Source organism: Tamandua tetradactyla, chromosome 3 (assembly GCF_023851605.1).
Source record: "Tamandua tetradactyla isolate mTamTet1 chromosome 3, mTamTet1.pri, whole genome shotgun sequence".
In the NCBI taxonomy this organism is placed as follows: Eukaryota; Metazoa; Chordata; class Mammalia; order Pilosa; family Myrmecophagidae; genus Tamandua; species Tamandua tetradactyla.
In genome coordinates, this window is record NC_135329.1 from 201,473,352 (window position 1) to 201,545,440 (window position 72,089).

General features: G+C 38.0%; 1 pseudogene; it reads right to left on the reverse strand.

The window, feature by feature from the left end:
- Nucleotides 1–15,651: 15,651 nt before the first annotated feature.
- LOC143676597 (thymosin beta-4-like) lies at nt 15,652–15,786 on the reverse strand (annotated as a pseudogene).
- Nucleotides 15,787–72,089: the final 56,303 nt, after the last annotated feature.

The window sequence follows — 72,089 nt, forward strand, 5'->3', positions numbered from 1 at the left end:
CCTGCATCCTGCACCACATCCATCCTACAAATACAAGACTTAAGACTACTGAAGGAAATCAACTTCCAGAGTAACCCAATCAAGATATTTACATGCTGCAAAGACAACAGAAGATCACTAAGTATATCATAATGCAGACAGATAAAGCCCAGCCTAATGACCAAATTAAAACACTGGAGGAGACACAGACATTGGAACAACTAATCAAAGATGTTCACATAACTCTACTAAATAAAAATAAGTGGGATGGCTAATGACATAAAGTAGATAAAGAAGATACTAAAAGAGCATAAAGAGGAATTTGAAAGAATAGAAAAATAGCAGATATCACAGAGATTAAAGAGGCTGTAAAACTAAAAGTTTAGTATGTTTTTTATTTGGTCTACAGCCTCTTTAATCTCTGTGATATCTGCTATTTTTCTGTTCTTTCAAATAGAAGAGAATAGTAAAGGATTAGGAAGATTAGTTGAGGATATAGTGGTGGAAAATGTCCCAACCCTTATAAAGGACTTAAATATGCCAATCAAAGAAGCTCAAAAAACTCCAAATAGAAATATCCAAATAGGCCTTCCCCAAGACACATACTAATTAGTCTGTCAAGTATTGAAGAGAAACAGAAAATCCTGAAAGCAGAAAGAGAAAAACAATTTACTACATACAAGGGTAACCACATAAGACTGAGTTGACACTACTCAACTGGCACCATGGAGGTGAGAAGGCAGTGGTATGACATATTTAAGATTCTGAAAGAGAAAAACTTCCAGCCAAGAATTCTGTACCCAGCCAAATTGTCCTTCAAAACTGAGGGAGAGATTAAAATTTTCACAGACAACAAATCCTGAAAGAATTTGTCAACAAAAGACCAGCCCTACAAGAAATACTAAAGGGAGATCTACCAGTTGAAAAAAAAACCAGTGGGTCAAAGAAGAAATTGTTAGAGAAATCAGTAGCTATCTGGAGATTAATGAAAATGAGAACACAACATATCAGAACTTTTGGGATGTGGCAAAGGCTATGCTGATAGAGAAATTTATTGCCCTAAATTCCTATATTAAAAAAACAAGAGGGTGCACAGGTGGTTCAGTGGTAGAATACTCACCTTTTATGCAGGAGACCCGGGTTTGATTTCTGGATCATGCACTTACTCCCCCTCCCCCAGAAAAAAGACAAAAATAGAGAACTTAACTGCTCATCTGGAGGAACTTGAGAAAGAACAACAAACTAACCCCAAAGCAAAATAGAAGAAGAGAAATAACGAAGATTAAAGTAGAGTTAAATAACGGGAGAACAAAAGAACAATAGAAAGAGTCAATAAAACTGAAAGTTGGTTCTTTGAGAAAATCAATAAAATTGATGGGTTACTAGCAAGACTGACAAAGAAAAAAAGAGAGAAGATGTAAATAAACAATATCAGAAATGAGAAAGGGTGTGTTACCACAGACCCTGAAGAAATAAAAGAAAACCTAAGAGGATACTATGAACAACTATATGCTAACAAACTAGACAACTTAGATGAAGTAGACAAATTCCTAGAAACACACAAACAAGCTACACCAATTCAGGAAGAAACAGAGATCTTAACAAGTTAATCACAAGTAAAGAAATTCAATCAGTCATCAAAAATCTTCCTTCAAAGAAAAGCCCAAGGCCAGATGGCTTCACAGGGGTATTTTAATCAAACATTCCAAAAAGAACTAACACCAATCCTGCACAAGCTTTTCCAAATAACTGAGGGAAAAGGAATACTACCTAACTCATTTTATGAAGTTAATGTCATTTTATTACCAAAACTGGGTAAAGAGGCTATAAGAAAGGAAAACTACAGGCCAATCTCCCTAATGAACATAGATGCAAAAATTCTCAACAAAATACTAGCAAATTGAATCCAACAACACATTAAAAAAATTATACACCATGACCAAGTGGGTTTATACCAGGAATGCAAGAATAGTTCAACACAAGAAAATTAATTAATATAATACAGCACATTAACAAATTGAAAGGGAAAAATCACATGATCATCTCGATTGATGCTGAAAAAGTATTTGACAAAATTCAACATACTTCTCTGATAACAATGCTTCAAGAGGTGGGAATCAAAGGTAACATCCTCAGCATGATAAATGGCATATATGAAAAACTGATAGCCAGGATCGTACTTAATGGAGAGAGTCTGAAAGCTTTGCCCCTAAGATCAGGAATGAGACAATGATGCCCTCTATCACCACTATTATTCAGCATTGTGCTAGAAGTTCTAGCTAGAGCAATCAGGCTGGACAAATAAATAAAATGCATTCAAATTGGAAAGTAAGAAGTAAAACTTTCATTATTTGCAGATGACATGATACTACTAAAGTTGGAAAATCCTGAGAAATCTACAACAAAGCTACTTGAACTAGTAAACAAATACAGCAAGATGGCGGGATATAAAATTAATGTGCAAAAATCAGCAATGTTTCTATACACAAGCAATGACTGAACTGAAGAGACAATTAAGGAAGAAATCCCATTTAAAATAGCAACTAAAAGAAAAAAGTACTTAGGAATGAACTTAACTAGGGATGTAAAGGACTTACACACAGAAAACTACATAAAATTGCTAAAGGAAATCAAAGAAGATCTAAACAGGTGGGAAGACATTATTGCTCATGGATAAGAAGGTTAAATATAGTTTAGCTGTCAGTCCTACCCAAACTGACCTACAGATTCAATTCAGTACCAATCAAAATTCCAACAACCTACTTTGAAAACTGGAAAACCTAGTTACCAAATTATTTGGAAGGGAAAGAGACCCCAAACAGCTAAAAGCATCCTAAAAAGGAAAAATGAAGTGGGAGGTTTAACACTCCTTGACGTTAAAACTTATCATAATACCACAGTGGTCAAAACAGCATGGTACTGGTACAGTGATAGAAGTACTGACCAATGGAATCAAATCAAGAGCACAGAAATAGACCACCAAATCTATGGTCAACTGATTTTTGACAAGCCCCCAAATCTACCAAACTGGGACAAAATAGTCTTTTCAATAAATGGGCATAGGAGAAGTGGATATCAATAGGCAAAAGACTGCAAAAGGACCCTTACCTTATACACTATACAAAAATTAATTCAGGGCGGGCCACGGTGGCTTAGCAAGCAGAGTTCTCGCCTGCCATGCCGGAGACCGAGGTTCAATTCCTGGTGCCTGCCCATGCAAAAATAAAAAATTTTTAAAAAAAATAATAACTCAAAGTGGATCAAATACCTAAATATAAGAACTATCACCATAAAGCTTCTAGAAGAAAATGCAGAGAAACATCTTCAAAACTTAGTAACAGGAGGTAGCTTCCTAAACTTTACACCCAAAGCACAAGAAACAACCGAAAAAAATAGATAAATGGGAAGTCTTCAAAATCAAATGCTTTTGCCACTCAAAAGAATTTGTCAAAAAGATGAAGAGGCAGCCAACTCAATGGGAGAAAATATTTGGAAATCACACATCGGACAAAGGCTTGATCTCCTGTGTATGTAAGGAAATCATACAGCTCAACAACAAAAGAAAAAAACAACTCAATTATAAAATGAGTTAAAAAATGAATAAGCATTTTTCTGAAGAGCAAATAGAGATGGCTCAAAAGCACAGGAAGAGAAACTAATTTACATTAGCTATAAGGGAAATGTAGAACAAAATTGCAAGTAGATACCACCTCACACCTATAAGAATGGCTGCTATTAAACAACAGTAAACTACAAATGTTGGAGAGGATGTGGAGAAATGGGGAACTGAGGCACTGCTGTTAGGAATGTATAAATGGTCCAGCCACTATGGAACACAGTTCAATGGTTCCTTAGGAAATGAAATATTGAGTTGCCCTGTGACCCAGCAATAGCACTACTTGGTGAATACCCAGAAAAGCTGAAAGCAGTGACACAAACAGATATTTGCATACCGATGTTCATAGCAGAATTATTCACAATTGCCAAAAGATGGAAACAATCCAAAAGCCCATCAACAGATGAATGGATTAATAAAATGTGGCGTATGCATAAAATGGAATATTATGCAGCAATAAAATGAAATGACGTCCTGAAGCACATGACAAGATAGATGATCCTTGAGGACATAATGCTGAGTGAAATAAGCCAAATACAAAAGGGTAGAAACTGTATGACTCCACATTTACCTCATGGTAAAGGTAAAATCAGAGGCTTATAGAATATAGAGGACTTAGAGATACATAGAAGCTAGAGATGGCTGAATGGTTAGCTAATGAGGTTGAACTCAAATGTAAGGGAATAGATAGAAGTGAAGGTACTTCTCTAGTGGGTCTATAAGTAATATTACCATATTGAAGGTAAACATGATTGAAAGGGGTTGTATAGACCTATGTGTCCCACTGATTAACACTAGAAATATAAATAAGTTCTTGCAGGAACTGCTTCAAAGGTATGATTCATGTACAAAGAGTGCTTAAGTCCAGGGTATGAGGGGAAAAACTTCTATTGTATGCTATGGCTATGTTTAACAGGGAAACATCAGCAGTATCATAGCAACACCTGGGGTAAATAATGGGGGGAGGGACTAAAGTGTTAAGGGGAGGTTTAGATTTCCTGTTTGATGAGTGTCATGGTCAGGTTCATGTGCCAACTTGGCCAAGTGGTGGTGCCCAGTCATCTGGTCAGGCAAACACTGGCCTGTCTGTTGCTCTGAGGACATTTTATGGACTTAAATCATGATTACGTGAGCTGTATCTATAGCTGATTGCATTTGTAATTAGCTACAGGGAGTGTCTTCTGCTATGAATGATGCTCCATCTAATCAGAAGGTTTTTAAGGAGGATTCAGAAGAGACCGTTACTCTTTCTGCTTCAGCTGGTGAGCCTCTCCTGTGAAGTTCATCCAGACCCTTTGTTGAAGTCACCAGCTTCACAGCCTGCCCTACAGATTTGGATTCTTCCATCCCCATGGTTGTCCAGCCAGCCTCTCCTGAGAGTTCGTTGTGGATTTCATCACAGCAGAGTTACCAGCTTGCAGCCTGCCATACAGACCTTGGACTCTACCTTTCCATGGTTACATGAGATGGTTTTATAAATTTTATATCTATGGATATCTCCCCCTGGTTCTGTTTCTCTAGGGAACCATAACTAATACAGTGAGGGTGTGTTTATTGGTTATCTTTCTCTTGGGAACAATGAAATCCAAAATCGAGAGTGTTGATGGGCTGTGGATTTTGGGTGTTATTCATGATACCTAATGAATGCAGGTGGCTGAAGGATGCACTGACTGAGAAGTAGATTGGCAAACAATGGTGTATACATACGATCGAATATTTGGCTCCTACAAAAAGGAATGAAGTCGTGAGGCATGCAATGGTATGAATGAACCTGTGGGCATTTGGTGAGGCAAAATGAACCAGAAATGAAAGAGCAATTATTTATGGTCTTCTTTAGAAAATGCTTATAAGAAAACAGGGGCCTAGATTAGCTCTTATAGCAGACACATTTGCCCAGGGTGGCAATTATTATTTCTGGATTTTGAGGGGCTCTTTACATATGGATAAACTAGTATTTACAGATAAGAACAAAGCCAGTCAGGTCAGGATTAAGGGAACTCAGAACACAGGGGTAAGGAAGACATTGACTATATTTTAGAACCACACATACTCTGTGAGATCAACGGAAGAAAGGTTTATTTTGTCCAGAACCTAAATTCTCTGTAGCACATATCTAACTCAACCTGTCTGGATAGCTCATTTGAACAATTGAAACACAAGGAGCCCAGAATAAGAATGAGGGCCTTTAATCCTGTATAGCTTAATGTAATGCCTGGATACATCCTAAAATATGTGAAGCAGATAATCAAAAAGTATTGGCAAAGTCCCTTGAAAAATAGGAGAAAAAAATATGAAAATTTTAAACTTTACTATCAGGGAATCCTGTGATACTGTGTCAAACATTAGGGACACCCAAATCATTAGACCATGCCCTTGATCTTGAGGCTTACTCTTGTGAAACTTATGTGTGTATTCAAGAAGCTTAGCCTACCTATAGGCATGCCTAAGAGTTACTTCTGGAGGACCTCTTTTGTTGCTCAGATGTGGCCTCACTCTCTCTAAGCCCAACTTTGTAAATGAAATCATTGCACTCCCCCCTACTTGGGACATGACATCCAGGAGTGAAAGTCTCCCTGGACACATGGGAGATGACTCCCAGAGATGAGTGGCTGAAAGAGTTCAAGTAGAATTGAGAGGCTACTCTGGGGGTCACTCTTATGCAAACTTCAGTTAGGAATGGCTATGTATTCGTAACTTGACAAGCTCCAACGAAAACCATTCCAGCCAATCCTAAAGAACATCTAGAGCAATATATAAGATTCTATAAAGCTTCCATGTACTAGGGTAACTTTCCAGAAACCTACAACCACCAGATGGGTCCCTGGACCAGATAAGTCCTGAAATGTAGATGACCCAGCCTCTCCAGAACATCAGCTAGTTCTATCTTCCTAACCCATATTATTGACAGCCCCTTCCAACATGAAAAAGTTAGAATGGCCATAGCACAAATATCTTTAAAGAGTGGGACAGAAAGATCAAAGGTGATGGTGAAGTTATACAGGTAGGGTTTAACAAAAGAATATGATTGTTGAATCATTACATTGATACTTCTTTTAGTCTCTAGGATTATAGAGCAGCTAGAAGTAAAAACCTAAAATTTGCGAAACTGTAAGCCATACCAAACTCTGAAATCTGTTCCACAGCTAATGTTGGCACTGTGCTTTAAAATTTATTGCTTTTGTGTATACATGTTATTTTTTCACAAAAAAGAAAAACAAAAGGTGGATTGTGATGATAAAAAAATACTGATTCTGTCTAGCCTTCTATATTATCAGCAGCTAGATGGAAAATCTGAGATGATGGTATGGTAGCCCATGACAAACTCTAGTATCTGTCCTATAACTAATTGTTGAAGGGTGCTTTGAAAACTATTGTTTTTTTCTTTCTTTGCTTTGTATATATGTTGTATTATACAATTAAAAAAAGTTAAAAAAAACTAAAGGGAATTAATGAAAAGCTGATTCTTTGGGAAGTTCAATAAAATTGAGAAACTCTCAGCTAGACTGACAAAGACTAAAAGAGATAAGATGCATAAATAAATAAAGTCAGTGATGGGGGAATTACTATTGACTCCACAGAAATAAAAAAAATGGATCATAAGAGGTTACTGTGAACAATTGTAAGCCAACAAACTAGACAATTCAGATGAAACGGACAAGTTCTTTGAAACATATGAACAACATACACTGACTCTAGGTGATAGAGAAGATGTCAATAGATGAATTACAAGTTAAGAGATTGAAGCAGTAAAATCCTCCCAACAAAGAATATCTCAGGACCAGATGGCTTCACAGGGGAATTCTGCCCATTACTCCAAGAAGAATTAGCACTGATCCTGCTCAAATAAATTGAAGAGGAGGGAACACTACCTAGTTCCTTCTATGATGTGAATGTCACCTTAATATCAAAGCCAATGATAGATACTAAAAGAAAAGAAAATTACACAGCGATTTCTGTCATGAATATAGATGCAAAAATCCTCAACCAAATATTTGCAAATTACACCCAACAGCACATTAAAACAATTATACACCACGATCAAGTGTATTTTATCCCATCTATGCATGGATAGTTCAACACAAGAAGATCAATTAATGTAGTACGACACATTAACAAGCCAAAGGAAAAAAAAATGCTCGATCATTTTGACTGATGCAGAAAAGGCATTTGACAAACTCCAGCATTCTTTCTTGATAAAAGCACTTCATAAGAAAGGAATGGAATGGAACTTTCTCAACATGATAAAGGACATAATAAAAACCCACAGCTAACATTGTACTCAATGGTAAAAGAATGAAATATTTCCTTCTATGATCTGGAACAAAACAAGGATGGCTGCTGTTGCCACTGCTATTCAACACTGTGCTAGAATGTGTAGTAGAGTACTTAGATAAGAAAAAAGGCATTCAAATTGGAAATGAAGAAGAAAACTTGCACTATTTGCAGATGGTATGATTCTCCATATAGGAAATCCTGAAAAATCTACGACAAAGCTCAAAGAAATGGTAGTTTTTCTATACACCAGTAATGAGCAATCTGAAGAGGAAATTTTTAAACTTCCATTTAAAACAGCAAGTATAATAACCAAAAATGTATGAATAAATTTAACCAAGGATGTAAAAGATTTTTACACAGAAAACCACAAAATGTTGCTAAAAAGAAATCAAAGAAGATCTAAGTAAATGGAAAGATTATACATCTGTATTTATGGATGATATTGAGATATTAAGATTATATTGAGATGTTGTGGCAGTTTGAAACTATTGTGTAACCCAGAAAAGCCATATTATTTAATCCTCATTCAATATTGTTGGGTGATCTTTTTGATTAGCTTATTTCCATAGAAATGTGACCCACCCAATTATAGGTGGGGCCTTTTGAGTAGGTGGCTTTCACGGAGATGTGTTTCCACCCAGTCACACTGGGTCACTTACTGGAGCCCTTAAGAGAGAACCATTTTGGGAAAATCTTTACAGTTGACACAGACAAGACCTTGGGAGATTCAGAAAGAAAATGCCCCCGGGGAAGCCATTTGAAATGAGAAGCAGTGAGAGAAAGCTAGCAGACATCCCCTTGCCGTGTGCCTTCCCAGTTGATGGAGAAACCCCCATCACTGGCCTTTTCTTCATTCAAGATATCTTTCTCAGAGTGCCTTAGAAGTGTAAACTTGTAACTTGATAAATACTCTTTTAAAAAGTCATTCCATTTCTGGTATCTTGCATTCTGGCAGTTTTAGCAAACCAAAACAGTTGTCAATTCTACCCAAATTGATTTACAGGTTCAAAGTAATCCCAATCAAATTCTAACACTCTACTTTCCAGAAATGGAAAAACCAATTATTAAATATATTTGGAATTATAAGTCCCTGAATCCAAAAACATCTTGAAAAGAAAAATGAAGTTGGAGGATTTATACTTCCTGATTTTAAATTATATTGCAAAGCTACATTTGTCAAAACAGATTGATACTAACATAAAGATGGATATATTGCCCACTGAACTCTAATTGAGAGTTCAGAAATAGATCCTACCTCTCTAGTCAATAGATTTTTGATAATGCTTTCAAGTCCATCAACTAGGATAGAATAGTCTTGTCAACAAATGATGCTGGGAGAATTGGGTATCTATATAAAGAATGAAAGAGGACCCCTATATCACATCATATACAATGGGCCAAGGTGGATCAAAGACCTAAGCATAAGAGCCATGATCATAAGATTCTTAGAGGAAAGTGTGAGTAAGCATCTTCAAGATCACGTGGTGGGTAATGGTTTCTTAGATTTTATACCCAAAGCATAAGCAGAAACAATAATAACAGAAAAATAGAACTTCCTCAAAATTAAAAACTTTTGTGCTTCAAAGACTTTAACAAGAAAGTAAAAGGCAACATACTCAATGGGAGAAAATATCTGGAAACCACTTATCCAATAAAGGTTTAGTATCCAAAATATATAAAGAAATTCTACAACTCAACAATAAAAAGCTAAACAACCCAATTGAAATTGAGAAAAGACATTTTTTTCAGAACAGAAATACAAATGTCTAAAAAGCATACAAAAGATACTCAACATCACTAGCTATTAGGGAAATGCAAGTCAAAACTATAAGATTTCATTTCATAACTAGTAGAAAGGCCACTATTAAAAAAAAAACCAAAATCTACAAATATTGGGGAGTATGTAGAGAAATAGGAATGCTTAATCACTGCTGATGGGAATGTAAAATGGTGCAGCTGCTGCAATATTATTCAGCTTTGAGAAAGAATGAAGTACTGACACATGCAATAACATGGATGTACCTTGAGGAAAGTATGTTGAGTTAAATAAGCCATTCACAAAAGAACAAATAGTGTATGATCTCACTGATATGAACTAATTATAATAAGCAAACTCATTGAGTTAGAAACTAGAATATGCGTTACCAGGGGATAGATTAGGGACAGAAAATGGAGAGCTGATGCTTAATTTGTGCAGAATTTACATTTTGTTTGAATGTAAAAGTTTGGAAATATTTGGGAATGGATAGTGGTGATTGTGAGTGTAATTAATAAAACTGAATCATGGCTGTGAATGTGGTCGCATTCACACTTTTGTGTATGGAGTATATGGAAGTTTTGGGTTGTTTATGTTACTAGAAGGAAAGTTAGAAGATAAAACCTGGGACTGTATAATACAGTGACTCATATTGTGGATGATAGGCTGTGGTTCATAGCACAAATATAAGAATCTTCTTTCATGAATTATAAAAAACATATGTCATGATTACAAGGTATTAATAATAGGGTGGTATATGAGAAAAATACACCTAGCTATAGTTCACGTTATTATTTTAGTGTTCTTTCATCAATTTTAACAATGGTACCAATGTAATGTGTCAATAATGGGGGTACATGGACGCATTGTATTTTTAATGTGTCCTTTTTGTAAACATACAACTTCCCTAACTACAAGAAGCAATAATGGAAGAAAAAAACCACAATACCAAGTGAAAGAAACCTGGCACAAAGTACTGCATATTGCATGATTCTGTTTTATTAAAATGTAAATATAAGTACATCTATGGAGACAGAATCGGATTAGTGGTTATGCAGGGCTGGGGAAAGATAGAGGGATTGAGATGTGACTGCTAAGGGGTATAGGGCTTTTCTTTCTGGAGTAATCAAAATGCTCTAAAATTGATTTTGATGGTGAATGCACAATTCTGGTTATACTAAAAGCCACTGATTGTACATTTTGGATGGATTGTATGGTATGTGAATATATCTCAATAAAACTACATTTTTTTTTAAACAGAGGAAACCTACCTCACACTATATAAAAATAAAATCAAAATGGATCAAAGATGTAAATATAAGAGCTAGAACTATCAAGTTCATAGTAGAAAATGTAGGGATGCATCTTCAGGACATTGTGTTAAGCATTGCTTTCTTGGACTTTACATCCAAAGCACAAGCAAAAAAAAAAAAAAGGCAAAAGTAGATAAATGGAATTTCATCAAATTAAAAACTTTTTGCCTCAAAGCACTGCATCATAAAAGTTAAACAATAGCCTACACAATGATAGAAAATATTTCTCATATTTGACAAATGTTTAATATCCAGAATGTACAAAGAAATCCTTCAAGTTAGCAAATGTAAAACAGAAAAGAAATCAATTTTAAAAAGGCAAAACACTTGAATAGAATAGATGCCTCACCAAAGAATATACACAAATGGCCAGAAAGTATGTGAAAGTATGCTCAACATCATTAACCATCAGGGAAATGCAAATTAAAACCACACTGAGATACCGTTATACACCAGTTAGGATGACTGCTTATCAATAAAATGGAAATGACAAGTATTGGAGAGGATGAGGAGAAATAAGAACACGCATTCATTGCTGGTGGTGATGTAAAATGGTGCAGCTGCTGTGGAAGAAAGTTTGGTGGTTCCTCAGAAAGCTAAGTATAGAACTACCATATGACCCAGCAATCCTACAACTCAGCATATACCCCCAAACGTTTATTTGCACACCAATGTTCATAGCAGCATTATTCCCAATTGCCAAAAGAAGGGAGCAATCCAAGTGTCCACCAACTTTTGAATGAATAAAAAAAATGTGGTGTATATATGTGCAACGGAATATCACCCAGCTATAGAAAGTATGAATCTTAACCTATATAGCAACATGAGTGACTCTTGAAGACATTATATGGAATGAAATATGCAGACAGAAAAGGACAAATATTGTATGATCTCACTGGTATGAAACAATTAGAATAAGCAAACTAATAGGGTCAGAATCTAGAAAATAGGTTACCAGGGTATGGAATGGGGACAGGGAATGGGAAGGTAAGGTTTAAAATGTACAGGATTCCTATTTGGAATGATGGAAATGTTTTAATTAAGGATGTTGATGATGTAGCACAGTTTTGTGAACACAATCAACAGCACTGAAACATATATCTGAATGTGATTAAAAGGGGAAATGTTAGATTGCATATATGGTAACACAATAAACATTAAAATAACAATCAGTGGTACTACATTATGCAGTGGACCCTAAGCTAAACCATAGGCTTCAATTAATAGAACTATAAAAATGTGCTATCAACAATTTTAACAAATGTTTTACACCAATACAAGGTGTTGGTGGTGGGGTGGTATATGGGAATCCTGTATTTTATGCGTGATCTATAAACTTACAACTTTGCTTAAAAAAATAAATTGAAGCATTGAAGGATTATGTAAAATAAGATCATCAAATCATAATAATGTGTATAATTGTTAAAGAAAAAATAAAGAATACAAGCCAGAGAGAAAGAAAATCATGATGGAAAATAAAGCAGAATTTTAAAGTACTGATAAATCGTAAAGAAAAAAAAATGTATTCAAAATTAACATCTCAAAGGATAGTTTTGCTATTTGAGTACTTGGCTGAGGTGTGAATCTGGGACCTTGGCAAGGGAGCTAAGGATAGTACACAGGTGCAGGACAGAGAAAGAAGATGGATAAGAGACTTGGAATCTAGCACCCAAAGTGATCCAAGGGAAGGGAGAACAGGTGGGGTTGGAAATGGGGGCTAAATTTAAAAATACAATGCATGAGAATGTTTAGAATCAATGAAAAACTTGTATGTTTAGAATGAAGAAAGGTACGGAGCCTCACACAGAGTAAAATTAAAGCCTTATCATGGGGTTGCAGCAAAACACCAAATGCAAAAAAAGCATAAAAAGTTGGCAAAGAGAAGAGACCGTCTAACTGCGAAAAATGAGGTAGAGCTATAGTACTTTTCATTACTTAAAATAGAGGCTAGAAAATAATTAATAATAAAATCTTGGGACATAAAATAACTATCAAGTGAAAATACTAATCTGAGCTGAAATGAGATTAACTAATGATGATAATATTAAACTATTTTCAGAGTGTGTGTGTGTGAGAGAGAGAGAGAAAAAAACAGACACACACAGAAAAGGAGAGATAGAGACAAGAGGCAGAGATTCAGAGAGAAAAAACAGGATATCTGTCTGCATCTTTTGGCTTTAAAATTTTTATAGCACTTACCATATTAGCTTTTTTTAATTGGGAGAATTAAAAGAACATCATTTTGCTTTTTCCTAAAAATTAAAATGTAACTGAAACTCAATGAAATAAAAGCTTTATTTGTGTTACAATGTGATAAGAAGCAAATCACCTTGTTTCTCTGGTTTCTAAGTGGACCACGGTAGAGGCTGCAGGCTACCCATTAACCATCTGCTCCGGTGCAGTGACCAAAACATTGAAAGGAATCAGGAAAACCGCACCAAGTCTAATTGTTTTATGACAACTTTTTTTATGCCAGCTGTTTGCAAGGATGGGGTTCTAAGTGGATCACAGTGTAAAGTTTTCATTTTAGTGCAGTTGAGTCCTGCGGTTCCACAGAACATCAACAATTCATATTTGCTGGTTTACAATTCTCATTTTATTTACTTGAAAAGTCTGCCACTGAGGTTGAGGGTGATTTCTCCACCCAAACTGTTTTCTTTGGATTCCCATAGAGTAAAGCAGAACACATACATATTCTATTAAACTTTGGCTATAAGACTCTATAAGTATTTAATACATTCCGTCCCTGACAATAGTAGATACTTGGCCACAAAAGAGTGGGTCTACTTGTTTGTTTCCTGTTAGGTTATTCTTGTCTATCTAAGATGAGCTAATGCATTTGAAATAGCATTCATTTCTCCAGATTTGTGGTATAGCTGGAAATTACATTCCCGTAACTCTTTGTTTTGACTGGCTGGCTTCATGGTGAAGTCAGGTTAAAAAAACTGAAGAAAACTGTGGGTGGTTTCTCTCTGACACATTCTTAGAATAGGAGAAAATATTCAATTCCTCTCCTTACATGTTCCTTTTCATGTGGTGATTTCTTTCTTGTTACAAATAAGGAGTTTAGCTTGAATACTTTTGCCCATTGCTTTTCTATTGGTTAAAATCTGTGTGGTTTGAAATGTTATGTGTATTTGAGATGAGAGAGATGGTAAGTTGATTAACTAGAGTAGGGAATTTTTTTAAATTGTAAATTCACTAAACGATATTAAGGTGAATATTTCCTGTGAATTGTACATAATAAAAATGTTGCCCATGAGTGCTCATCCTTGATCTGTGAGTGCTGGATGGCATAAGTGCTAGTCCTGAGCATTCTACAGCCCTGTTTCTCTGCTTTCCATAGATCAGTTGTCGATGGACTTCATGACATTACATTTATATAGTGAGTTTAAATGGTCTATCTTAAGATCTTGGATTTCTTTAATTAATATTTGTTTTCCCTTGCTTCACGTTTAATCTATGGAACACCTGCAAGACTAGCATGGGTTACCACTTTGTACTTTATGATTTTAAAATAAATTTCATACAACCTTCGCTGTACAAACTATAATTGACAGCAGCTAAGATCACTTACAAAAATGAATTAAAATATTTAAGTTTAGAAGCAAGACTCTCAATCTTAAAATGTACCACCATTGGATATTTGAAATATGTAAAATGATGATTTGCCTTTTCCCGTATACGCAATCAGAACAGTGTTATAACGTATCATTAAATGGATGCTTGAAAAGCTCATCTCCTGTACTGGACAGTGCTTGATGGCTTGTGGCATCTTGGCCTTTTTTGTCTTCCTCAGTAACAGAATCCTGTTTGGCTGATGCATTGCTGCATGAATTAAAATGCTATATTTTCAGTCTTCCACAAACACTTGATATACCAATTTATGACCAATAAGATACAGGCAGAATACTTTTGGAGGAACAATTAAAAAAGAAGAAGAATCCCCTTCTTCTCTCCTTCTTCCACCTACAACTTGCAGTGCAAATGTGATAGCCGTAGCCCTTGCCATGACCTGAGACCATGAGCTGAGAATGAAGCTGGTAGTCCAAGGTTTTGGAAGATTCCCAACACTGGATATCTTTGGTAAGAAAGAGAAATAAAACTCCATCTTTTTAAAGATAGTTATGTTTTAAAAAGGTTATATGAACAAAAACCAATCCTAACTAATAAATCCCATATCCTACAATAATAACACATAATGACAGTCATAACTTTTATTTGGTTTTATGTGTCCAACCGTGGGCTAAATGCTTTACACTAATTAATTAATTTGATTCTCACTGAAACTTTATGAGCTGAATAACATTGAGTTCTTTTTTTTCCAGGGTTCAACTTTTATTAATTGCACACCTAAAAATTGTACATTCCAATAATTAAAATCATTTGGAAAAAAAAAGGTGCATTTTACAACCTACAGGACATCTTGGATCAGTTTTGCTTTTACTCTAGATCCACTGTTGTCCCCCCTGGCCTCTTCTTTCACCAGTGTGCCAGTTCACTTCCTAGCCTGCTGGCCAGAAAGGCAGAAAAAAAGAGGCAGGTGTCACCTTCCTTGTCAGAAGTTCCCGAGACTGTGACGTGCACAGGAAGCACAGTCATTTAAACTTGATCCAGCCTCTTTGCATCTTACAAAGTTAACAGCTAAAAGAAGTAAAATAAGAAGGCAATCCTTGTGGAATGGACAGTACATATTGGCAGTACACGCCTCATTATGATTCGCCTACTTGCTTCTCCTGTCTGATCGTTTCTTTGGAAGGCAGTGGATTTTTCTATTGCATTTTCTGTCTTTTCAATTGCAATTTATCTAATTTCTCAATCTCAGCCATATAAGATTTATCCAACATGGTTGTAGACAAAGCTGAGTGAGGTGCATGAGTGAGAGAAGCTCAGTTTGCACAGTGGCTGTCACCAAGTCTGTGACTTCTTTTTAATGGATGAGAAAACTGAAGCCTAGAAGATTGAAGAAGCAGACAGAAGATCCAGGCTTGAAATCTAGGCATCCTGACTCTCAAGATTTGGTTCCCACCACTAGTCATGAGCTACCCTTGGAAAATTCAGTGTTGGCCACTTCGTAGTCAAAATCAGATATCCTGTTTATATATATATATATATATATATATCACAGCCCCTGCAGCACTTAGCTGGAGGCACAGAAAAGAAGAAAGTGAGCATTTATTAGCTGTTCTTTTCCAGCACTGTGATACACATGATATAGACTCTCATTTAATTTAAACCGTTGTCCCTGTGAAGCAACACAAGCACAAGTGTTACAAGTGTTTTAGAGCTACATCAATTAGATTCAGATCCTAGAATCCCCCCAGTTACCAGGCTTGCGATATTAGTCAAATTAGATGATTTCCATGCCTCAATTTCTTCATCTGTATAATGGAGGAAATAATAGTGCCTGAATAGTCAGTTTGTTGAGGGTTAGGATAGTATCTGAGAAGTGCTAAGGAGGGAGCCTGGCACATAGTACCTACTCAATGCGATTCTTTGATTGATATTTGTATTAGTCAAGATCCTCTAGGGGAACAGAATGAACAGGAGATATCTGTAAATATTGTAAGATTTTATAAAAATGTCTCATGCAACTGTGGGAATGCACAAGTCCAAACTACGTATGGTAGGCTGGAAGCTGGAAACTCTGATGAGAGTTTTTGATGAATTTCCCAGGAGGAGCTGTCTGGCTGAAGTAGAGATAAAAGTTCTCACTTAGGACTGCTTAAGTCATCATTTCTCCTTTGAAAGCTGTCAACTGTCAACTGATTGAATTAAACATCTTTCATTGTCGAAGAAACTCTCTTTAGTTGATCGTAGATATAATAAACTTGTGACTTAACTGCAAGAAACATTCTCACAATAAGAGTTAGGCCAGTGCTTGCTTGACTAGACAACTGGTCACCATTACCTGGCCAAGCTGACACATCAACCCAACCAATATACTATCCCTCTCATATGACAGGTGGGGAAGCTGAGGTCCAGAGAAGTCAGTTAACCAGCTGTCCTAGATTGGGTGCTATTGGAAACCAGCTCTTGGAGAGAAATCCACCTGCAAGATGTTTATTGGAGAATATCTCTGCAATACAGCTGCAGCTGAGCGAGGGAAGCAGGTTCCAGCAGAGGGAGGAATGTTAACCTGATGCAGATGCTAACATGCTACAGGGATCCCACTGATTCCACAGCAAGATCTGGCCTGGGACCACCCCTCAGGGCTGTTGCCACCGGAAGCAGACCCTAGGCCTTTGCACCTGTGCTTTGTCTACTCCATGGATGGCAGTAGTGCCAGGAAAGGGGGCATAACCCAGGGCGAGGCAGCTCCTTCTAGCAGAGGGCAATATTCAGGGAGGACTTACCTGAAAGTCTTCAGGACTCTGGTTGTGGCAGCTTGGAGTACAGGTGCCTCAGCTGTGGAGGGGGCATCTGGCCTACACTCTACAATGCCAAGATCACAGAGTGGTAAGTGATAGAGCTGTGAACAAATTCATATCTGAATGGCTTTAAATCATTGCTTCCTTGGGCTGTGTACCAAATCTAACACCTCTACTAGAACTTTATTGAGAGGTTACCACAGAATTGCTTAGGAGCACACCTTACATGGAGAAATCTCCCATAAATTAACCACTTACCAGGAGAATTTGATATTATTTATTTCAGCATTTGGCATTATTTATGTCTTCTTGAAGGAGTTTCTCTTAGGCTGCTTCCCCAAGACACATAGAGACACAGAGGTAAAAAGGAAGAACTGTAAGAAAAACTACTGAGATGAATGAGAAGGCTGATACATCATATAATGCCTGGTCAATGTTTTTATGTTTTCTCCATTACCTAGCTAACTATTAACTATCAGTATCATACGTTGAGTCTAAGGCAAATAAACCTTCAGTGGTAGGTCTAGATTTTCTGACCAAAATCCTTTGGGAGGCAGTGTGCTGAGAGGAAAAATGCTGAGCGAAGGAACAAGGAACCTGCTCCAGGCATATCATCATTCCCTCTTCCATCAAATCCATAGTTCCTGTATTAGTTAGGGTTCTCTAGAGAAACAGAATCAACAGGGAACACTTGCAAATATAAAATTTATAAAAGTGTCTCACGTGACCGTAGGAACGCAGAGTCCAAAATCCACAGGGCAGGCTGCGAAGCTGATGACTCCAATGGATGGCCTGGATGAACTCCACAGGAGAGGCTCGCCAGCCCAAGCAGGAATGCAACTTATCTCCTCTGAGTCCTCCTTAAAAGGCTTCCCATGATTGCATTTAGCATCACTAATTGCAGAAGACACTCCCCTTTGGCTGATCACAAATGGAATCAGCTGTGGATGTAGCTAACGTGATCATAACCTAATCCTATGAAATGTCCTCATTGCAACAGACAGGCCAGTGCTTACCCAATCAGATGAACAGGTACCACAACATGGCCAAGTTGACACCTGTCCCTAACCATGACAGTCCACCCCTTGTCAACTTGGCACCTATACCTTAGATTTCCAAATGAAAACAAAAATAAGCACACATTTTTTCTTTTACCTGACAATACTCAACTGTCCTGCATATAACTGGAAACACATTAAATCTCTCCAGAATAGGGTGCAAATCCTTGGACAACATTCATTCTTAAACTTGATATCTTACAACTTAAATAGTATAACACAAACAAAACAGCATTACAGTCCTCGTTTCTGTAACTGATCACGTGGTCGAAGTTCATATTTATCACTACCTTCTTCCACTACCCATTCCATGTTCCCTTTCCCCTCAGCAAGCACTTCAGCTGGCCGTGGTTCTTTGCCTGGTGGGGTGACCCAAACCTTCATTCCTGAAGTCTCAGAGCCATTAGTGGTCCTGCCTGGATTGTGTTGTTGCAGTTTTCCATTGATTTTAATCACAGGGCATGGTAGTACTAATAGACGCCCCAGGGGATCTCCTATATTCCAAGAAAACTCTTCTTTACCTCCATTATGTAGTTGCAGTCCTACTTCCTTCTGATAGTCAGGGTCAATTACCCCAGACAATAATGTAATTCCCTTCTTGGTGTGTTGATCCAGAGGCATAAGTAGCCCAAAGTGGCCAGGTGGCAATCTTAACTTCCAGTTCAGTGGTATCACTGTTGTTTCTCCTGGAGAAAGCACACCCCGTTTTGGAACTAAAACCTGTAGACCAGCAGAACTCAGGGTAGCAGGGACAGGAAGCAAAAATTTTCCCAGTGGATCACTAGGAGTAATAGTGAGTGGCACCACACCCATTTCCACCCCTTGGTTCCTGGACCCATGGATCCTGACTATGGGAGAAACAGCACCATACAGTGGACGCTGATTCAGAGCATACACAGCTTCCTGGAGAACATTACCCCAGCCTTTCAAGTTTTTGCCACCTAGTTGGCACCGTAATTGAGTTTTCAAAAGGCCATTCCACCGTTCTATCAATCCAGCTGCTTCTGGATGATGGGGAACATGGTAAGACCAGAGAATTCCATGAGCATGTGCCCATTCCCGCACTTCATTTGCTGTGAAGTGTGTTCCTTGATCCGAAGCAATGCTATGTGGAATACCATGGCGATGGATAAGGCATTCTGTAAGCCCACGGATAGTAGTTTTGGCAGAAGCATTGCGTGCAGGGAAAGCAAACCCATATCCAGAGTATGTGTCTATTCCAGTTAGAACAAATCGCTGCCCCTTCCATGAAGGGAGTGGTCCAATGTAATCAACCTGCCACCATGTAGCTGGCTGGTCACCTCGGGGAATGGTGCCATATCGGGGGCTGAGTGTGGGTCTCTGCTGCTGGCAGATTTGGCACTCAGCAGTGGCTGTAGCCAGGTCAGCCTTGGTGAGTGGAAGTCCATGCTGCTGAGCCCATGCATAACCTCCATCCCTACCACCATGACCACTTTGTTCATGAGCCCATTGGGCAATAACAGGAGTTGCTGGGGAAACAGGCTGACTGGTATCCATAGAACGGGTCATCTTATCCACTTGATTATTAAAATCTTCCTCTGCTGAAGTCACCCTCTGGTGTGCATTCACATGGGACACAAATATCTTCATGTTTTTAGCCCACTCAGAAAGGTCTATCCACATACTTCTTCCCCAGACCTCTTTGTCACCAATTTTCCAATTATGGTCTTTCCAAGTCCCTGACCATCCAGCCAAACCATTAGCAACAGCCCATGAGTCAGTATACAAACGCACCTCTGGCCAGTTTTCCTTCCAAGCAAAATGAACAACCAGGTGCACTGCTCGAAGTTCTGCCCACTGGGAGGATTTCCCCTCACCACTGTCCTTTAAAGACACCCCAGAAAGGGGTTGTAATGCTGCAGCTGTCCACTTTCGGGTGGTACCTGCATATCGTGCTGAACCATCTGTAAACCAGGCCCGAGTTTTCTCTTCCTCAGTCAATTCACTGTAAGGAACTCCCCAAGAGGCCATAGCTCTGGTCTGGGAAAGAGAAGGTAATGTGGCAGCAGGAGTGGAAACCATGGGCATCTGTGCCACTTCTTCATGTAACTTACTTGTGCCTTCAGGACCTGCTCTGGCTCTATCTCGTATATACCATTTCCACTTTACAATAGAGTGCTGCTGTGCACGCCCAACTTTATGGCTTGGTGGGTCAGACAACACCCAACTCATGATAGGCAACTCAGGTCTCATGGTAACTTGGTGGCCCATGGTTAAGCGTTCAGTCTCTACTAAGGCCCAGTAGCAGGCCAAAAGCTGTTTCTCAAAAGGAGAGTAGTTATCTGCAGCAGATGGTAAGGCTTTACTCCAAAATCCTAAGGGTCTGCGTTGTGATTCTCCTACTGGGGCCTGCCAAAGGCTCCAGACAGCATCTCTATTTGCCACTGACACTTCCAGCACCATTGGATCTGCTGGATCATATGGCCCAAGTGGCAGAGCAGCTTGCACAGCAGCCTGGACCTGTCGCAGAGCCTCCTCTTGTTCAGGTCCCCACTCAAAATTGGCAGCTTTTCTGGTCACTCGATAAATGGGCCGGAGTAGCACACCCAAATGAGGAATATGTTGTCGCCAAAATCCAAAAAGACCAACTAGGCGTTGTGCCTCTTTTTTGGATGTGGGAGGGGCCAGATGCAGCAATTTATCCTTCACCTTAGAAGGGATATCTCGACAAGCCCCACACCACTGGACACCTAGAAATTTTACTGAAGTGGAAGGCCCCTGTATTTTTGTTGGATTTATCTCCCATCCTCTGACACGCAAATGCCTTACCAGTAAATCTAGAGTAGTTGCTACTTCTTGTTCACTAGGTCCAATCAACATGATATCATCAATATAATGGACCAGTGTGATGTCTTGTGGGAGGGAGAAACGATCAAGGTCTCTGCGAACAAGATTATGACATAGGGCTGGAGAGTTGATATACCCCTGAGGTAGGACAGTGAAAGTATATTGCTGACCTTGCCAGCTGAAAGCAAACTGTTTCTGGTGGTCCTTACTAATAGCTATTGAGAAAAAAGCATTTGCCAGATCAATAGCTGCATACCAGGTACCAGGGGATGTATTGATTTGCTCAAGCAATGATACTACATCTGGAACAGCAGCTGCAATTGGAGTTACCACCTGGTTGAGTTTACGATAATCCACTGTCATTCTCCAAGACCCATCTGTTTTCTGCACAGGCCAAATAGGAGAGTTGAATGGGGATGTGGTGGGAATCACCACCCCTGCATCTTTCAAGTCCTCAAGAGTGGCAGTAATCTCTGCAATCCCTCCAGGAATACGGTATTGCTTTTGATTTACTATTTTGCTTGGTAGGGGCAGTTCTAGTGGCTTCCACTTGGCCTTTCCCACCATAATAGCCCTCACTGCACGAGTTAGAGAACCAACGTGGGGATTCTGCCAGTTGCTCAGTATGTCTATGCCAATTATACATTCCGGAACTGGGGAAATAACTACAGGATGGGTCCGGGGGCCCACTGGACCCACTGTGAGACGGACCTGAGCTAAAACTCCATTGATCACCTGGCCTCCATAAGCCCCCACTCTGACTGGTGGTCCAGAGTGACGTTTTGGGTCCCCTGGAATTAATGTCACTTCTGAACCAGTGTCTAATAATCCCCGAAATATCTGATCATTTCCTTTTCCCCAATGCACAGTTACCCTGGTAAAAGGCCGTCGGTCTCCTTGAGGAAGACTTAGAGGAAGGTCAACAGTATAAATTTGTGGCAGTGTAACAGGTTTCTTCCCCATAGGGACCTGGCCTCCCCTTCATTCAAGGGGCTCAGGGTCTGTAAACTGTTTCAAGTCTGGAAATTGATTAAGGGGCCGTGATTCTGTGTTTTTGTAATTCAGGTTAGACTTCTGTTCCCTTGACCTAGAACTCTTTTGTTTATACAGCTCCAACAAGAATTTAGTAGACTGCCCTTCTATTGTATTTCTAGGCACCCCATGATTTACTAGCCAATGCCACAAATCTCTGCGTGTCATATAATTTTGATGCCTCCTTTGAGTTTGTTGTCTATTATAATACCCACGTCTACCCTGTCTTTGGTGATTAAGTGCTGCCACCTGGCTTCTGCCAACTCGGGATCCTGTCATCCCCATTGTGTTTAAGGATTCCAGCTCAGTGACAGCAGTTCCTACAGTAATATCTGACCTACAGAGAATTGCAACCACAGAGCTCTTGAGGGATGATGGTGCTAGTCTCACAAACTTATTTCTCACTGTTCTGGTAAAAGGTGCATCTTCTGGACATTCCTGGGGTGTAAGAGCAGGCTTTGCATGATAAATCCACTCTAACATCCCAATCTCTCTAAGCCTCTGGATCCCCTCATCTACATTATACCAGGGCAGTTCTGGCATTTCAACCTCAGGTAATGTTGGCCACCTTTTGATCCATGTTTCAACTAACCACCCAAACAAGCTGTTAACACCTTTTCTAACTGCTCTAGCTATAACATTGAATGCAGAATCTCTGCTTAGTGGGCCCATATCAATAAATTCAGCCTGATCCAGCCTTATATTCCTCCCACCATTATCCCACACTCTTAAAATCCATTGCCACACATATTCCCCTGATTTCTGTCTATATAAATTGGAAAACTCACACAGTTCTTTTGGAGTATAACGTACCTCCTCATGTGTGATACTTTGTACCTCACCTTTAGGGGCCTGTTGGGACTTTAGTCTAGTTATAGGTCTAGAAGAAATGAGGGGTGGTGGGGGTGGGTCATGAAAAGAATTAGAAATATCTTCCAAGCCATTTGCTTCAGGGCTTTCATTTGCAGTTTCATCTGGTGAAACAGGATTAATAACTCTAGGGCTAATCCCTTCAGGAGGAGGTTGGGTGGCCAATTCCTCAAGGCAGGCTGAAGGTGGGGCGGCTATGTCCTCAGGGCAGACTATTACAGGGTTATCTAAAGAAGGCTCAGCATGGTCTAGGGTTTCAACCTCACCCCCAACATCATTATCAATCCATATGTCACCATCCCATTTTTCAGGGTCCCACTCCTTTCCAATCAATGCCCTCACTTTAACGGCAGACACCATGCAAGACTGAGATTTCAGTTTACGTTGTAAAGTTGCTACTCTAACAATAAGATTCTGAGTCTGATTTTCAGAGATCTCAAGTCTACGGCTACAGGAAATAAAATTTTCCTTGAGGATACTCATAGAAACCTCTACATCTTTCAGACGGCACTTAAGCTTCTTGTTTGAAGCCTTAAGCCCATCCCTTTCACCCTTTAATGCAGACAGTGTATCTAACAACAACCAACCAACATCTCTATAACTCTTATTTCTACAAAACTCTGTAAAGGTGTCAAGAACATTATCCCCCAGAGTCTGGCTTCGTACAAGTGAAGCATTAGGAGAATCGAATGATGATATTTTGACTATCTCCTTTGCCAACTCAGTCCATGGATTGGGAGTGTCATTCTGATTATGGGAATCAGAGTCCTTAGTGTCTCTGAGCCCAGTCAGAGTAGAAAACCATTCATAAAAACCCATTTTTTAAGATTCTGTTCCTTAAGAACCACTCCTGGTACCAAGATGTATTAGTTAGGGTTCTCTAGAGAAACAGAATCAACAGGGAACACTTGCAAATATAAAATTTATAAAAGTGTCTCACGTGACCGTAGGAACGCAGAGTCCAAAATCCACAGGGCAGGCTGCGAAGCTGATGACTCCAATGGATGGCCTGGATGAACTCCACAGGAGAGGCTCGCCAGCCCAAGCAGGAATGCAACTTATCTCCTCTGAGTCCTCCTTAAAAGGCTTCCCATGATTGCATTTAGCATCACTAATTGCAGAAGACACTCCCCTTTGGCTGATCACAAATGGAATCAGCTGTGGATGTAGCTAACGTGATCATAACCTAATCCTATGAAATGTCCTCATTGCAACAGACAGGCCAGTGCTTACCCAATCAGATGAACAGGTACCACAACATGGCCAAGTTGACACCTGTCCCTAACCATGACAGTTCCCCTGTGCCAGAAACTTCCTTACTACACAGGGTCTGAGGGAAAAAGCTGAGAATTTCACTGCAGAAGACAGCCATGCTTGGAGACTGACAATGCACATGGAAGTGTATTGTTAAGAAACTTTCCTTGTTTAACCCAGCTTTTCCAAAATTTATCTTCCCATCTCATCCTTTCTTGGATCGTTGATATACTATAAGGATGCTCATGGGGAAAAGTTGCTCATTCTCTGTTCATAGAGTCCCCTCTATGGGGGACTATGAAACTTTTCCATTCCTGTTTCATTTTTGTCTCTTTGTATTTCTTAGTTGGGGAGATGGATGGTTGCTTCTCTGTATCTAGGTCCACGCTGTTCCCTCTATCCACCGGAACAGATGTAAGAGAGCCCCAGCAGCTGCAGCCATATGAGGCCTGGACTCTAATCACATTGTGAAACCTCCCCATTGTCCAGTATACAATGAATGAGTCTATTCTTGATGTTTGTTGATTGCAGCTTTGGTTCCTGTTCCCTCTCCTAATGTGTTGCATCATAGGTCTGGGGTCCTGCATTGATCTTTGGCCTCTACTCTACCTAGCATTCCTATTCCTTACACCCTATCTTTGCCTGACTGGTTCACTGACTGCCAGTCTAGCCCCTTCCAGTTTTCTTCCTTGGGAAACCAGAGCCAGTCCTTATAGTTGAGTATCTTCTCTCATATAGCTCAGCACAAGCTATTGTCTTCAACCTAGTACCTTCTTGGAGTTTCACTTTAATCAGCATTTAGCACCACCTTGTCCTGTGCTTTCCTGAGCCATGCCTGAGCTTGCCCCAGGCCACCTAGATTCCTAATTTTGGATTGGGCCGGGCAACTGGATTTCCCTTAGCCCTTGCACCAAAACAATGTCAGAAGGTAAGATGGAAGAATTGTACTGCTAGCTAGAACTATTTCTCGCTTCCTTTGCACCTTTCATTTTGGGCTCATTCCTGCATGCCTCTGCCTGGCATTTCTCCCCTTTAGGAGCCAGATGAGAGAGCCAAGATTAGGCTGATTCAGTGTTACCTGCCCAATTCTACTTAATCTGGTTATGCTAGGGACTGTTGCATTGTGAGCTGTATGGAGACAGAAAGTCACTGTGATCCTCTATTGGGGGTGTCCAATAATAGATGTTTTGTCAGCTCAGTCAAGTGTAAGTGCGGTGCTAAACACTGTACATGTGAGGAGAAGTAAGACATAAGCCTATCCTTGATAGCTCTGTAATCTAGCTGGAGAGATAGTCCATTACATCAAAAAATCAGTATTGATAAAATTAAGCACTGCTACATGGCTGAATGCTTAAGTCAATGATAGCCACAGTCAGTCAGAGAAGGGTTGTTACTCACCACCTCTGCTTTGACTCGAGAAGACCTCATAGAGAGGGAAAACCTGAGCGGCAGAGGACTTCCTGCCACAGGCTATTTGTTGAACAAATGTTAGCAAGGAACTGTTTGGGGTGTAGGAAGATATATAGAGCAAGGTCCTTGATTTCAGGTCCCTGCAATATAATTTAGAAAGAGAATTAACATAACACATGTTGTGATATATGTCAAATACCCACATGTGGCACAGATGGCAAGTGCTGCAGAAGTTAGAGGAAAGGGATGTCAAGGAGGGCCAAAGAAATTGTGAAAAGTATTATTGGGGCAGCAGAAATTCAATAATAGACATTATTGAAATGTCACCCAATGGGTGTGGCATTTGGGTAATGGAGGGGTACCAGGAGTGGTTCCATTATTAGGAATAATGGTCTAAGAAAGAGACACTCATATTTAGAGAGGCTACATGTCTTGGTTTGTCCAGAAGGCTCAATTATTAATAGCACTGCCCATCAATGCCCCAGTGATAAATTAGATGGTCACTGAACTTCGTGGAACTCTTCTATAATCTCTTTCAATGAGCATTCCATTAGTATGTCTACTAGAGATCTCCAACTTCAAAGATGTGACTCTTTCTTGGTTTCTGTTTTAGGTGTTTTTAGTTTGGTTGTTTTGTGGTATTTCTAGTACAACTCTTAGAGTGAACATAGAATATACAGAATAAGGTATTTGTCTTTGACCCACCATTACATGCATTGAATACAACCCTCTTTTGTTTGGATGGTGATAGAGTGTGAGTGTGATTTCTCTCTACTTTCCCCTATGATCCTTTATGTTAGATAATGGCAGACATCCCCATTCCCATTATTGGGAGATAGAAGCTCCAGTAAATGAATTTGAAGAAAAAGGTATTCCTTATAAAAATGGCTTAAAAAGAGGTTTCTGTTTTTGACAAAAGATTTTACATTACTGCATGACTTCTTTCAAACCTGTCAGGTTTAACCTGCTGGTGTCCATGTGCTAAAATATGATAGGATAATAGGTGCTGATTTTCCAAAGGAGTAGATGTTTCCTGCGATGAGTTGAACCCTGTTAGAAATCTAGTTTTACAGTTTGGAGAAATCCACAAATTTAAGTTCTGTTTCAAATTCAGAGGTAAAATAAGTAAGTAATTGTATTTAAGAAAGTAGGCAATCAGAACTCCATGTAGTTTCACACATGAGAAAATAGAATGTGTTATATTCCAAACCCTTGTGACTTACGGGAAGTTTAAAAATAACAGTTATGTCTGCTGGAAGGAAAAAATACAACAACTTTTGTGGGTGTGTGTGCAGGACCTTAAATATACTGAATTTCTCATCTTATTTTCTCCTCATATGAATTCCCTATTCCCGACTTCCCACTCACCAAAATCTGTTTACTGTAGGTTAAAATTCCCACCCAGTTCGAATGTCAAAAATGAAAACAAATTTTCAGAGCTAGCTAAATAAAACTTTTATAAGTATCATTTTGTGATTCTCTTCTTCGTCTTTCTGTCTCTTTTCTCATCGTGTAAATTTGGCCATGGATCTCATGAGTATTTGGCTGCTTCCTAAGATATCTGGCGCTCATACCATCCTTATTTCCACTCCCAACTGGGAATCCTGAGAAATCAGCCTTATTTTGACTCTGTGGGTTCTAAACCCAGCCAAAACTTTAGAGTGAAAACAGAGAAAAGAGAACAGCCTGGGAAACATTAGGTGGGAAATACTGTTTGGTTTGTAGCTTGGTGGTAGATATTTCAGCTCTTATCCTACATGAATTCCCAGAATACTTCAACTGCTGCTGGTGGGGCTTTTCTGAAACTTAACCTTTTGGGAGTTTTGGATGGGAAAGCAGGGAAACTATTTCAAATCCATAACCTCTATCTGTGCATCCCAATTTGGTAGCTACTAGTCATGTATTTATTTAAATGTATGTCAATTAAAATAAAATAAAATTATAAAGTATTCACTAGCCACATGTGGGTAGTAGCTCCAATATTAGGTAAAGAAAAATAAACGGTTTCCATGAATGCAGGACATTTAAAATATGTGGTAAAATTCTCATTATATCGAATGTGACAATCACATATTTTCCCATAAAAGAGAGTATCATGAAAGTGTGTGGTCAATGAGACATATTTGGACAAAGAAACTCTTCAGTGTAAAAAAGAAAAGCTGAACTACATGGTAGGAAAAGGAAGTTTTGTTAATGCCACCACAGATATATTAAAATTTTTAGAAGACTTTAGCTCATTTCTTATATATTCTTTAAATGTCTAGTCCTGAGTATTTCAAAAGTCATGTGTTTTCGATTCAACTTAAGAAAAAAAAATTGCAAAAATGCTGAAACAATGCCTTAGGTGACCTTTCATTTACATCATCCTTACAATTAAAAATAAACATATTATTTAAGAATCTCCATCTACTTCAATATACAAAAGTCTCAAAAAAGGCAAAATGAACAGATGTGATTGCTGGCTCTCTTTCTGATTTTATGTATAATTTCTGTAATTTATCTTTCTTAACTTCAGTTTATCCACAATAAAATTTTTAATAACAACTACTTTAGAAGAATTTTTAATGAGCTTAGGTATTAAAGCAAAATGTAACTGTTTATCTTGGAAATTTCTATTCTAAAGCAAATTTCTATGGCACTGTTTTAATTAGCAGTACAAATATAATGCATGTAACAGAGAAAAGTTTATTGAAGCAAACCAAAATTCAAAATCAAATAGGTAAGTTGAGAAGAAATTACTTAATAATTCATTGTGTTCCATAATAATCCATATACCATAGATATCGTGATTTATAACACGTGGGTATAATATAACAAAAAGCTATTTACAGAAACTTTTCCTAAAATTGAAAAATGAAGACTAAATTTTATTGAATTAGACATTCATTTTTTATAATTTATTTATTCATTTTCAACAAATATTTATTAGGTTCCTACTGTATGCAAGGCACTATATTAGGCATCAGGAGTAGAGTGGTGAATGAGAGAGGTCATGTCACATTCTAGAGGTGGACACACACAATAAACTCATAAGTGTATAATTTTCAATAATAATAAGTTCTATGAAGACCATAAAACAATGCTTCAATAGAGAGTAATGGGGACAGATGTGGGGCAGCAGCACAAGGAGTGGTCAGAGAAATTTTCTTTTTTAGTGATAAGATTTCAGGATGGAAGGCACTAGTGGAAGACACAAGAATCTTGTATTTGCTGATTTTAAAGTACGTCTGTTCACAGCTTTAGCTAAATGCCATTGTGGCTAGTACATGGAAAGGATGAAAAACATTTTTAAAAGATTTCTTGAGGGCAAGAGCCAAAGACTTCTATCCCATCTATTCAACAACTATGTTTTGCATGTTTATAATGTTTCATACTGTGGGTTAGAAACTGGAAACACAATTCTGGGCACAAAGAGCCTCCTCAATTTCCTCTGTGGGCAGACTTTCAGGATTGTTGACCCTCAGGAATGGAGAGGGTGGTGGTTTAAGGATGGTGCTTCCATTACCCTTGGGAGGAAAAAAGCAGCAGGATTTTAAAAACAAACACAAAAATAACAACAGTGAGAGAGGAAATTTTAAAATTATATGACGCCCAAAGGCCTTCCTCTTTGGTTAGAAATTGCTGTTTTACCACCTGCCCCAACAAGATCTATGCTTGGCAGTGCAATATTTATAGCCCCAAGATGAAAACTAAGAAGTCTTCTCTTTAATTAGATCTTTGTAAAAACTATGAATGGTCAGTAAAAAAGGAGATACGGCCAGAGGCTGATTTTGTTTTGCTTGTCTCTCTTCCACCTCCTTTTTACAGGCTGCAGTTTGTTTCCCACTAATTGTCTTGGGCATGGACTTGGCAAGCTTATCTGCGGGACTTTCTCTGTTGTGGGCTAGGTTAGCTTCATCCCATGGGAGAAAAGTAGGATCTGGTTCATTGAATCTATGACCTAAAAAAAAGAATCACTGAGGAAGTTGTCCTATAATTTTGAAGTTTATTTTGTAAACACATCCTCTTTAATCTTGATTTCCAAACTATTCTGTCTCACTTCAAAGTACTTCCATGCCAACCCCAAGTCACATTTCTGGTGCATGGCAAGGAATGAACCTGGCAAAACCAGCCAGCGTTATCAGTCACCACTCAGCTTAGCCTTTTTAAAAATCCTAGGAAGCTACTGTAAGTTCCTTAAACAATTATTAAAAACGGTTTTGAAAGACGAATTTATCTAATTAGCTCATTCATTTCAAGATCTAACTTTAGAAAGTAAATGGGGACAGGCCCTATTGCCGTTAAATTATGTCCCCCCAAAAGATGTGCTCAGGTCGTAACGTACCTATGAATGCAATCTTATTTGGAAATAGGGTCTTTACACTTGTGATTAGTTAATAAGAGGTCCTACTGGATTAGGAAAAGCCGAAGAAGAGGGAATTTTGGACTCAGAGACACACCGGCAAAGACAGCCACGTGAAGACGGAGACAACCGTGAGCCAAAGAGTGACTGGGACCTCCAGAAACTGGAAAAGGAAAGGAAAGATTCTTTCCTAGAATCCTGGAGGCAGCAGGACCCTGGCAACACCTTAATTTTGGACTTCTAGCTTCTAGAACTATGGGAGAATAAATTTCTGTTGTTTTAAGCCACCCAGTTGGTGGCCATTTTTAAATGCTTTTTTCTTATGAGAGAAGTTGTAGATTTGCAGAAAAATCATGCATGAAATAAAGAGTTCACATATGACACCTTTTATTAACACCTTGCAATAGTGTGGGGCACATCCGTTACAATTCATGAAAGTGTATTTGTATAATTGTACTATTAACTATATGCCATTGTTCAAAACAGCACTCTGTTTGTGTTGTACAGTCCTATGGGCTTTTTTAAGAATTTTTATTCTAGGAAAATATATACAAACTAAAATTTCCCCCTTTAACCACATTCAAATGTATACTTCAGTGCTGTTAATTATGTTCACAGTGTTTTTGCAATTTTTTTTTTTAATGGCAGCCCTAGGAAACTCACACAGGCATGAGGTTGTACTGCTGGCAGATGGTGGAGTAGGGATCTAAACCCTGGAGACCAGGCTTTTAGCATGTAGCCACAATTGCCTTCCACAGAGGAGTATTGCAAGAGCACACTCTCCATGGCATAGGCATATGCATTCATTGTTTCATGTCATTCATTCAATCAGTCAATATTTGACTGAGTACATAATATTGCTGTAAAGGCTTCTATTACATATGCCCTTTTTTTATGTTTTTTTTTATTAATTAAAAAAACTTAACAAAACATTTAGAAATCATTCCATTCTACATGTACAATCAGTAATTCTTAATATCATCATATAGTTGCATATTCATCATTTCTTAGTACATTTGCATCGATTTAGAAAAAGAAATAAAAAGACAACAGAATAAGAATTAAAACGATAATAGAGAGAAAAAAAAAACCTATACCTCACATGCAGCTTCATTCAATGTTTTAACATAATTGCATTACAATTAGGTAGTATTGTGCTGTCCATTTCTGAGTTTTTATATCCAGTCCTGTTGCACAGTCTGTATCCCTTCAGCTCCAATTACCCCTTCTCTTTTTTTTTTTTTAATTAACGGAAAAAATGAAATTAACCCAACATTTAGAAATCATACCATTCTACATATGCAATCAGTAATTCTTAACATCATCACATAGATGCATGATCATCGTTTCTCAGTACATTTGCATCGGTTTAGAAGAACTAGCAACACAACCGAAAAAGATATAGAATGTTAATATAGAGAAAAAAATAAAAGTAATAATAGTAAAAACAAACAAAACAAAACAAAAACCTATAGCTCAGATGCAGCTTCATTCAGTGTTTTAACATGATTACTTTACAATTAGGTATTATTGTGCTGTCCATTTTTGAGTTTTTGTATCTAGTCCTGTTGCACAGTGTGTATCCCTTCAGCTCCAATTGCCCATCATCTTACCCTGTTTCTACCTCCTGCTGGACTCTGTTACCAATGACATATTCCAAATTTATTCTTGAATGTCCGTTCACATCAGTGGGACCATACAGTATTTGTCCTTTAGTTTTTGGCTAGACTCACTCAGCATAATGTTCTCTAGGTCCATCCATGTTATTACATGCTTCATAAGTTTATCCTGTCTTAAAGCTGCATAGTATTCCATCGTATGTATATACCACAGTTTGTTTAGCCACTCTTCTGTTGATGGAGATTTTGGCTGTTTCCATCTCTTTGCAATTGTAAATAACGCTGCTATAAACATTGGTGTGCAAATGTCCGTTTGTGTCTTTGCCCTTAAGTCCTTTGAGTAGATACCTAACAATGGTATTGCTGGGTCGTATGGCAATTCTATATTCAGCTTTTTGAAGAACCGCCAAACTGCCTTCCACAGTGGTTGCACCATTTGACATTCCCACCAACAGTGGATAAGTGTGCCTCTTTCTCCGCATCCTCTCCAGCACTTGTCATTTTCTGTTTTGTTGATAATGGCCATTCTCGTGGGTGTGAGATGATATCTCATTGTGGTTTTGATTTGCATTTCTCTAATGGCCAGGGACATTGAGCATCTCTTCATGTGCCTTTTGGCCATTTGTATTTCCTCTTCTGATAGGTGTCTGTTCAAGTCTTACATATGCCCTTTGACTAAAACCAACCAGAGAAAAAATATAGTAAACCACATTAAATGAGACCACCGTATTATACAATAATGCACTCAGGAAAAAAATAAAGACTACTATGCAGGTTTTTATGAGCCAAGTCAGCTCAGAGTACATCTCAATTCTGTGCTATTCCATGAGTTGGTCACACAGCCACCAGGTAGCTTGGAAATGTAGGTTAGCTGTAGATCTACAGGTAGGATGAAACAAATTTGGTGAACAGCTCTCCACTCAGCCCCATGATAGTTGTTCATTAAGCCTATGATAAAATAATATTATGAGAGTCTAACTGAAATGAATGATTAAAAGATCATTTTCAGACCAAAAATGCACAACAGAAGATAATCAACTAGTTACACATTTTTAAAGTGCTCACTCCATCCTTTCAAAGTTTCCAGGCACCCAGTTTTCTCCCTTTGATATTGGAATTTGGCATGTTTGTACCTATGGGTCAACGTATGCAAGGCACAGAGGCAAGACAAGAAGCATGCATTTGACATTCAATAAGCTGAACCAAACTGGGCTCTGCAAATCATGCAGAGTTTGACTGGAAGAATAGAAAAGTACATTATTGGAAGCAACCATGGAGAAGCTCAGCTGGCCACTTCTTCTTTCACTCACCTTTACTCAGCGACACCCTTAAAAAAATATTTCCCAATGTCTGAATAGTGAAAAGACTCAGCCATAGTCAGAAAGAAGTACAGATTAACAAAACCAAAACCAAAAAGCAAGTAACCAACCAACCAAAACAAAACTTGCAGGCAAAGAGCAATTCAACTGAAAATGTACAATGAATGTTCATGATTCTCCATGTAGATGTGGGTGAGGAGGTAAAAATGAAAGGAAAAATTGTCTGAATCAGCAGAAAGCAGAGCTCTATTTCCTAAACCTTTCCAGGGCTCTGTCCCCTGAACCTTTCCCAAGGTTCCTATCAGCTAAAAATGCATTTCCTAAAGCAAAACCAATATCAACTTGGAACTCCCTGAGATTGAAAGACGTTGGTGAATGTAGTCTTCCTGTTTTTGCGTCGAAACATGGAACCCATAGGCTCCATGGGAAAGTTGTGATTCTGTGGGACCATAAGTGCCTTGGTCTCTTCATGAGGTGAAACAAGAGAATGAAACCAAGCAATGGCAAGTTCAGCCAAAGAGAATCATTCCTGGGAAAGTTTTCTTGCTGGAGCTACTGGCTTCACAAAACTCCCCTTACCTACCCTTAACCACAAACCTAGTTAAAGTGCTACCTGTGAAGGTGTGTTTCTTACATCTGAATGAGTTGCATATATTCAGAGTGAATATAGCTGGTTTGTTGCAGTCCATAGTGCTTAAGTTGGAATACCCTGTAAGTTACAGATATATCAACTTTTCCTTCTCAGTTTAGGTGCTGGTGAGTGAAGACAAATAAAATATGGCCATTGCCCTTGAATTGATTAGCATGTTAAATGGGAAAGTGGCATTAGATTAATTCAGGGTGAACACACTGAGGGCTTAGCATTCAAAACGATTTTGCATTCAGTTTACTAAAGTGTTTCTTGCTCTATCAGAGTGTGAGTTTCTTATCTTTGTCAATTCTGAATCATAAGTATCTATCAAAGGTCTTGCAGTATTCAATGTTGTGCATTTTAAAGAGTTTTTCATGTAAGTGAATGAGTAGTTGCCATAGTGATTGTCCTTCTATCTGGAAATGAGTAAATGGCTAGTCCACTTATTTAGGAAACAATTCAGTATAAGAAATTTTATTTCAAAACAATCTCCCTGTCTCTGACTTTGATGCTATGGTATCTGAGTATCCTTAATTTCCAACTGCTAGACAAGCCCTCTGTTCTAGTTTGCTAGCTGCTGGAATGCAATATACCAGAAACGGAATGGCTTTTAACAAGGGGAATTTAATAAGTTGCTAGTTTACAGTTCTAAGGCCAAGAAAATGTCCCAATTAAAACAAATCTATAGAAATGTCCAATCAAAGGAAAAGTTACCTTGGTTCAAGAAGGCCGATGAAGTTCAGGGTTTCTCTCTTAAGTGAGAAGGCACATGGAGAACACAGTTAGGGCTTCTCTCTCAGCTGGAAGGGCACATGGTGAATACACCGTCATCTGCTAGCTTTCTCTCCTGGCTTCCAGTTTCATGAAGCTCCCCGAGAGGCGTTTTCCCTCTTCATCTCCAAAGGTCGCTGGCTGGTGGACTCTCTGCTTTGTGGTGCTGCAGCATTCTCTGCTCTCTCTGAATCTCTCATTCTCCAAAATATTTCCTCTTTTATAGGACTCCAATAAACCAATCAAGACCCACCCAAATGGGTGGAGACATGTCGTCCCCTAATCCAGTTTAACAACCATTCTTGACTAAATCATATCATCCAGGGAGATGATCTCATTACAGTTTCAAACATACAGTATTGAATAGAGATTATTCTACCTTTACAAAATGATATTTTGATTAAAACATGACTTTTCTTAGGGGGCATACTTCCTTTCAAACAAGCACACCCTCCAAGCTCATTAATTCCTAGTTTTTCTTGTTTGCACATAATACCAATAAATCTCATTTAGCAGTATTGAGTAAATTCAAAGCAGTAAATCAGAAGTAGACACATAGAAAACAGTAAAGTTTGGCAGAAGAAAGCTGAAAAGTACATTCCAGAACTCTCACCACTGAAAACAAATTTATTGCTTTCATTTAAATTAATATGAAGGTGCTAATAGCTGACATTCATTGTACATTAAGTGCTTTTTTTGAATCATTTGCTCTATGATCCTCACATAAATCTTATGTCTTAAGTGAAATAGATTTATTAGCACCTTTATATAGGTGAGGAAATTATATCTCAGGGCAAGTGTCATGGTCAGGTTCATGTGTCAACTTGGCCAAGTGGTGGTTGGGCAAATGCTGGCTTGTCTGTTGTGATGAGGACATTTCATAGAATTAAATCATGATCATGTCAGCTGCATCCACAGCTGATTCCATTTGTAATCAGCCAAAGGGGCATGTCTTCTGCAATGAGTGATGCTTAATCTCATCACTGAAAGCCTTATAAGGAGGATTCAGAAGAGACAAGCTTTTCCTGTTTCGGCTGGTGAGCCTTTCCTGTGGATTTCATCCAGACCCTGCATTGGAATCATTGGCTTCACAGCCTACTCTGCAGATTTTGGACTCTGTGTTCCCATGGTCACATGAGACACTTTTATAAATTTTATATTTGCGAGTGTTCCCTGTTGATTCTGTTTCTCTAGAGAACCCTACCTAATACATCTTGGTACCAGGAATGGTTCTTAAGAAACAGAATCTTAAAAATGGGTTTTTATGAATGACTTTCTACTCTGACTGGACTCAAAGACACTAAGGACTCTGATTCCCATAATCAGAATGACATTCCCAATCCATGGAGTGAGTTGGCAAAAGAGATAGTCAAAATATCACCATTCAATTCTCCTAATGCTTTGCTTGTACGAAGCCAGGTTCTGGGGGATAATGTTTTTGACACTTTTACAGAGTTTTATAGAAATAAGAGGTATAGAGATGTTGGTTGGTTGTTGTTAGATACACTGGCTACATTAAGGGGTGGAAGGGATGGGTTTAAGGCTTCAAATGAGAAGCTTAAGCGCCGCCTGAAAGATGTAGATGTTTCTATGAGTATCCTGAAGGAAAAATCTTATTTCCTGTAGCTGTAGACTTGAGATCTCTGAAAATAAGACTCAGAATCTTATTGTTAGAGTAGCAACTTTGCAACATAAACTGAAATCTCAATCTTGCATGGTGTCTGCTGTTAAAGTGAGGGCATTGATTGGAAAGGAGTGGGACCCTGAAAAATTGGATGGCGACATATGGATTGATAATGATGTTGGGGGTGAGGTTGAAACCCTGGATTGTGCTGAGTCTTCTCTAGATAACCCTGTAATAGTTTGCCCTGAAGACATAACTGCCCCACCTCCAGCCTGCCTTGAGGAGTTGGCCACGCAACCTCCTCCTGAAGGGATTAGCCCTAGAGTAATTAATCCTGTTTCACCAGATGAGACTGCAAACGAAGACCCTGAAGCAAATGACTTGGAAGATATTTCTAATTCTTTTCATGAACCACCTCCACCACCCCTCATTTCTTCGAGACCTATAAACTAGACTAAAGTCCCAAAAGGCCCCTAAGGGTGTGGTACAAATTATCACACACGAGGAGGTATGTTATACTCCAAAAGAACTATGTGAGTTTTCCAATTTATATAGACAGAAATCAGGGGACTATGTGTGGCAATGGATTTTAAGGGTGTGGGATAATGGTGGGAAGAATATAAGGCTGGATCAAGCTGAATTTATTGATATGGGCCCACTAAGCAGAGATTCTGCATTCAATGTTATAGCTTGAGGGGTTAGAAAAGGTATTAACAGTTTGTTTGGATGGTTGGTTGAAACATGGATCAAAAGGTGGCCAACATTACCTGAGGTTGAAATGTCAGAACTGCCCAGGCATAATGTAGATGAGGGGATCCCGAGGCTTAGAGAAATTGGAATGTTAGAGTGGATTTATCATGCAAAGCCTGCTCTTACACCACAGAAATGTCTGGAGGATGCACCTTTTACCAGAACAGTGAGAAATAAATTTGTGAGACTAGTGCCATCACACCTAAAGAGCTCTGTAGTTGCACTTCTCTGTAGGTCAGATATTATTGTAGGAACTGCTGTCACTGAGCTGGAATCCTTAAACACAATGGAGATGACAAGATCCCGAGTTGGCAGAGGCCAGGCGGCAGCACTTAATCACCAAAGACAGGTAGATGTGGCTATTATAATAGACAGCAAACTCAAAGCAGGCATCAAAATTATATGACACACAGAGATTTGTGACGTTGGATAGTAAATCATGGGGTAGCTAGAAATACAATAGAAGGACAGTCTACTAAATTCTTGTTTGAGCTGTATAAACAAAAGAGTTCTAGGTCAAGTGAACAGAAGTCTAACCTGAATTACAAAAACACAGAGTCACGGCCCCTTAACCAATTTCCAGATTGAAACAGTTTACAGACTCAGAGCCCCTTGAATGAAGGGGAGGCCAGGTCCCTTTGGGGGAGAACCCTGCTATACTGCCACAAATTTATACTGTTAATCTTCCTCCAAGCCTTCCCAAAAGAGACCAGCAGCCTTTTACCAGGATAACTGTGCACTGGGGAAAAGGAAATGATCAGATATTTTGGGGATTATTAGACACTGGTTCAGAAGTGACGTTAATTCCAGGGGACCCAACACATCACTCTGGACCACCGCGCAGAGTGGGGGCTTATGGAGGCCAGGTGATCAATGGAGTTTTAGCTCAGGTCCATCTCACAGTGGGTCCAGTGAGCCCCTGGACCCATTCTGTAGTTATTTCCCCAGTTCCAGAATGTATAATGGTATAGGCATACTGAGCAACTGGCAGAATCCCCACATTGGCTCTCTAACTCATGCAGTGAGGGCTATTATGGTAGGAAAGGCCAAGTGGAAGCCACTAGAACTGCCCCTATCTAACAAAATAGTAAATCAGAAGCAATACTGGATTCCTGGAGGGACTGCACAGATTACTGCCACTCTTAAGGACTTGAAGGATGCAGGGGTGGTGATTCCCACCACATTCCCATTCAACTCTCCTATTTGGCCTGTGCAAAAAACCGATGGGTCTTGGAGGATGACAGTGGATTATTGTAAGCTCAACCAGGTGGTAACTCCAATCACAGCTGCTGTTAGAGATGTGGTATCATTGCTTGAGCAAATCAATACATCCCCTGGTACCTGGTATGTAGCTATTGATCTGGCAAATGCTTTTTTCTCAATAACTATTAGTAAGGACCACCAGAAACAGTTTGCTTTCAGCTGGCAAGGTCAGCAGTATACTTTCACTGTCCTATCTCAATGGTATATCAGCTCTCTAGCCCTGTGTCATAATCTTGTCCGCAGGGAGCTTGATCATTTTTCCTTCCCATAAGACATCACACTGGTCCATTATATTGATGATATTATGTTGATTGGACCTAATGAGCAAGAAGTAGCAACTACTCTAGATTTACTGGTAAGGCATTTGCATGTCAGAGGATGGGAGATAAATCCAACAAAAATACAGGGGCCTTCCACCTCAGTGCAATTTCTACGTGTCCAGTGGTGTGAGGCATGTCAAGATATCCCTTCTAAGGTGAAGAATAAGTTGCTGCATCTGAACCCTCCTATGACTGAAAAAGAGGCACAATGCCTAGTTGGTCTTTTTGAATTTTGGTGACAACATATTCCTCATTTGGGTGTGCTACTCTGGCCCATTTATCAAGTGACCAGAAAAGATGCTAATTTTGAGTGGGGTCCTGAACAAAAGGAGGCTCTGCAACAGGTCCAGGTTGCTGTACAAGCTGCTCTGCCACTTGGACCATATGATCCAGCAGATCCAATGGTGCTGGAAGTGTCAGTGGCAAATAGAGATGCTGTCTAGAGCCTTTGGCAGGCCCCTATAGGAGAATCACAACACAGACCCTTAGGATTTTGGAGCAAAGCCTTACCATCTGCTGCAGATAACTACTCTCCTTTTGAGAAACAGCTTTTGGCCTGCTACTGGGCCTTAGTAGAAACTGAACACTTAAACATGGTCCACCAAGTTACCGTGAGACCTGAGTTGCCTATCATGAGCTGGGTGTTGTCTGACCCACCAAGCCGCAGCAGCACTCTATTGTAAAATGGAAATGGTATATACAGATAGAGCCAGAGCAGGTCCTGAAGGCACAAGTAAGTTACATTAAGAAGTGGCCCAAATGACCATGGTTTCCACCCCTGCCACATTACCTTCTCTTTCCCAGATCAGAGCTAAGGCCTCTTGGGGCATTCCTTACAGTGAACTGACTGAGGAAGAGAAAGCTCAGGCCTGGTTTACAGGTGGTTCAGCATGATATGCAGGTACCACCTGAAAGTGGACAGTTGCAGCATTACAACCCCTTTCTGGGGTGTCCTTGAAGGACAGTGGTGAGGGGAAATCCTCCCATTGGGCAGGACTTCAAGCAATGCACCTGGTTGTTCATTTTGCTTGGAAGGAAAACTGGCCAGAGGCGCATTTGTATATTGACTCATGGGCTGTTGCTAATGGTTTGGCTGGATGGTCAGGGACTTGGAAAGACCAAAATTGGAAAATTGGTAACAAAGAGGTCTGGGGAAGAAGTATGTGGCTAGACCTTTCTGAGTGGGCTAAAAACATGAAGGTATTTGTTTCCCATGTGAATGCACACCAGAGGGTGACTTCAGCAGAGGAAGATTTTAACAATCAAGTGGATAAGATGACCTGTTCTGTGGATACCAGTCAGCCTCTTTTCCCAGAAACTCCTGTCATTGCCCAATGGGCTCATGAAAAAGTGGTCATGGTAGTAGGGATGGAGGTTATGCATGGGCTCAGCAACATGGACTTCCATTTACCAAGGTTGACCTGGTTACAGCCACTGCTGAGTGCCTAATCTGCCAGCAGCAGAGACCCACACTCAGCCCCCGATATGGCACCGTTCCCCAAGGTGACCAGCCAGCTACATGGTGGCAAGTTGATTACATTGGACCACTCCCTTCATGAAAGGGGCAATGATTTGTTCTAACTAGAATAGACACATACTCTGGATTTGGGTTTGCTTTCCCTGCACACAATGCTTCTGCCAAAATTACCATCTGTGGGCTTACAGAATGCCTTATTCATTGTCATGGTATTCCACGTAGCATTGCTTCTGATCAAGGAACACAATTCACAGCAAATGAAGTGTGGGAATGGGCACATGCTCATGGAATTCTCTGGTCTTACCATGTTCCCCATCATCCAGAAGCAGTTGAATTGATAGAACGGTGGAATGGCCTTTTGAAAGCTCAATTACGGTGCCAACTAGGTGGCAATACCTTGAAAGGCTGGGGTAATGTTCTCCAGGAAGCTGTATATGCTCTGAATAAGCATCCACTGTATGGTGCTGTTTCTTCTATAGCCAGGATCCATGGGTCCAGGAACCAAGGGGAGTTGTACTACTCACTATTATCCCTAGTGATACACTAGGAACATTTTTTATTTTCTGTCCCTGCAACCCTGAGCTCTGCTGGTCTACAGGTTTTAGTTCCAAAATGGGATGTGCTTCCACCAGGAGAAACAACAATGATTCCACTGAACTGGAAGTTAAGGCTGCCACCTGGTCACTTTGGGCTGTTTATGGCACTGGATCAACAAGCCAAGAAGGGGATTACATTATTATCTGGGGTAATTGAGGAAGTAAGATTGCAACTACATAATGGAGGTAAAGAAGAGTTTTCGCGGAATATAGGAGATCCCCTAGGGTGTCTTTTAGTACCACCATGCCCTGTGATTAAAATCAATGGAAAACTGCCACAACCAAATCCAGGAAGGACTACCAATGGCTCTGAAGCTTCAGGAATGAAGGTTTGGGTCACCCCACCAGGCAAAGAACCACGGCCAGCTGAAGTGCTTGCTGAGGATAAAGGGAACATGGAATGGGTAGTGGAAGAAGGTAGTGATAAATATGAACTTCGACCATGTGATCAGTTATAGAAATGAGGAATGTAATGCTATTTTGTTCCTGTTATACTATTCAAGTTGTAAGATATCAAGTTTAAGAATGAATATTACCAAAGAATTTGCACCCTATTGTGGATAGATTTAATGTGTTTCCAGTTATATGCAGGACAGTTGAGTATTGTTAGGTGAAAGAAAAAAACATGTGTGTTTTGTTGTTTTTATTTAGAAATTAGGTATGGTTTAAGGTGGTATGTATAGTTGCCAAGTTGACAAGGGGTAGACTGTCATGGTCAGGTTCATGTGTCCACTTGGCCAAGTGGTGGTACCTGTTAGTCTGGTTGGGCAAGTACTGGTCTTCTGTTGCAATGAGGACATTTCAAATAATTGAATCATGAGCATGTCAGCTGCATCCACACACAGCTGATTCCATTTGTAATCAGCCAAAGGGGCGTGTCTTCTGAAATGAGTGATGCTTAATCTAATCACTGAAAGCCTCATAAGGAGGATTCAGAAGAGACAAGCTCTTCCTGTTTCGGCTGGTGAGCCTCTCCTGTGGGGTTCATCCAGACCCTCCATCGGAATTGTTGGCTTCAGCCTACTCTGTGGATTTTGGACTTTGTGTTCCCACGGTCACATGAAACACTTTTATAAATTTTATATTTGTGAGTGTTCCCTGTTGATTCTGTTTCTCTAGAGAACCCTAACTAATACCACAAGTGAACAATTTCCCAGAGGTCACACAATTAGGGACTGTTTGAGGTGGGATTGTAATACAGGGAGTCTGATGCCAGAAACCCCCCTACCCCCTTCCCCTCCCTTGTACTTCACAGTGCCTGAAACTTCCGCCATCATCTCTGGTATGTACCACTGGGTCTTCCTTCTCCTAAGTCATTGTAGATGCTGAGATGTCTTTGCTCCCTATCTGAACCCTGAAACATAAGGATTCTTATCCTCCCTGGTCATGTACTGGTGTTCCCTTTCCTTCGTGCTCCCTTGGACCTATCCACTTGTGTCCTTTAACTCTGGGCAATTTTCATTCCCTCTTCCAGGAATATTCTACTCACTTGATGATCATCCTTCCTTCCATTCTCCCTCCTTCCCTCTCTCCCTCTCTCCCCTCCTTTGTTCCATTCTCCCACTTTCCTCCCTTCCTCTCTTCCTCTTCCTCTTCCTCTCCTCCCTCCCTCCCTCTTGGAAGAATAAGTGGCACACATGATGCTCACCATCCAGCATTCCTATTGTATTCAAGATAACTTGATCTTGAATAACTTCTCTGGAATGATAGAAAATAAATTCATAGCAAGGAAGAAGTCTTATATGACAGGACAGCAGAATTTTACCTGCAGGATTGTGCACAAAAACAACCTGCAAAACACATACAGTTAATGAAAGCAAATATTTAAAGTAGAGCTTGATTGATGATAGACTCCAGAGCAAATTTGAGCTAAAAATATATTCATGTTTGAACTTCATGGGATTTTATAAATTTAAACCAGAACTTGAAAATTTGGAGATTAAATATATAAATCAGAAATTTACATGTCTCGTATAAATATTAGAAATTATAGCGCTAGGTCCAACTTCTAAGAGGAATACCAATTTCTGGAATTGAGAAGCTCCTGAGGAGAGATAAGTGTCTTCCCTCCCCAAATTATATGATAGTTCATAATATTCATGCCATGTGAGCCTAAGTTTTATCACTGCTGCCTTAATCACCAATAACTACATTAGTTGACATAGATATGTCTATATCTGTATCCATATCTACATCTATTTATGTCTATCTATCTATCTATCTGTCTGTCCGTCCGTCTGTCTGTCCGTCCATCCATCCATCCATCTATCTCTCTGTCTCCCCTTGTGTGAAACCATCACCCCAATCAGCATCAGGCAGTAGAATACTCATGGGCTGGAAACCTACCTGATGTTGCAATACCAGTCAACTAAGTACAATACAGATATTAAATATTATAAGGACATGTCTAAGAATGTATAATGCATACTGCTCTGGGTGCTCTCAATGACTGAGCACTTTAGATGGTAGACACACACACACACACACACTCACATACATGCACATACGCATATATGCATGCACATGAGTCTATACATACACATGCATACTGTTTATGAAGTATGCCACAATAGTATCATACAGTCAGAGCTAAGCTTTACCAGAGTCATACCCAAAGATGAAATTTATCTTCCTAACTTGCTTATCAAAGACACATTTTGACTCCTCAAAAGCATTGCACACCACAAGCACTCTGTGTGCAATGTAACAAGCAAGGAGACACTTCTAAAATAAAAGGTTGGGAAAATTGACACAAGTCTTCAAAGTAGATTGTTGGGTATTACATAGAATCTGTGGATCATTTTGGGTAGAATTGGCTATAAGGGAAATGCAAATTAAGACAACAATGAGATATCACCTCATACCTATAAGAATGGCTGCCATTAAACAAACAGGAAACTATAAATGTTGGAGAGGATGTGGAGAAATTGGGACACTTATGCACTGCTGGTAGGAATGTATAATGATGCAGCCACTATGGAAGACAGTTTGGCGGTTCCCTAGGAAACTAAGTATTGAGTTGCTTTATGACCCAACAATACCAATACTCAGTATATACCCAGAAAAGTTGAAGGCAGTGACACAAACAGATATTTGCACACCGATGTTTATGGTGGCAAAATTCACAATTGCCATGAGATGGAAACAATCCAGATGCCCATCAACAAACGAGTGGAGAAACAAAATGTGGTATCTACATACGATGGGATATTATGCAACATTTAGACAAAATGATGTCCCAAAACATATGACCACATGGATGAAACTTGAGGACATAATGCTGAGTGAAATATGTCAGACACACAAAAAAAACAGATACTGTGTGATTCCATTTTATCACTCTGATAAAGCCCCCAGTGTTTTGGAGCAGCTAGAAGGAAAAATCTGAGATGAGGGCATGGTAACCCATGACAAACTCTTGTAATATTCTGTAGCTGCTTATAAAGTGTGCTTTGAAAACTAGCTTTTTTTCTTTCCTTTGTATATATATGTTTTACTTTACAACCAAAAAGGTTTAAAAAATAGGCAGTTATAGTAATATTAGATAAAATAAATTCCTGAAATCAAAAATTTGAAAATATTTAGTAGCATAGCTCACTATTATAAAATAGTTGATAACTTTTTACTTGATATTTTGAGAAAGCACACAGTTTTGATAGTTAATCAAGTGGTATTTAAGATACTGTTTAATATTTAGAATTCAAGTAACTCTGACATCTGTATTTATAGATGCTTTTCTTCCTTACTTTAATTTTAAACTGGTTTATGAAACATATTGTACAAACAGGCTTAATGATGATTGCTTAGATATGTATTTTTTAATATGCTTATGGACACGCTAACTAAGATATCCATCTTAGGTGGTTAAGATTTCCATATGTTAATTGTAAAAATATTTGTATCTTCATATCTTTCTGAAATCAGGAAAATATTCTGTAACAGGTCATTACTATAGCAAGCAATTCAGGTATTTGTAACAACTTTCTACTTGATATTTTGAGAACACTCACAGTTTTGACAGCTGATCAAATGGTATCTAAGTTAGTATTCAATACTTAGAATTTAAGAGTTTTGGTATCTGAATATGCAGATTTTTTCCTTGCCACTTTAATTTTAAATTGGTTTATGAAACTTACTGTGCAAACACAAGCTTTACAATGATTTTATGAATACTTTATTTAAATATGCCAATGGTTAAGCTAAGATATCCATGGTTGGTGGTTCTAAGTGTGTTTGTTTTCTTAAATTAAAAAAAAAAAAAGCAGTTGAGGGCCCAGTTTGATTTTTCAAATCAATGTCCATAATTCACCCATTATGATAGCAAAAGAGCAGAGTCTTACTTCTAATTTCTAGAGCCTATCATACTCAATTCTTACACTGGAAATGAAATCTCCTCATGCTAGAACAAAATCTCAGATCTTACTCATTTAGGTTGTATTGCAGTTGATTTGTCCATTTCTCAAGTATATTCGTCAAAATTATAAGGATAACCACTTTCCCTTGTTCATGATTCCCTGAAGCAATTTTACATACATTAAAAAATAGCAAAGACAATCTTTCACAGTACATGGTTTCAGTTTCTGGAGATGAGTGTCTCTTTATCCATTTGCCACATAGTTAAAATGATGATTTTTTTTTCTTTTACTGTTGGTTGAAAAAGTGCTCTAAATGTCCCTACATAAACATTTTACAATGATTCATTTTAAGTTCCTATGCTGAGGCGCACCCCTTCTCATTAGCATATCACAGGCTAGCGCTTTGAGCCAAAAGAGACTAAATATAATTCACAATATGCAAATACTCGGCTTTGCGTCTGACTCCTTTCTTTTTCTCTTTTTGAAAAGGAACAGATGAAACCAAATTAGGCAGATGTTCATATGTATGGCCTGATGCTTTGGGCTTGTCATAAAACCTTCATGGTCCAGAATAATACAATTTATGAAAGTTCAATAGAAGTGAATTCGCTTTTTAATAGATGAGAGTATGACATTAATATCTATCAAGTTGGTAATGACATTTGAGTTCTTTTTTTTTTTTTTTACACAGGATATGTTTTGGCAAAATATGAATACATGAAATTTTTGAAGTCCAAATCCTTTTCACATATATCTAAGTTTCATTAATTAAAAGAATCATCTTGTGATTTTATAAAATGAAGAAATAAAGCCTTAATTTATTGCTATATGAATCAATTTATTATTTTTCTCTCCTTAAATTAGCTAAGCTTTAAATAATGAAGTTTTAAATGATTGGAATCAGCAAAGGTCCTTCATGCATGAAAGACAGCCTTAGGGTTTGAGAACATTGAACTATATAGTGTGAATATTGAATTTTTTGTTTAAACAACCTATTATGTGTTTGTCCTTCATCAAAGTAGAAATATATTAAAATAAGCTTTTAATTTTAGAATCATTTTAGACTTACCCAAAAGTTGTGAAGATAGTACAGAGAATTCCCACTTATTCCACACCCTGTTTTCCTTATCATTAACATCTTACATTGTTATGGCACATTTGCCATAACTAATGCATTGATATGATATAATATTATTGATGAAGTCCCTATTTTAGTCAAATTTCTCGAGTTTTTAACTAATATTTACTTGTGTTCCAGATTCCCATCCAGGTTACATTATACATGGTCATCATGAATCCTTGACCTCCTCTTGGCTGCCACACTTTCTGACTTTCCTTGTATTTGATTTTCTCGAGAGTTTTGAGAATACTGGTTCAGTATTTTATAGAATGTCCCTATATGAGGACCTGATGATTTTCTCATAGCTAAACTGGAATTATGTTTTTCTGAGACCAAAGTCAGAGGGATAATGTACCGTTCTCATTGCATCGTACCAGAGGTACATGCTATCAACATGACATGTCATTGTCAATGTGAACTTTGATCACCTGGCTTGAGGTAATGTTGGCCAGTTTTCCTCACTGTAAAGGTACTTCTTTTTTCTCCTTTTCCATACTGTACTCTTGAAAAAAGCCACTATCCACAGCTCAAACTTAGAGTGAGAAGTTATGCTCCACCTCCTTGAGAGCTAAGAATCTATATAAATCATTTGGAATTTTGTTCCGAGGTCTAATTTCCCCCATTCATTTATTTATTCAATCATTTATATTGATATAAAATATCAATATAATAATATCAGTGTAATATCAGTATGGCTTCATGAACTTTTTTTATACTTTGGAGTATATATAACTCGGGATTTTAGTGCTACTCTATTTCTTCCTCAAATTGTCCCATCTTTGGCCATTGGGAGTTCTTTTGGTGGTTCATGTGTCCCTTTGACATGCTCCCAGCATTGCTTTTGTTTTATTTTTGTTTTTGTGCTTATTATGTTATTTAAATTGTTTATCTATTGTACCAGTCCTAGAATCATCCTTTTTTTTTTCCATCCCTTGGTTCCTTTTATTGGAGAATGGTGTTCAAAGGCAAAATCTAGGCTCTAGGTTTGCTCATTGCTGCTGGGCTGTGCTTTCTTTTAGGCATTTTTAGCTGATAGCATAGATAAACATATGCAGTTATACTAATTCATCTATATGCACATATCTATAAATATTTCTCTATATAACTATCCATACCCATTTTAATTTTTAATAACTTTTTAAATTTTATAATATAACATATATACAAAGCAAAGAAAGAAAAAAAGCAATAATTTTCAGAGCACTCTTTAACAAATAGTTACAGGACAGATCCCAGAGTTTGTCATGGGCTCCCATACCATCCTCTCAGATTTTTCCTTCTGGCTGCTCCAGACTACAGAGGGCTAGAAGGAATAAATATTTTTTATCATCACAATTGACTTTTTCTTTCTTTTTTGTGAAAAATAGTATATACATATACAAAAAAGCAATACATTTCAAAGCACAGCACAACAATTAGTTGTAGAACAGATTTCAGAGTCTGCCAGAACCATTTTAATTTAAACATGAGTTCATACTGATGTCTCTAATTCTAATCTATTGTCAAATATGCCTTTTTAAGCTTCTACTACTCTAATAGTGAGAGACCTGCCTCCAACCATCCACCATCCTTATACTTAAGGGTTTATTTCCAGTACACATGTATAGCAGTTTTAGAATTGTTGATCCCATAATACAGAGTATAAGGAGACCTAGGGATACATAGAAGCTAGAGATGGGTGAACGGTTAGCTAATGAGGTTGAACTTAAATGTAAGGGAATAGATAGAAGTGAAGGTCTTCACTAGTGGGTCTACAAGCAATAGTACCATATTGAAGGTGAATGTGATTAAAAGGGGCTGTATAGGGAAGTATAGACTCATGTGTCCCACCAATTAACACTACAAATATAAATAAATTCTTTCATGAACTATTGTAAAGGTATGAATCTTGTACAATGTTAAGTTCTGAGTATAAGGGGGAGGGAACTGTTGTTACTGCATGCTATGGGCTATGTTTAACGGGAAAATAGCAACAGTACCACAGCAATGCCAGAGGCAAATAATAGGAGGATGCACAAGAGTTAAAGGGAGGCTTGGGTTTTCTATTTGGTGACGGTGTGTTTATTGGCTATCTTTCTCTTGGAAACAATGAAATTATCTAAAATTGAGTGTTCATGGGCTGTTGACTCTGGACATGATACTTGATGCCCAATGAATGGAGATGGCTGAAGGATGCACTGATTGAGAAGTAGATTGGCAAATTATGGTATATACATGTGATTGAAATTTGCGCTGTGACAAAAAGGAATGAAGTTGTGAGTCACGCAACATTGTGAATGAAACTGTGGGTTGAAATAAGCCAGAAACAAAAGCAAATATCACATGGTCTCATTTAGAAAATACTTATAAGAAAACAGGGGCCTAGATTGTAAGCTCTTATAGCAGTCACATTTAGTCCAGAGCAATAATTGTTATTGCTGGATTTTGAGAAGATGTTTATATATGCATAACCTGGTATTTAGAATTAAGAATGAAGGCAATCAGGTCGGGATTAAGGTCATTCAGAATAGGCATAAGGAAGACATTGTCTGTGTTTTAGAACTTTATCTACTCTTTGAGACCAAAGGAAGAAAGTTTATTTGTCCAGAATCTAAATTTCTGTAGCACATAATCTAACTAAACCTGTCTGGATAGATGATCATTTAAACAATCTGAGCACAGGAAGCCCAGAACAAGAATGAGGGTCTATAATCCTGTATAGCTTAATGAATGCCTGGCATTCCAGAGTATATTAAGCAGATAGTCAAAAAGTATTGGCAAAGTTCCTTGAGAGGTAGGAGAAAAATTATGAAACTATTAAATTTTACCACTGGGGAAACCCCAGATACTATGTAAAACATTAGGGACACCCAAATCAATAAGACAAGCCCTTGACCTTGAATTTTGTTCTTGTGAAGCTTATGTATGTAGCGGAGAAGCTTAGCCTACCTATAGGTATGCCTAAAAGTTATTTCTGGAGGACATCTTTTGTTGCTCAGATGTGGCTTCACTCTCTCTAAGCCCAACTCTGCAAGTGAAATCATTGCCCTCCCCACTACGTGGGACATGGCATCTAGGGGTGCAAGTCTTCCTGGCAACATGGGAGATGACTCCCAGGGATGAGTCTGGCCCTGGCACTGTGGGATCAACAGTTCCATCCTGACCAAAAGGGGGAGAACAAATGTAACCAATAAAGTGTCTGTGGCTGAGAGAGTTCAAATAGAGTCAAGAGGCTACTGACTCTAAAAAAAAAGTTTCAGTTAGACATTGGTACCTATTGTTAGAATGATAGGCTTGGACACCCAACAAGGGGCAAAAATAACAGCAGCCATCCCCCTCTGACACCCCCAGGTGATACGGAAACAGACTGTTCCTACCACATGGTAATCTGCACTCCCTTCCTCCCCGGGGCCAGTGGCTCAAGGTCTGTTTCTGTCCCATGTCCAGCAACCCCTCAGGCCACTTATCACCCAGCCTCCTCCCAAATATAAAAGATCCTCCATTGTTCTCCCCAATGGTTTGAAGGCTTTCAACCCTGCCATATTGTGCGCTTAAATAAAATTTGTTGCCTCCATGCCTCTTTTGGCCCATTTCTTCTCTTATACCTATCATAGCTTGCCAACCCCCGACAAAACCATTCCTGCCAATCCTAAAGAACACCCAGGGCCTTATATAAGATTCTACAAAGGTTCCATGCACTAGGGGGGTAACTTTCCAGAAACCTACAACCTCTAGATGTGTTGCAGGACCAGATAAGTCCTGAAATGCAGAGGGGCCAGCCTCCCCAGACCAACAGCTGATTCCATCCCCCATCCCATATTATGGACAGCCTCTTCCAACATGAAAAAGTTAGAATGGGTATAGCCCAAATGCCCCTAAAGAGTGGGAGAAAGATTTAAGGTGATGGTGGAGTGATACTGAGAGGGTAGGGCTTAACAAACAAGTATGATTGTTGAATCCCTACATTGATATTTCTTTTAGTCTCCAGTATCTTAGAGCAGCTAGAAGTAAAAACCTAAAATTGTGGATTGTAACCCATACCAAACTCTGAAATCTGTTCAATTAATTGTTGTGATGTGCTTTGAAATGTATTGCTTTTTTGTATATATGTTATTCTCACAAAAAGTCAATTGTGATGATTAATGCACAGCTATATGATGATATTATGAACCATTGATTGCATACTTTGAATGTCACATGGTGTGTGGATATATAACATATAACAATAAAAAATTTTAAAAAGAATTGCTGATCCTTACTGTACAACTAAAGTACAGTATCTATGTATACTTCCTCTTGTGCTTACCTTTATATTTACCTTTGGGAACTATTCATTTCCAGAGTTACTGAGGTCAGCACCTTTACACACACACACACACACACACACACACACACACACCCTCCCCCTGCTGCACCTCCTCAGTAAGTTTATGTCATCAACGGAATGGATTCTTTTGTCACAGTGTGCATTCAAATTAGGAATGCTCTGCCCTCCTAAACAATTTTCTTTTGACTTGTATAAAATAGAGTTCAGCCTTTTTGCTGTAAAATTCTATGGGTTTTGACAAATGCATAGTGTCATGTATCCGTGATTATGGTACCATACAGAACAGTCTCACAACCCTAAAAAATCCCCTGGGCTTCATCTATTCAGCACTCCCTCCTCCAAAAAGCCCTGGCAATCACTGATCTGTTTACCATTTCTATGGTTTGCCCTTTCCCAGAATATCACAGAAATGTTTGTAGCCTTTCAGATTGGCTTCTTTTACTTAGCAATATCCACGGAAGATTCATCTATGCATTTGTATGGCTTGAAAGCTCATTCCTAGTGTGTGTGCGAGTGTGTGTTACTTTCCATTGCATGGATATGCCTAAATTTCTTTATTTCCTTATCTACTGTAGTACATCCTGGTTGCTATTAGTTTTTGATAATTGTAAATGAAGCTGCTGTAAACACCTGCATGCATGTTATTGTGCAGACATAACATTTACAAATTAGTTTAGTAAGACCTAAAAGCATGACATATATTTAACTTATATTAATGATCTTCAATCATAAATTATTGTAAATGTGTTGAATACAACTAGAATGTAAAAAAAAAAATGTGAGAAAAACATGTTTCTGTAACAAGTGATAACCAGAGATTAATGTGAGGGTACGATATGGGCTGCTCTGACTCCTGCCAGTGTACCATCCCCTTGATAAGGACACTGGTGACCAGATTTCTGAAGCATAAACATCCAGTGCAGACCCACTCCAATGCATGTCAGGTTGAGGCACCTGACACCCAGGGGCTCTGACTCTCAGCTTCATAGTGTGTGCTGTGCTGCCAGGCTGCCACCCTCCCCCCATCCCCACACTGTGGACAGTGCCTCCTGCCTGTGGCTTTAGAATATCAACTGATGCCCATGGGATTTGGTTTGGGCCAATGGACTTTCAAGTCTCTGGTATCCTCCACCTTTAAATATATTGTGTGCATTGACTTGGTTATTGTACATTGGTTGTCTTAACAGTTTGTGATTAAGCAAGCGAATAGATTGCACTGAGCATTCAAACTATAGACATGCCAAGTCTGCATTTAAGTTGTGCTAAATTTATGTCATTTCCTGCCAAATATGCTTTGGGTTTGTTATGACAGAGCATGATTGCTGAATGGTATAGAATGGCTATATATTTGTAAGAAACTTGATTTGCTAATATGTTGTTGATGATTTTTACATCTGTGTTCATCACAGATGTTATTCTGTAGTTTTTCTTTCTACTAAAATACTTATATGGTTTGAGTGTTAGGATAATGCTGGCCTCATGGAATGAGTTAGAATGAGTTTCCAATGCCTCTGTCTTCTGGAAGAGATTGTGGAGAATTGGGGTTATTTCCTCCCTTACATATTTGGTAGAACTCATTATTGGATACATTCAGGCCTGGTGACTTCTTATATGGAAAATTATTAATTATTGGTTCAATTTCTTTAATAGACACAGGGCTATTCAAGTTATCTATTTGTCTTTGCGTGAGTTTTGGTATGCTTATCTTTCAAAGCATTGATACATTAAATATAAGTTATAAACTTGTGGTCGTAGGTTTGTGTGGAGTATTTCCTTACTATACTTTCAATGTCTATGAGATTGGTAGTGATGATACATTTTTTTCATTTCTGATATTAGTAATTTGAGTCTTTTGTCTTTTTTCTTTGATTAGCCTGGTTAGAGGTTTATCAGTTTTATTGATGTTTCAGAGATCCAGCATAAGGTTTTGTTGACTTTCTCTATTTACTTTTGTAAAATTTATAATTTCATTGATTTCTATTCTAGTTTTTTATTGTTATTTCCTTTGTTCTGATTGCTTTAGGCATAAATTATTTTTCTGTCTCTTATTTCCTAGAGTGGAAGCTTATGTTATCAATTTTAGGTATCTCTTCCTTTGAAATATGTGCCTTTATGCTATAAATTTCTCTCTAAACATTCCTTTCTCTACTTCTCACAAATTTTGATACTTTGCAATGTCATTTAATTTCTAATACTTCTAAATTTCTTGAAATTCTTATTTGACTCATGAGATATTTACAAGTATGTTATTTAATTTTCATATATTTGGGGAATTTTCAGCTCTTTTTCTGTTATTGATTTCTGGTTTAATTCCACTATGGTCTGAGAGCACCTTTATGTTTGGATGTATTTACAGCACAGAATATGATACATCAGTCAGTGTTCTACATGAGTTGGGGAGAATGTGTATATGCAGTTGTTAAAATGAGCATTCGGTAAGTCTCAGTTGGATCAGTTTGATTGATATTGCTGTGCAGGTCATTTCTGTCCTTGCTGATTTTCTCTCTGCTTGATCTATCAATTACAAGAGAGTGTTGATGTCTTCAATTATAATAGTAGATTTGTCTATTTCTTCTTTTGGTTGTATTAGGTTTTCCCTGAAGTATTTTAACGCAGATATTCTGTTAATTCCACACACATTTAGGTTTATTTCTTCTTGATGAACCAGCCCCTTTATCATTATCCAATACTTCTCTTTATCCCTGATTATCTTCCTGATTCTGAGGTCTGCTTAGTCTAAAAATAATAAAGCTACCTCAGCTTTCTTTTGATTATTGTTAAATGATATAGTTTTCCCTATTCCTTTATTTTTAACCTATCAGAGTCTTTATATTTAAAGTGGGTCACTTTATTTGGATTGTTTTTATTTTATATATATTTAAATATATAATATGTTCTATTTTATAAATACATCTATATTATATAAATAAATATTTTATTTTATGTGCATGAATAATTTGGATTAATGTCTACTTTATCTTCCTTTGTCCAACACTTTTCCCTTTTTTATGTAGGTCCAAATTTCATGCTTATATCATTTTTTTTTCCTTCTACTTGAGAAACTTCTTTTAATATTTCTTACAGGGTAGATCTGTCTGAGGAAATGTTTATTTCTTCTTCCCCTTTGAAAGATAATTTCAGTGGATACAAACTTCTAATTTGGCATTTCATTTTTCTTTCAATACTTTAAATATTTCATTCTACTGTCTTTTGCTTGCATGGTTTGAGATGAGAAGTTTGCTGTAATTCTTATCTTTGTTCCATTTTAAATAAGGTGTTAACTTTTCCTTCTGGCTTTTTTCATGTTTTGCCCTGTGCTTTTGTTTTTTGTAGTTGAAATATGGTTTGCCTTGGTATTTTGTTGTTTTTATGCTTCTTGTTTGTTTATTTTTGGTATTTATTTTGCTTGATAGTATCTGAGTTCCATCAATCTGCGGCTTTTTGTCTGTCATTAATTTTTCAAAGTTTTCAACTTTTATTACTTCAAATATTTCTTTCACTTAATTCTTTTCTTCTCTTTCTGATATTCCAATAACATGTAAATTATAAATTTTAATATTGTCCCACAAATATTTTGTCCTGTTTTCAATTTTTTTTTTTTTTTTTTTTTTTTTTTGCATTTCAGTTTTTGAGATTTTTATTGACCTGTCTTCAAATTCACTGATTCTTTCTTTGGCTATATTAAGTTAACTGATGAACTCATAAAAGGTGGTTTTAATTAGAGTTATTGTGGTTTTGATTTCAAGTATTTCTTTGAATCTTTTCTTTTTTAGAACTATCATCTCTTTACTTGTGTTAAACATCTGTTCTTGCATGGAATCTATTTTTTCTACTAGAGACCTTGACATATTATTAACAGTCATTTTAAATTCCTTTTTTATAACTTCAGTATCTGTGCCATATCTGAATCTAGTTATGATGATTGCTTTATCTCTTAAAGATGTTTATACTTTCCTTTTTGGCTTGACTTTTAATTTTTATTGAAAGCTTAGTATGTAATATCAAGTAATAGATTCTCAGTAAATACCTTATTGTCAGGATCTATGTTAATCTTGCTATGAGCTAGACTGTACTTAATGTTTGTTGTACCTATGAGTGCCAGAGATTTCAAATTCTTCTGGTATCTGTTTTTGTCTCCTCTCTTAACTCTGGACTCCTCTAAGTATCCCTCCACATAGAGATTCAGCATCTTGCAGCTTTTTCAGTTATAATCCACTGTTATTACACTGGAGGATTGTTGGTTTGGTAATAAGGTGTAAGGAAAAGTTAAGAGTTTATATTCTGATTTCAAACAGAGTCAAGAGCTTATCCTGGAGGTTATTCTTATGCATTATATAGATATCCCAACCTCCAGCATTTTGTCAAAATTACCCCTTAAAAGGTTGTACTGGTTTATGGTATCAGTGGCTTCTTCTCCAGTAAACACTTCTCAATTGTTATAGTTCTCTGGATATATGTCTGGATATCTGTCCAGATTTGGGGTGTCAATTTGCCCTGCCACCTAAAATTCCTGATTTATCCAAGGAAAAACAGTGATTTCAGTTAGTACAGGTTTTCCTTGTGAAAGTACAGGGATGGTGACTTTAAAGCCCTTTAGCATAACAGAACTGAAACAGAAAGTCCCACCTTGGCACTCTTTTCTCTTTATTTCTATCTTTTTATCTCTTTTCAGTGTCCCTAGGAAGAGCAGGAGAGGTGGTAAAGGAAGTTAGTTCTCCTTTTCTGTTTTATATCTATATAGGAAAATTATTTTCATAGAACAAAAAATGTTTCAAGGTCTTTCATTTCTGTTATGTTTTTTCAGTTTTTCAGATGTTTCCATTTAGTCACGAATTTTTCAGAAGGGAAAAGAATTATCAAAATCTTCATTTTATGTAGGTGCTCAATAAATTCTTTTTAGTTGGATGACTCAAAGAAGGCAGATTTGAGTTAAGAAGCCAGTCAATACCAGCGATGCAGTTCTTAGGCCTAAAATGCCTTGAACTTTTGGCCTTTGGATTTCTTGCTTCGTTTTCAAAACTCCCTTCTCCTCTGTTTAGCTGGAAGACTAAAACCAAATGGCAATACTATTCCAGTAATTGGCCATGGTGAGATTCAATTATTGCATCTGTCCATATTCTGGAAGAGGTTTCTCTATATCATGCAAGACAATCAACTTATTCTGTCTACTCTCTCTGCTGTTTTCTGAAGGAGGGGAATTGTTTCACAGGGAGCTCTCATAATCGCCAAATTTTAATCTAAATATTTAATCTAAAATTTAATCAAATTTTAATCTAGGTTGGCATAAATTTGTAGTTGGTTAATATTGTGTGTTCGCATCACTATTCCATAAGTGAGGTATCATTGAAAATAAAGAGATGATTTTATGTAAATATAAAGGATGGTTTGAGCTAGCACTTGAGCAGGCAATGAGGGTATTTTAAGAACTTGCACAAAGGACTATAAATGTGTAGAAATGATATAAATTCAGACCCTTTCAGGAAGTGAACTTTGTTTATAGGTGGAGCATATCTTTTAGCCATCTGTGGCTTATCATGACATTATTAATGACGAAGAATTTTAATTTAATCCATAAAGTAATCAGAAAAAAAAATGCAAGCAAATGCAGTAGGGGAGTCTCTGGTCATTGAAGATCTTGAAATTCACTTAAACTAAGCTAAATTGTCAAAAGTATCTCCCTGGGAATTCGTTAAAGATTTATGGCAGATTTAAGGACTTGGAATAGCCTCAGCCCAGACCCAAGAGGCATGAGTGTCTCTTTGATCAATTATTGTACTTCCATTAAAATATTTTTACTTCACTGTGGGGGTATCTTGTTCACACAGCGTCTTGCTACAGCTGTCAGATCATCTAAGTCTTTCACTTTGAAAGGTCATCGCTCTTCTTTGCTAATGTGTCCAATATTTAAGAAGTTCAACACGCAGCTAGTATAAATCTTTCCTACTGGGCTAAGAATCGACTTCGTATCACAGTGAATAGTCCTTATGAAATATCCAAATGAAATTCATGTGCTATACCCTTGACAGTTTTGTTTACAGTAGCACTGATAGGAGCCTTGATGGCCTGGCTGTGTTGGCACCTTCTGTTATAAAAGAAGTGCTTCATATATGCTGTAATCATATAATGTGATTTTCTATTATTCCTTTCCATTTCTATGTTGATATGAAGGGTCTGCTTGAAAAAGGGTGAACCATCACCAAAATAATTTTATGTGTGGGTAGAAAATATCTATTCTTCATATATTCACTGTACCAGTGATACAAAACTTATATTTTGCCGTGAGATGAATGCTTATTCCTTCTCCACACAGAAGAGAAGTTGTGCAAATTAATTGAATGCTTGCAAAGTATTTTGAACTCCAGACATGTGCAATATACACATGCAGTATTATTGTAATAGTGCATATGGTAATTGTTCAATAAAAATCCTTCTTATTGAGACTTGGTGTATTCACCTTTATTTCTAATTTCTGGTTCTTTGTTTATTTCTTTGTAAAATAAATTCTATATAAGCATTAATGTTCAAATATTGGGCTTTGAATTCTTGTCCAGTTGTCTTCAGGATTTGTTCAGATTGCCTCACACAAGGTTCTGAAGATACTTCCTTGTGTTCTCCTTCAGGAGTTTTATAGTTTTGGTTCTTATATTTATGCCTTTGATCCATTTTGAGTTAATTACTGTATGGTATGAGGTAGGAGTCTACCTTCATTCTTTTGCTTATGAATGTCCAGTTTTCCCAGCACCATTCTTTCCTCCATTCAATGAACTTGGAACTTTTGTAGCAACATTGATATTTGTAATAGATTTCTACTCGATATTTTGAGACCATTCACGGTTTTGACAACTGATTAAGTGGTATTTAAGTTAGTGCTTAATATTTAGAATTTAAGAAACTCTACTATCTGAATTTGTGGGTTTTTTCCTTGCTGCCTGAATTTTAAATTGGTTTATGAAACTTACTGTGCAAACACAGGTTTTATAGTGATTATTTGAATACTTTTATTTAAATATGCCTATTTAAATATGCATAAATAAGCTAACCAAATCTATCCATTTTGTTGTTTAAAAAAAAGTTTGCTAATTCCAAAAAACAAAACAAAACAAAAAACAAAAAACAAAAAAATCAATAAATTTGGCCATAAATGTGAGGGTTGATTTCAGAGCTCTCAACTTAATTCCATTTGTTCTATATGCTTGTTTTTGTGCCAGTACCACACTCTTTTGATTACTGTAGCATTGTAATAAGTTTTACATTGTAATAAAATCAGAAAGTGTGAGTTTTCCAAATACATTCTTCTTTTTCTGTATGGTTTTGGCTATTGGGAGCTTCTTACCTTTCCATATAAGTTTGATGATTGGCTTTTCCCCATTCTACTAAGAAGGCTGTTGGAAGTTTAAGATTGCTTGTTGCATCTGTAGAATTGACATCTTAATATTTAGTCTTCCAGCCTGTGAGCATGCAATGCCCTTCCATTTATTTGGGTCCTCTTTGATTTTTTTCAATGTTTTGTGATTTTCCATATACAAGTTCTTTACATCCTTAGCTAAATTTATTCCTAAATATTTTATTCTTTAAGTTGCTTTTGTAAATGGAATTCTTTATTTCCTCTTCAGATTGTTCATTACTAGTTATAGAAACAGTACTGATCTTATTTTTTTGAATGTTGATGCTTTAACCTACCACTTTGTGGAATTCAGTTATTATCACCAGTAGCTTTGTTGTAGATTTTCCAGGAATTTCTATATAGATCATATCATTTGTAAATAAGGAAGTTTTACTTCTTTCTTTCCAGTTTAGATGACTTTTACTGATTTTTCTTGCCTAATTGTTCTGGCTAGAATTTCTAGTACAGTGTCAAATAACAGTGGTGATAGTGGCCATCCTTGTCTTGTTCCTGATCTTGGAGGGAAAGCTTTCATCATTGAGTATGATTTTGGCTGTGGAATTTTCATATCCACTCCTTATCATGTTGAGGAAGCTACCTTCTATTCCTAGTCTTCTAAGTGTTTTTTATCAAGAAGGGGTACTGGATTTTGTCAAATACCTTTTCTGTTTTGAGAGCATGTGTTTTTTCTTCCTTTGCTCCATTAATGTGGTATATTACATTAATTGATTTTTTTTTAAGTTGGACAACCTGGCATATATGGATAAATCCTGCTTGATCATGGTGAATAATTTTTCAATGTGCTGCTGGATTCAGTGGTTTCTTGTTGAAGATGTTTGTATCAATGTTCATAAAAATATTCTTTCCTTGTGGTACCTGATTCTGTCTTTGGTATTAAGTTGATGTTGGACTCATAGAATGAGTTAGGGAACATTCCCACCTTTTCAACTTTTGAAAGTGTTTGAGCAGTATTGGTGTTAATTCTTCTTGGAATGTTTGTTAAAATTCATTAGTGAAGTCATAGGTTCCTGAATTTTTCTTTATTGGGAGACTTTTGATTAATGATTTAATCTCTTGGCTTACTATTGATCTGTTGCACTCTTCTATTTTTTCTTGACTTAGCATAGGTAGTTTGTATATTTCTGGGAATTTGTCCTAGATTTTATAATTTGTTGGCATACAGTTTTTCATAGTATGCCCCCCTTATAATTCTTTCTAATCCCCTTATGTACCTTTTTATTTATGTGGGGTTGATAATATTAGCTTCCGTTTCATTTCTGATTGCAGTTATTTACATCCTCCCTCTTTCTTTTTTCAGTCTAGCTAAAGGTTCATTGACTTTATTGACATTTTCAAAGAACAAACTTTTGCTTTTGTTGATTCTCTATATTGCCTTTTTAATTCCCTCATTTATTTCTGCTCTAATCTTTTTTATTTCTTTCCTTCTGCTCACTTCGAGTTTAGTTTGTTCTTTTTTCCCTAAATCCTCCAATTGTGAGGTTAAGTCTCTGACTTAAGATCATTCATCTTTTTTAATGTAACCATTTAGAACTACACATTTTCCTCTCAGCATTGCCTTTGCTGCATCCCATGAGTTCTAGTAGTTTTGTTTTCATTTTCATTTGCCTCAAGATATTTTCTAATGTCTTTTGTGATTTCTTCTTTGACCCACTGAGAATATGTAATTTAATTTCCACATATTTGTGAATTTTCTAGTTCTCCCTCTGCTATTGATTATATTGTGGTTAGAGAAGATACAATGTATGAGTTCAAAATTTTAAAAGTGTTTGAGACTTGTTTAGTGGCCTAACTTATGGTTACCCTGGAAATACTCCATGTGTGCTAGAGAAGAATGTGTATTCTGCTGCTATTGGGTGAAGAATTTTATGTTTATGTCTGTAGGTCTGAATTGGTTATCAGTATTGTTAAATTTTTCTATTTCCTTATTTATCTTCTGTCTAGATGTTCTGTCCATTATTGAAATGGTGTATTGAAGTTTCCTATTATAAATATAGAACTGCATATTTCTCTCTTTAAATCTATAAATATTTTTCATATATTTGGATGTCTTCTTTTAGGGTAATATGAATTTATAATGAATGTCTTCTTGTTGAATTTACCCCTTTATCAGTATGTAGTGACCTTTGTGTCCCTTGTAGTACTTTTTTGACTTGAAGTCTGTTTTATCTGATACCAGTATGGCTACCTCACCTCTCATGTGATGGATATTTGCATGGTATATTTTTCCAAACTTTCGCTTTCAACGTACTTATTAAACACTCAAGAATTTATTCATCTTTTCACCTTAATGAGCATCTCCTGTCCCCTTTTCTCCAAGTATGGTTTCTAAAAATTAGAGTGGCATGTTCTTACCAGCTGGTCCTTTTGCACCTATGTAATAGATTCCTAAGTATGGGATCAAAAGGAATATGTATTTTTAATCTTCTTAGGTATTACCAGATTCATTTCCAAGAACCTTCAACAATTTCCCTTATTCCTCAAAAGTAAATAAGAGGGGTTGCAAGGGTAGTTCAGTGGTAGAATTCTCGCCTGCCATGTGGGAGACCCAAGTTCAATTCCCAGCCAATGCACTTTCCAAAACAAAAAAACAAGCAAGGCAAACAAACAAACAAAATTCAACAAATGGTGCTGCAATACTGGCTACTCTCATGGAAAAAGAATGGAATATGACCCCCACCATGCAGGATACAAAAAAAAAAGTAAATAAGAATCCCCTTTCCTAGCATCTCTGCTGGAAAATGTATTGAAGCTTTTATAAAATGTTCAGTATTATGTGTGTAAATTGATAACACATTTTCCTTTATTTTCCATCTCCTTAACTAGTGGGCTTGACTGTATTTCATACTATTGTTGGCCATGTGGATTTGTTTTCTATTGGGATGTATGTCTTTTCCCTGGCAATTCATATGAACCCATTACATAATAGTTATATTAACATTTATTAGCATCTGTATTCTAAATATTTTTCTCAAACTCTGTAATTTCCTAATTGATTTGCTACAAAACTTTACATTTTTATATAGTGAGGTATGAATTGTCTTCTTCCATTTTTTAGGGCAATTGTTTTGGATACTGCTGCTTGTCTTCTAGCACCCTCGCTTTGCTTCTCCCTTATCCCAGTAGAGTCCCTGCATCTTTGCTGTGCCACTGGCTGCCCAAACAAGGATGCAATTGACAATCTTCCTTGCCTCCTTTTAGACCCAGAATGAAGTCATGCCTTTCAAAAGAAGGTGTGACTTCTCTTCCCTTGCCCTCTACCTAACTGGCCAGAGAGGAGCTTGATGGAAGGAGTCTTGGTTTTTGAGAGCACAGAGCCACCATAGAAGTCCAAGATTCCAGAGGCAGGATGCTTACTTGGGAAAAAATAAACTATCTTGGTTAAACATTGCTATTTGGAGACTCAGTTTTAGCAGCCACACTCATACCCTAAACAGTGTAGCAACCTAAGTATTCCATGTGCTCTCCATTTGGAAGCAGTGTCAACTATTCTCACAAAGGTTCTTTGAAGAAAGTAACATTATGTGAAATTCCATTTAGATGAAGAGATGTATTTGATCACAAAATTCTGCCTGATTAAAAAAATGAAATATATGCCCAATTGTTTTTCTAGTGTGCTATTTAATGACACATGAATATCTCTATGTTTATTCAGGTACCTGGAAATTATGTTTCTGAAGCAAAGCTAACAGATGGCCAAAGAAGTTCAAATAACTTTTCAAACATAAATTATAGGCTCAAAATTGAGTTTGACATTTTCCATGGTGGGTGTAAGAATTCCTGAGGCTGTAGGGACAGCCGGGTACTTAGCACCTGTTTGCTTTATTTAATAGCAACATGGACTGTACTTAGCAGAAATGGCAGCTCTCAGCTGCCCCAGACTTCCTGAGTGAAAAAGGAACATTCAGTAAACTGGCATTTTCAAACCTATCTTCACCCATTCTAAAAGTGTGTTTTGGTCTGAAAAATTATTTGTATCCTCTTTAAAAGCAATTCTTATCAATCCCATTCTTATCAATGTTGATCCTCTTTAGCACTGAACATTTACTTTTACTAAAAGTTTAATTGGAAAGATAAAATTGTCAAGGGCAGTGTTTTTATTTCTTTTACTTACTTATCTTTCTCATCTTAACCTTTAAGTGTTGCCTTTTCCTGATTGCATCTTCAGCTACCTTCTTGCCTCTTTCTATATATCTGTTTAAGGTAACTGCCCTTTCCACTCTTTCTAAGGTCCAGATCTGAACATATTTTCACCATATATTAGAGGAGATTATTTCCCCTTTCCTCAGCATTCCAGTTTCTACCTATGAAAGATGGATGTTCTGTCACTATTGCAAGTTTCCCAGAATGGCTGGAGAAAATCCCTTCAACCTTATATTACCTGTAGAAAACATTACTGCCTCACAAGCGAGGTGGCTCAAACTCTATTCCCCTTTCTGGTGCTCCTGGTTTTGTAGGAAGTTGAAAGGCTGTGGATCTCTCCTCCCATGTGATGCATGAGCCAGAACCTGGCTATCAAAGGATGTGCATAAGTCTCACTGTATGGCACTTCCTAAATGTTTGCAGATGGGTATGTGCACCAGGTTGTGATCCTTCCTGGGGTTTAGGGGGTATTTGGGACAGTCAAGTCCCAAAGTCTAGATTTGTTGAGAAGGCATTAGAAAGTCTTACTTTACTATTAGATCAAAGTCACACTCACCATACCCAGAATACAAAAGTCCCTGTCTTTTCGAGTTGTTGAACTCCATGTATCTAGTGAGAAAGTTTATGCTTTGCTTGTTCCCTTTATCTCTGTCTTCAATTGGTTAAAGACATGATGGGAAAGAGGATGTTCTAGTTTGTAAAAGCTGCCAGAATGTGATATACCTGAAACAGAATAGCATTTAAAAAGGGGGATTTATAAAGTTGCAAGTTTAAAGTTCTAAGCCTGTGAAAATGTCCAAATTAAGGCATCCATGGAAATACACCTTGGTTCAAGAAGGCCGATGATGTTCAGAGTCTCTCTCTCAGCTGGAAAGGCACATGCCAATGTATGCTAACTTTCTCTCTAGGAATCTTCCCTCGGGCTCCATCGGTTCTGTTGGCACTGTTGGTTCTGGTGGCTCTAAAGCTTTTTCCAAAATGGTTCCCTGTTAAAGGGCTCCGGTAAGCAACCCCACCTTGAATGGGTGGGGACGCATCTCCATGGAACCCATCTGATCAAAAGTTATTACCCACAATTGGACGGGTCACTTCTCCAAGGAAAATCGAAAAGTTCCCACTCTGCAATATTGAAGGAGGATTAAGGAACTTGGCTTTTCTGGGGTACAAAACAGATTCACACTGGCACAGAGGGTGACAAATTAGATCTCCTTTGATATATTGTAAGGCCCATCAAAATCTGGCCACAAATTACTTTTCATCTTCTAGAATACCACCCTCACCTTTTAGTGTAGCCTATGATCCAGTAGAAATAAATGGTATAGACTAAGTTTTCAAGTCATGAAGGAAAGGTGAAATAAAAGGAAGGCAAGAGAGAGAGGAAGAAAGAGAAGGAGAACAAGAAAGCAAAAGAGTGAGAATGATAACTTTAAAGTTTGCTTAAAGGTGATTGAGAAGAGTCCACTGGATTTGGAAATTAGCAGGTCACTTTTACCTTCACAGGAGGAATTCAGTACAGTGATTTAAACTCTAAGAGCTCAAGGGTAGGAGTGAAAGAGTGGAGGCAGCTCCAGTTTTCGCTGAATGCAGGAAACAGTGACCAGGACATGTGGTGCAATGACGCTGTGGACTGGGTGCTCTTAGAGGAAATCAGGGGTCTATGTGACCACACTGCAAAACCGAACTCCAGGCAGTGAACAGTCAAAATCATGAGAGTTAAAATGTACATTTTTAAAAATCCCAACATTTTTGTTTATGTGAACTGTTAAAGTCTTTGCAATAGAATTGAATCACAAATCATGCTTTACACTTACTGGGTAGGGAAGGAATCCATGTTCTTTTTTTCCTTTTTAACATCTCTGTTTATTTACTTAATAAAAATTTATTGCATTATACATTGTACTAGATGCCAATGATAAAACTGTGAACGCATAGAAAAACTACTTCTCTTCATAGGATTTTCATTAAGGTGGAGAAATCTAAAAATATATACTATATTCGCATATAATAAGTGCAGTGTAAGTAGGCAGTTAATAATGATGAATGACTAGAAGACTAATATGTTTTAGGAAGCAGGGCACGGAGGCTTCCTGGAGGAGGAGACATATGGCTGCAATTTTAAAGTGAAGGGGGCAGAGGAAACGGCAGATGTAAGGGCCTCGGGGAGAGAAGGGTTGTGGTGTGTTCACAGAAGTGAAGAATCCCATTTATTGTTAGAATGAGCGAGAATAACAGCAGCAAATGATAACCCTGAAAGGAGAGGTAAGGACAAGATCATTGTCAGGCAAAGCAAGGATTTTGGATTTTATTGTAAAGTTGCAAACAGAAGGAAAGCATGACCAGGCCTGCATTTGAGAAGTTACTCAGAAGGCAAAGTGTGAAATGGGTAGAAGGGGCAAGGATGATAAAAGAAGTACAGGCTGAGCACCAGAGGAAGAGGGTAGAAAGGAGGCAAAAGGTACTTAAGAGGTAGAATAAAGAATGTACTACTAGTTTAAATGCCTGAGTGAGAAAAATGGAGGAGTCAGAGACAAATCCTAAGCTTTTGGTTTGGCATCTGGGTAGAAGATATCATTTCCTAATACAGGAAATAATGGATTTGTTTCTGGGATGAGGGAGATGTCCCTATGTGCCTTTCTAATCTGCCTAATCCTCTAAGTCTTAATAAAATCCCTATGTTGTCCATGATGCATTCACTGACTACCAGATTTTTGCTTCTGTAAAATCTTCATACACATAAAGCAAATACTATTCACAATGCAAATAAAAGGTATCTGAATATTTTATGCTATTTCTTTTTTCCCCTCAAATTATTAGAGCAGAGACATTGTCTTATAAAATTCTTCAGACTCCACATTACAAAGGACTAATCCCAAAGCCACTCAAAAAGAAATCTGGGTGATTCAATAACTCTTAATATTTTTAAAGATTCACACAGTTCAGGATCAGATTGCGGACCTCAAGTAGGTCCCGCAATCAAGTATGCAAAGTATGAAATACATTGCATACTTGAGATACGATTGGTCTAGATATTAAAGAGAAACTTAATTCAGATTTATAAGATTGGATAACAAATTTGTACAAGGTCAAATACTCTGGTCCTAGTGTATTTGTAGATTTGCCATCTATTTTACTGTTAAAAAAAAGCTCCATCTTTTATTAAGCCTTTTAAATGAATCAAAATCAGTGTAGCCAAATGATAATGTTAATTAACGGATTGACTGTCATCCATTTCCGGTTGAGGCTGAATCCTTCCTTGCAAAAGTTCTGATAACATTTTACAACACTGATGTGAACTCGTTCCATCAGACTGGTTTCAATAAACATATCAATTATTACTCACATTGCAGATTAGCGTGCAGTTTCTCTAAACCTCTGGTATAAACATAATTTAGTTTTTGATGAAATTTTCAAATTGGTTATCTACTTGAAACATCATCACATTTGTGTAAAATACCTTAACATTTTCGACTGAAATAATAAAAGTCCTTAAGAAAGACCGCCTTAGATGTGAATTTAACTTCTAGAGGTAAAAAAGCTTTTCTTCCATTATTGGGTCTTGCATATCAACCTATTTGTCACAGTATAACAATTTTACAAAGACCCTTTTCAACCTTGGTATTTTCCTGTTCTTATTTTTCCTAGATGCACTTCACCTTACTCCAGGGTCTTCATGTCACCCCAAACAGTAATTCAAATAGGCAGTGCTCTAGGGTACAAATTCTCAAAGTATCTATGGAGAAAGAACCAGTTTTCTTTTGTTTTGTTTTTAAAATTCCAAATACATTGCCAACCAATACATTTTAAAATCAAATTAAAAGTGAATTAACAGAAAAGGGACTAAAACAAAGACAAATGATAAAGCTCTTTTGTATTATTAGATTCAACTGACTTAAACTACTCTGTCAAGTTGCTTTAAAACTTTCCTAAATGCATCTTCACTTCTTTGTCCTGGATCAGTTACAAACACCACACTTTGTGTATCGCTGTTCCAGAAGAATAAACAGTAGATAAAGGAAACAGAAAATTCTTACCTAAAGTAAAGCAATGAGAACAGGGAATGTTGAGGAGGTGCGATTTTAGATAAGGTGGAAAGGAAAGTCATCCTTGAGAAGATAACATTTGAGCTCAGGTTGAAGGGATGGAGAGATCCAGCCATGTGGATAACTGTGAGAATACCATTCTTGGCAGAAGGAATGGAAAGAGCAAAGACTTTGTGGCTGAAATGAAGTGAGAGAGAAAAAGTAGTAGAAAATTAAGTCAAAGAGGAAATAGAAAGTCAAGTTATATAGGGCCTTTGTAACAACTTTTGCTTTTACTCTGAGATGGGAAGGCCTTCGTTGAAGGGTTTCAACAAAGAAAAGGCATAACATGTTTGGGAAAGGATTTTCTGGCTGCTGTGTCAAATAGACTGTAGAGTCAATGGTAGAAGAGAGAAAATCACACAGAAGCCTCTGCAATAATCTAGGTGAGAGGGGATGACTATTTGGACCAGCAATAGAAGTGTTGAAAAGATGGTGATGTTTTAGTTTCCAGGCTGCTAAAACAAATACCATGTAATGGTAAGATTAAACAATGGGAATTCATTGGCTCACAGTTTTGAGGCTAAGAGAATTCCAAAATTAAAGTGTCACCAAAGCAATGCTTTCTTATGTAATATTGGGTGCTCTGGGGCTGGCTACCTGCAATCCTGGTCTTTTCTGTGACATGGCAGTGCATATGGTGGCCTCTCTTGGCTCCCCCTTTCACTTCAGGGCTCTGCTGACTTTCAGCTTCTGGCTGCTTCCTCTGGCTTCCTTTCTCTTGACATCCTTTATAATACCTTCAGTGATAGGATTAAGAGCCATCCTGACTCAGCTGGACCACACCTTAACTGAAGTAACTGCATCAAAACAATCTGTTTACAATGGGTTCACAGCCACAAGAATGGAGCAGATGTAAGAGCATGTTTTTCTGTCTCCAAGGCACCTCAGCTGGTTTCCAGATATATCTTGAAGGATGAATGGAGAACGTTTATGAATGAATTAAATATGCAGCATAAGAGAAGAAAGGGTGAGACACATGAGTTTATACCAATAAACACAGCAAATATAAATAAGCTCTTGCATGAACTACTGCAAAGGTATGAATCTTGTACAAAGAATGGATAATTTCAGTGTGTAGGGGGAAAACTGCTATTGCATGCTCTGGGCTATATTTAATAGGAAAACATCTGCACTACTGCAGCAATACCTGGGGCACATACTGGGGGGAAGGACAAGAGTTAAGGGGGGTTTGGATTTTCTATTTGGTGAGGGTGTGTTTATTGGCCATCATTCTCTTGGGAATAATGAACTCATCTAAAATTGAGAGTGTTGATGAACTGTTGACTTGGACATTATACATGAGACACTGTAGATAGAGGTGGCAGAAAGATGCACTAACTGAGAAGTAGTAGACTGTTGAACAATGGTGCAAACATATGATCAAACACAGTGCTGTTACAAAAAGAATGAGGTTGTGAGGCATGCAATGATGTCAGTGAACCTGTGGGACATTTGGTGAGGCAAAGTAAGCCAGAAACAAAGGAGAAAATACTTTATGGTCTCATTTAGAAAATACATATAAGAAAACTGAGGCCTATAGTAGTAGTCATATTTAGCCTGGAGTGGTAATTGTTATTTCTGGATTTTGAGGGGCTGTTTTATATATGTATAACCTGGTATTTAGAGATAAGAATGAAGTTGATTGGCTAGGGATTAAGGTAATTCAGAATACAGGGGTAAGAAAGACATTGCCTGTATTTTAGAATTTCACTTACTTATTGAGACCAAAAGAAGAAAATTTTATCATGTCCAGAACCTAAGTTTTCTGTAGCACATAATCTAATTCAGTTTGTCTGGACAGATCATTTAAACAACCAAACACAGGGAGCCCTGAATAAAAATAAGAGCTTTTAATCCTGTATAGCTTAATATAATGCCTGGATACATCCCAGAGTATATTAAGTAGATAATCAAAAAGTATTGGTAAAGTCTCTGGAAGAATGGGAGAAAAATGATGGAGCTATGAAACTTTATCACCAGGGACACCATGGATACTGTGCCAAACATTAGGGACACCCAAATCAATAGGCCAAGCCCTTGATCCTGAGGCTTGCTCCTGTGAAACTTATGTATGTGGTGGAGAAGCTCAGCTTACTTACAGGTATGCCTCAGAGTTACTTCTGGAGGACCTCTTTTGTTGCTCAGATGTGGCCTCACTTTTTCTAAACCCAACTCTGCAAGTAAAATCATTGCCCTCCCCACTACATGGGACTTGACATCCAGGAGTGAGAGTCTCCCTGGCGGCATGGGAGATGACTCCCAGGGATGAGTCTGGCCCTGGTACTGTGAGATCAATAACTCCATTCTGACCAGAAGAGGGGAAAGAAGTGTAACAAATAAGGTATCAGTGGCTGAGAGAGTTTAAATAGAGTCGAGAGGCTACTCTGGAGGTTACTCTTACGCAAACTTCAGTTAGACATTGCTACCTATCATAACTTGCCAAACCTTAACCAAAACCATTCCAGCCAATCCTAAAGAACAACTAAAGCATTATGTAAGATGCCACAAAAGTTCCGTCTACTAGGACAACTTTCCAGAAACCTGCAACCTCCAAATGGGTCCCTGGACAAGATAAGTCCTGAAACCTAGAGGGGCAACCTCTCTAGAACATCAGCTAGTCCCATCTCACTACCCCTTATTATTGACAGCCCTTTCAACATGAAAAAGTAAGAATGGCATAGCCCAAATACACCTAAAGAGTGAGATGAAGACCAAAGATAAAAAACACATTGGGTGTGCCTAATGCGTTTGCATTTTTTTTAACTTTTTAAATCGTATAATATAACATATATACAAAGCAAAAAAGAAAAGAGCAATAGTTTTCAAAGCACTCTTCAATAAATAGTTACAGGACAGATCCCAGAGTTTGCCATGGCCTACCCTATCATCATCTCAGATTTTTCCTTCTAGCTGCTCCAGAGCATTGGAGGCTAGAAGGACTGTATATATTTTTATCAACACTTTTTTTCTTTTTTTTTGTGAAAAATAGCATAGCTACAAAAAAGCAACAAATTTCAAAGCACAGCAGAACAATTAGTTGAAGAACAGATTTCAGAGTTTGGTATGGGTTACAATTCCACAGTTTTAGGCTTTTACTTCTAACTACTCTAAGATACTGGAGACTAAAACATGTATCAGTATAATGATTTAGCAATCATATTTGTCTGTTAAACCCTACCTTCTCTGTAAAACTCCACCCATGGATGTCATGTTCCACATGGAGTGGGGAGGGCAATGGTTTCACTTGCAGAGTGGGCTTAGAGAGAGCATGGCATGAAGAGGTGGTCCAAAGTTAGAGGAGAGAAAAGTATATGTGTACTACCTGTATACAGATAGGTAAGTTAGTAGGTGTGGTGGTAAAATAATTTGAAAGATTTTTCTGATTATTTCTAATTTCTCAATTAAATAGGAAGCTTCATCATCATCTAAGAGTGAATATGGGGGTGTATGTATCAGGAGATTGAGGAGAGAGGTGAAGGAAAAAAATAGTTGTGAAGAACGGAAATGAATGGACAATGGAAAAGTGATGTGGTTGCTATATAGCATCAGGGATTGACTTGAAGTTGGTGGCCATGAAATAGATGCTAGTGAGCATGGTTGTAGGTTTTTCTCCAGCCTTGTTCAGCTATGCAGCTGGGGTCATAGAGTAGGCAGAACTGGTTGTTTTGCTATTAAACACACTGAAGTGATATGGTGGCAAGATGATTAAGCATTGTGCAACACATAAGCATGATGATGGACTCTAGAATTTAGGCTGGATTTAGAAAGAAATGGGAGCTTAAAGGGGAATGAAAGATAATGAAAATGTGGTAGAATCAATGGATCAAAGACTCTGGGGCATGGATGAATTTTCAGAGTTTAGGGAGTGGTTAGAGAGAGTGAGATGAAAAAACAAGAAGTGGTTGTTGGAGAGTGGGTTACTTGGAATTGAAATTATAGAGGGGTTGCAGTTATTGGAATGACAAGGTCTCTGGCGTGACAATGAATAACTGTGGTAGGAGGAGGACCAAATTCATTAAGGGAAGCCTGACTGGCCAGGGTGAAAGAGGGACTATGTGGATACTAAAATCACCAAGGCTCGTGATAGGAACAATAATCAGTAGGGTGAAAGTGAACCTGATGCTAAAAATCTTCAAGTAAGAAGGAGTGAACTGAAGTGAAATGATGGCAGTAAGAAAGGCTGATGATATAGATTCATAGCATGAGATTCCAGTTTGGGATTGTAAGGAATGAGGGAGGGAGTAAAATTGTTTGACAGCAGCAATCAAGAAAAAGATGATGTGTCCTAAAAGGGACCCAAGTTTCAGTGGGAACAAGAAGGGAAATAGAATGTTTTGGAGAAAAGGTTGAGGATGTAGATGATTTTGCTAATATGTCTGTTCTGCATACTGTTTCATACCTCACTCATTCTTAATTAATTATAATCTTGATTAACATACTTTTAATTATATATTATAACATGTCATATAATACAGCTAGTTATTACTATATAACAAGTTACCCCAACACTTCATAGGTTATAATGGTGACTTTCTTTTTTCTCTCAGGAGTCTGGGAGAAAGTTCTGGGCAAGTCTGCTGATAGGACCACTTAGCTGTTTTCAGCTTGGCGTGCTCATGGAGCTCAGCTTGATGCTGACTGATTTAGGATGACCTTAGCTGGGATGATGTATTTTTTTCTCCATGTGTTGTTCTCTCCTCCTCCAGCACAATAGCTAAAGCTTGTTCAGATGGAAGGGGTCCAAGATGTAAAGTGGAAAAAGGTAAATGTTTTTTCAAGACTCTGTGAACTTCAAGTTTTCTACTTCCAAATAATTCACATGGCCAAGACCAGAGTTAGTGGGAGTGTTTTGGATGTTATGCAGAAATTCTTTAGATGATGAGATACACACACAGATAGTCATCCAAGAATGAATGAAAGGACAGTTTTGTTAGACCAAAGGTCCTGGAGAGGGAAAGGGGAAAATGAGGGCAGCAAAGGAACCTGGAACTTACCTAAACTAGCTCTTATGGGGGTCAGTGGGGGGGGGGAGGTGGAGAGAAGCACATGTGGGTCTCAAGTTCTTGCCTTTACAGTGACCTAGAAGGAACAATAGGGCTTCCTAAGGATAATGGGGATTGGCAGTTTTAAACTATACAGATTAAAGAGTAGAAGCACCAAGGTCCATTTGGAGATGTTGAGGGCAGTTCTTATCATCCAAACCATATGGAAATGCATGGCTTATTAGGGGTGAGGGGTGGGCACTCAAAAGGATAACTTATGACTAAGACAGGAAAGATGACAAGGCAGCAAATATAATTTGTTTTATCCCATTACAATCTACCCTTTTGTGCCTTGGCATCATCATTTTATAAAATCGCTATAGCCTGAGTAGTCAAGATATATAAAGACAGATTTAAGCTGTTCATTGTGGTTCAAATGATCAGCCTAAATAAAGGCAATGAAATCACAATTAAAACTAGCCCTGAGGTGTGTAAGGGTTAGTATAGTGATAGAATTCTCACCTGCCATGATGGAGACCCAAGTTCGATTCCTGGCCCATGCACTTCCCCCTAAAACAAACAAACAAGCAAGCAAACAAACAAAAAAACCAATGAAACAAAAAGTCAACAAATCATGCTGCAATAATGGGATACTCAAATGGAAAAAGAATAAAATGTGGCCCCGCAATTCTTGGTAGAGTCAGTCTCCCCAGTTGGTGGGGCTTAGTCACGAAAAAAAAGGTCATACGTGGGCTTGAAGATAGTGAGAGTTTGGAAGGAATTTTGCATTTTAACAAAGGTGTTATAAATCATACATACCTGTCATTGCATATTTTCTAAATTGTATTAAATTTTCCCTGAACTGTTGATGTACATGCAACAGACTGGATAGACAGGAAGGGATCTGCTGGTCAAAGTATAGAACCTGTTTTTGGCCAGCAGATCATCCAGTGTTTGTCTGTTGTCAAAGACCATTAGAGCCAGGACCTATCCTGTGCTTGTTTGAGTCCCATGGTCTGGGTCCCAGTTGCCCACACTTGGCTGTCGTGGTTGACAACTGCTGACTGGTATGGAGGATATCTGTGGTTAGAGGGATGTGGCTTATATTTTGCAGACTTTAGGGTACTACATGGGCTCACTGGAAAGGCAGTTGGCAATCTCTGTGGGGTATAATTCCAAGCCTGAATCCTGGCACTGCAAGCAGCGCTGTAGGTCCTTGCACTGATTCCTGTGGTGGATTCTGAT